The 72089-nt window shown below is 37.9% G+C and overlaps 1 protein-coding gene across 2 annotated transcripts; it reads left to right on the forward strand.

Moving 5' to 3' along the window:
- Positions 1 to 38753: 38753 nt before the first annotated feature.
- LOC145044236 (importin subunit alpha-1a-like) lies at positions 38754 to 41700 on the forward strand. 2 transcript variants are annotated; one of them, XM_078993117.1, is made up of 10 exons: positions 38754 to 38984; positions 39429 to 39619; positions 39730 to 39820; positions 39889 to 39977; positions 40048 to 40182; positions 40266 to 40454; positions 40531 to 40700; positions 40778 to 40973; positions 41057 to 41196; positions 41281 to 41700. In XM_078993117.1, exons 2-10 carry the CDS (start codon positions 39464 to 39466, stop codon positions 41540 to 41542), a joined length of 1428 nt encoding a protein of 475 aa, XP_078849243.1. In that variant the 5' UTR covers positions 38754 to 38984; positions 39429 to 39463; the 3' UTR covers positions 41543 to 41700. The 2 variants fall into 2 exon arrangements, with proteins under 2 accessions (XP_078849243.1, XP_078849234.1); XM_078993108.1 differs by having other exon boundaries at positions 39441 to 39619.
- Positions 41701 to 72089: the final 30389 nt, after the last annotated feature.

The following is a 72089-nucleotide window of genomic DNA, read 5'->3' on the forward strand; positions in this document are numbered from 1 at the left end:
ATGATGAATCTACATGGAATAGGTATGATGAACCTATACGGAATACATGGAGTAGGTATGATGAACCTACGCATAATAGGTATGATGAACCTATACGGAATACATGGGTAGGTATGATGAACCTACATAGAATAGGTATGATGAACCTATACGAAATACATGGGGTAGGTGTGATGAACCTACATGGAATAGGTATGATAACCTATATCATCCATTCTAAATTCACTGGATATGTAACATTATTCACCGTTTAGGAAAAACGATAACTGAAATTCTTATAACTTCAAGAATTTATCATACTAGATACGGTTTCGATGTCGTGTTAGCATAATAGCTAATTTTAGAATTTATCCAAGTTTGGATCGACCGTAGATCTACATTCCCCATATTTTATATGAATCATGCAATGATATTTTTATTACATTTAATTTGGAATGAAGGTAAAGTCTTTAAATACAATAATCGACAAGCATTTATTTCGTAAATAACGACTCTTAAGCTCTGAAGTCGATCATGTTATTTATTGTGATAAGAATAAATAACTTAGTATAATGAAGTTATGTTGTTATAATTAATATAAAAATATATTAATAAATTCTCACTTAATTTATACATAACCTTATATACATCTTAAAAGTTAAATCTTATAATTTTAACTAATAATCATATAATTTCATGAATTTAATCTTCCATCCATTATGGCAATATACTTTCATTTTATACACGGATAATATTTTTGGTCATTATTATATCGTTCCATGCTTCTATAAGATACTTTATCTTATACGTGTAAAGTCATTATTTTTGTGACTCATAATATCCACTTGTGTAATTATAGCAATCTACTTATAATCTTGTGATTTTTCTGAATAATTATATTCATATTTCTCATAAAGTAAAATTATATCAACTTATAACGATCTACTTTAAATTAATAGATTTGCTAGTGATTTATCATATTTTTAGATTGCTATTTCATAAACGTTTGACCAATAAAAAGTATGATGTTATTTTGTATATAAAACTTGAAAATCATCAAACTTTAATAGACACACATATATTCTCCCCAAAATATCAAAAGAGTAAAAGAGGGGCCGTAGAAACTCACATTCGAAGCGTCATCTCGATCTAGGCTCGGTTTTGGAGAAGCTTTTCGTGAATAACCGCGAGATCACCTTTCTTGGACCTTAAAAGTTTTTGGGTTTGTTTTGGTAATGTTTTAAACTAAAGGGGTCGTTTATAAAGAATTTAAATCACTTGGGGCCTGCTTTAAAATAGGTTTAAGTTAAAAGTCCAGTTTTAATTTAAATTTCTAAACACAGGGACTTGTTTTGCCAAAACCATCAAGTGTACAAAAGGGAACGGTGAGGCTCTGTCTTCTTAACTTTGGGCCAGGATCAGATGAAAATGAAGGCAGTCGATGAGGAGTCCGGTGAGGCTGAGCGATCGTGAGGGTGGGTAGGCGTCGACCTCCAGCAACCCTCGTGGGTTAAACAATTGTCTCGGGCGAGCTCCTTCCCTGGTCCATTGTTTGACATCGGTGGTCCAATCAAGGGAATAGGAATGGACGAACGTAAACAGTCCAAGAGATCGTCCGGTGGATCAAAATCGTGAATGTAACGACCAAAAATTTCAACAAATTTTAACTTTTCAAAAACAACCCATTTTAATCATGTTATTACAAAAAGGTTTTCAATACATATATTATCAGAGTATTCCCAGAACCATATCATAAATCACAAACACGAGGAGCGGTACGATTACGCCTTTGCCTTGCCACGATCTCCTGAAGAACCTGAAAAACATTAAACCACAACTGTAAGCCCGAAAGCTTAGTGAGATACCCCCAAAATACCAACCACATATACCACACACATAACATGCTATATCATATCGAATCACAGAACTGCCATGCATATCGGGTCTACTGTGTGACTGGTCCTCCGTGTCGGGCCTTCAGTCCACCTGGTCCACCCTCTGAGTCTAGTCATGTCCCTAGAGTCTGCAGTATGGTTGGTCCGCCCGCACCGGGCCTTCAACCCACCTAGTCCACTCTCTAAGTCTATAGTATGACTGATCCGCCCGCATCGGGCCTTCAGTCGGCCTGGTCCACTCTCCGAGCCTCGGCACGTCTGGTCCGCCCTCGTGGGGGCAACAACCTATCTGGACCGCTCGTTGGGCCTTCGGAATAATCGGTCTGCCCTGGGTATGTTGGCCTACAGCACAAAGCAGGTCCCACCTTAACCCAACCCCAATCAAACAACCATGTGCACATAAACATACAATCATATAACAATTCACATTCAACCAAACCGATCTAGCAGATCACGTAACACAACATACTCTAAGTAGGATACTGACGTAACCGGTCACTAGCATAGCATCACCCTATATACCAGGATACTGACCTTAACCAGGTCTCTAACGAATACCATCCTAACTACCAGGATGCAAACATAGTAAAACAACAACATAACAACAATACCCGGATTACAATCCGATAAAGGGCCGACCTTGGTGCCTTAGACCCTATTGATATAGTGAGGATAACTCACCTCGCAACTGCTGACTGGAAAGATAAGATCGAGATGCTCCGACCACTGACACGATCTCCACCACTGGTTAGCACCAACACTAAACTCAAAACAAAAGCCAACAATTACCAAAATGCCCTTAGAAGTCAAATGGTCAACTCTTGGTCAAAGTCAAAGTCAAAGTCAACCTTCTGGCTGACTCTACTCGCTGAGTCAGCCCGCTGACTCGCCGAGTCCCGCAACACTGAAAAGGACCCATCTTAACTCACTGAGTCATCCCTTGACTCACCGATTCTTAGCTTAACCAGGAAAGAATAAGACCTCAGGACCACACTCGCCGAGTCCAAGGCTATCTTCAACCAACTCGCCGAGTTCTTCTTCCAACTCATCGAGTTCCTATCCACCTTCAAGCAACTCTCCGAGTACACCCTTGTGACTCGCCGAGTACCACTAGTTCTTAACCCATACAGAAGCCTTCCAGGCCATGCAATCGATCCAAAACTTAGATCTACCCTTCTACAATCCTTCCATCACGTAAAGTGGCAAACTTTACGTGAATCCAAAGAGATCTAGGCATTTTACACTCTAGGGCTAGGGTTTGGGACAAGATGGCTTCACCAAACACTCAATAACAGGGACTTTAATGCACTCTAGACCTTGTCCATTCCAGATATGAGGTAGCAACCTTAGATCTAATCTTCAAACTCTAAATACCACAAGCTAAACTTCCCACACATCCCAAAAATGGTGAATCTAGATGAATAGCAGCCCAAGAACGAGATAATACCTCAAAAGGAAGCCCCAACAGCAAGGAAATCCGAATCTAAGCAAAGCCCCTTGCTCCAAGCCTCCTAACTCTCCAAGATCTTCCTCCAAATCTCTTCTCCAAGGCTCAAATGCACTCAAATCCTTCATAATCACGCTTCTAGGGTTTTCTGGACTTCAAGGAAAGGTAAGGAGGCTAGGGAGAGGGTATAATGTCCTTTATATAGGGCTCATCCCCCGAAATTAGGGTTTTCTTCACTCAACGCCTACTCGCCGAGTCCAGCCTTGGACTCGCCGAGTTGGCCACTTAACACGCGACCAGAGTCGCGACCCTACTCGCCGAGTCTACCCATGGACTCGCCGAGTTGCCCTTCAAATTTACACTTTAAACCACGAACTTGCACTCCTAGACTCGGGATGTTACAATTCTCCCCCACTTAAATTAGGCTTCATCCTCGAAGCCTGCGGCAACACAACTCCAGAACTACTTCTGCAATGCACCTCCTGGCATTAACCAGACTAGAACCCAACTTTCTCTTTTCTTGCGGTGTTCTGACCCCCGCTTCAAACCGGCCACCGGCCTCACCCTTTGATAACCACACCTAACCACTGAGTACCACTCCCTGACACTTCGCTCGCTCCAATTCACAACAATCATCTGACTTATGTGAGCTAGAAATAATCCCTGAACCACCAGAATCCCAGTCTGAATTCAACTTTACCCACTCCATGATGACAGGATGATGCATCCCTCAATCTCAAAGCAACTCTCATGAGTTCCCCTCCGCAATCTCATACCCATGCTGAACTGGCTCTAGCATCCTCGGGTTGGAAAACCCGATACACTAACGGTACCTCCAAACATCCCCCAGGATGATTATCACCACATACACAATTCCTTCACCGAAATCAAGCTGGGAATCCAAAACTCCATCCCTGCATCCCTTACGAGCCTCTTGACTTTACACCCTCGGAATTTCTTCCGTGACCTCGACAGAAATCCAAACCGGAGGTGATTCCATACCACCGCCGCACACATGCTGCGCTATAACCATAATTGGAACCCCAATTGTAACTTCGCACTACTGATTTCACTTCCGTGAACTTACACTACCTCTCGGAGCTACATTCCCTTCCTTTTTCCTTACCAAGGAAATTCACTTGGTTGCCTTGACACTACCACCAGTGCCACGGTGCTCACCCAATACTACACCATTTCCTTTTGGCATAACCGCTATCCCATGCACCACACATACTCTGAATCCACTCGCGAAGACTCTCAAGTCCATGCACTACCTCCACTAAACGTGATCAATATCCGGGGCTAGACCTTCTAACCCTAACATATTGCGACATACTCAATCCATTTCCTCGCACCGACCAAACGACACATGCAGAGTCTTCAGCATGACTGGACCGCCTTACCAGGCCTTCAGCCAAACTGGACCACTCTCATAACCTTCAATAGACCTGGTCCGCCCTCCAGGGCCTTCAGTCTGGCTGGACCATTCCCCGAGCCTTCGGCCTAACTGGTACGCTTACCGGCCTTCAGTCTATCCGGACCGCTTGACTAGCAATCAACATTCCGAGTTACTCCTTCGGGAAACTCCTCCTATGCATACTGTTCTACCCCCTCTAGGGGTTCTGAACTCTACCTCCATCCCATATACTCAGTCCCGGCCCGATCCTAGGCCTTCCACAATCAATCGCTCTTGGTCTGCATCCCGCCCCGCACGCCTGCCACTTACTCATACCAGCCTACGCCTTTGGGATGACCGAAACACTGTTGAGTCCCACGCAACTAAACAAACTCTCATGCTCACCGATCTTCCGGAGAATTCTCCAATTCTCTCCTACTTAGAGCACTGACTATCAACCACCGGTCTCCATCACCGACCTCCCTCAACAACCCTTCATGACACATACTCTTACACGTGAACCGATTCCCACTAACACGAGTAACCTTCACCAATCGCATAACAATACTGATCATCCCGGCACGAAAGAAACTCAGTCTTCAGCTAACCACTCCTCAGACTGCAAATGCTACCCAATATCCAGACTAACACTCGATTCCCACGAACAACCCTCATGAATGATAACCGACAAAATTTCCAACACTAAACCCATAACCATGCCATAACCCTCAAGGAACAACGAATACAATACCGAAAACCGCACAATGATACTAGCAAATGAACAATATTCCACATTAATCATAAAATAATAAGACATCAAAAGAAACATACCCGCAGCTGCATCCGGCACTGCCCTGACCTCCTCCGTTGTAAGCTGAAAAGCACGACCCTGAGCCCTTGGGGGCTCTGCTCTACCCTAACCTCCACTCGTGATCCTCAATGTGGCTAGTGCTGGATCCTGCACCGGTCCTGCAGTAAGCTGTGGACAGTTGACCCTCAAGTGCCCAACCTGATGACAATGATAACAGATCATCAAATCCCGACTCGGGACTGCCTGCTGACAATCCCTCGCATAGTTCCCCTCCTTTCCGCACTTGCGGCATGCACCACCAGACCGACAAACTCCGGTGTGACCCTTCCCACACTTCCCACAAGTGTGGTTGCTCTGATCTCCCAATCTAGAATCAACGGTCTTAGACCGTTTCGGCGCCGGCTACGACTGCACTGGAGCCTGCCTATGCTCTCGCAACTGCAACTCAATCTCCAACTCATGCCGCCTGGCAGCCTCCTGCAACTCTAACAAGGTCTCGCACCTCTGCGTACACACGAACTGCCTGATATCCCTCTTGAGCATACTCAGATATCGGGACATCTGAGCCTGCTCTGAAGCAAACTCGGGGCAAAACATCGCCCTCTCAGTGAACATCCTGGTGATCTCCGTCACTGACTCCGAATCCTGCTTCAGTTCAAGGAACTCCTAAGCCAATCTTTCCCCCTCAACCCGCGGAACATAACGAGTGCTAAACATCTCTCGGAACTGATCCCATGAAACCGCAGCCCTCTGAGCATCCGAATATGACCCCGTGGTCAATCTCCACTAATCCTTCGCCCCAAGCCTCAACAGGTTCAGAGCACACCTCACCCTCTGATCAGCAGGGCATGAACACATGAAGAAACACCATTCCACGTCTGACAACCATCTCATAGCAACAATCGGGTCCTGAACTCCATCAAAAGTAGGGGGCTTCGTATTATCGAATTCCCGATACTGGAAACCTCTACCAGCTCCTCCCCCTTCCGCTGCTACAGCCGTTGTAGCTGCCATGCCAATCGTCTCTGCGACAATCGCATAACGCTCATCGAAATACTCCACTGATAGCTTCATTTTATTTACTTATTTTTATAGTTTATTTTAGTACATTTCATTCGCATTTTAGTTAACTTTCATGCATATTTTCCCTTTTGTTATTTTTTATGACCATTTCGGGGTACTTTCTAGTTTCTTGAGCATTATTGCAGATTTTCTTGGAAACTAGCGGGGCGGCACTCTTGCGAGGCGATTGGGCTTGAAGGGAATTGGAGATTTCATGCTTGATGGCTATGAAGGTGATTCATGGGGTGGAGTTGTCAATTGCTTGAAGGCTTGGAAGAATTGAGCTTTAAATTTGAAAGATGCGGAGGAACATTCAAGCGTATGAAAATTATTAATGGGGCGAGTTCACGAGCTTTGGAGGATTTAGAGAGGTCAAATTGGGCTTTAAATGAAGAAAAACTTGAAGAAAATGGGCTAGGAGGTGATTGGATTCGATCTGGGCTAGTGGGATATGCTTTAGAGGCCCAAAATCTCAAAGGAGCCCATGTCAGGTACCACCCGCGCAACCCACCCGCGCAGCAGCACGCGGGTCGCGCAAGGCCCTGCAGGGGCAATTTCGGAAATCCTTCTTTTGAGCTATTTGAGGAAGGTTGGTGCCCATCTTTTGCATACTCTTGAACCCCCGATTTTTGAAGATTCTCTCTGGAGTTTTGGAGACTTTTGAAGGCCAAGAACCCTTGAAGAACATCATATTTTTACCTCTTGATTCTTGCTTAATGTTTGGTACAATTTTCTCTAACTTTGTTTCTTTGTGTTTAGCCATGCTTGGCTAAACTAATCTTGGTTGACTTTTGTTTAATCCTTTGAACTTTTGTTGAATGTTGAAGAATCCATGAACATGTTCTTGAATCTTTATGGAAATGTTTTGTGTTTTAACATCTTATCATTACTTGTATGTTTTAGTTCATGAGTTTAAATGTGTTTGTGGTGATTAGTTGGCTAATTTCTTGATTAAGTAAAGGATCCTCAAATTAGCAAGCAACAAATGATTTTTGTGTTGTTTTTACTTCACACAATCATAAAAACATTTCCTCCAACATGGTGGTGAAAGCATTTGACCCCTCTTGGATTTGGTGACTTTTTGGTTCTTAATGCTAGTTGACTTTCACTAATTACATGCTATTTGGAATTAGTGACTTTGACTAAGGAAATTGTTATGAGCTTCTCTAGCCATTTCAACAATTAAGAAAAGTCTAGGTAATCTCAAGCTCCTTGGATTACTATAGCCAAATTGAGGATTTAAAACAAGTATTGCACCATTGAATTCTAATGATATGTTCATCAAAAGTCAAAGTGAGAAAACTTTAAGTCAACCATCTTTCCCTTATTGATTTTACATCAAATTCTTATTTTTGTTGCAATTGTCTATTTAAATCATAGTTAATTCTAGTTAGCATCAAGTATTCAAAACACCAAAACCCCCCATTTTATTTTTATTGTTATTTTACAAGTATTTTTACAAAGAGATTTTTCATAGAGTTAGAAATTGAACCAATCTCCGTGGATTCGATCCCTTTACCACTATACACTATTTTAGTGTGTAACATTTAGGGTTATTATTTGTGTTGGCCTCGATAACCACCAAATTTTTGGCGCCGTTGCTGGGGATTGGTTTATTTTTAATCAATTTGTTTCTCTATGCCTAGATCTCATTGTGGAGGTACTCAAATTTAAATTCCTGAAATTAAAAAAAAAAAAAAAAAGAAGTATGGTTCGGAGATGAACACTCCTTGCACCGAAGAGCGACTTTCTGAGCTAGCTCAGTTAGTTATGATGATTGAAAGTGACCAAAGTGTGCAGCCCACACCTCTTCTTTGCGATTTTTGTGCCCAAAATGGACATCATTCCGACATGTGTTCATATTTACAAGGAGAATGGGGAGACGTGCAAGAGAAGGGAAGCTACTATTTGTCAAACCAATCGAGTTATGATCAACCTCAACATGATCAATGGTGGGACAACAACCAAGTTTGGGGAAATAACCAATACCAAAACCCATACCAAACTTGGGGAAATAACCAATACCCACCAACTCCACTGTTCCAAGAACCCTATCCTTACCCTCCTCAACAAACTGAAACGCCAAGCATGTCCTTAGAGGACATTGTTAAAAGCATTGCCACTTCTACCCAAATTTTTCAGGAAACAACTCAAGCTAGCCTCAAAAGCTTAGAGCAACAAATAACACAAATTGCTCAATCATTGAGTATAGTGGAAGCTCAACACAAATTACCATCTGAAGAGAGCCCATGTCATAACGCAAGTTGCATTCCTTTGAAAGATGAGAAAACTTTTGATGGCTTAAGAGTGTTATATGAAGAAGAGGAAGAAGAAGTAGAAGTGGAAGAAGTTGTCAAAGAAGAAGAAGAAATTGAAAAAGCTGACAATGAAACTATAGAGGAAGTGATAGGGGTTAATGAAAGAGAGGTTGAGCCGCCCACTACCATTAAGAAACTAACTCCATTGGTAGACCAACCACAAGAGATGGAAGCGATAAATCTGTCGGACTCTTCAAAGGATACGTATCACAAGAAAGAAGACGCCCAACCGGTCACCTACTCAAAAACCATGTCAAAGAAGGAAGAGTTGGTCACCTTAATGAACAAGTACAAGAAAGAATATGGTTGGATGATTGCTATTATCAAAGGTTTGAGTCTGGTATGGTTCTCCCGTAAAAAGAAAGTCAAATACAAGAAAAGAGTCTCAATGGAGGTGTGGAAATTAAAAAATGTCGACACGGGGAGAATTTACAAGGTTAATGGACATCGATTGAAGCCATTCAATGAAGTTTTTGATTCAAATGTCCAAGATGTCGTCCATTTGGACGCCCCAAAGTGTTAAAGTGAAGTTTGGAGGCGTCTCGCCAAAGACGTTAAAGAATGGCATTTTTGGAAAGCATTGTGTTTTTGTGTTTTTAATTTGAATAAATGACTTTTGAAGATGCTTTTGGGATTCAAAAGAGTTGTTTTTGAAGAAATCAAGAGTTTCTAGGTGTTTGGGGCCTTTCAAAGCAAGAACGGGTGAAAAACGAAGAAAAATGAAGCAAAAATGAAGATCAGGATCAGGGGGTTGCGCGACCCGCGTGCTGTTGCGCGGGTGGGTTGCGCGGCCAGGTGTGATGAAGCGACATTAGCCCAAGACTTAACTGCAAGGTCTGCGCGACCCGCGTGCTACACTGCGCGACCCGCGCACTGTGCTGGGCAATTTGGGCAATTTTTGGCTATTATTTGACCAGGTGTTGACCAAAGGTTTTAATGAGTTGACCTTTTGACTTTTCTTGACCAACATTGACCGAAATTGACCCTTTTTGACCCATAGATTAAAATGTTCAGCTTCTCTTCTTCTTCATTTAATCATCTTGACCTCCCACTCCATTCCTCTCATATAACCTTCCAACACCCACCTCGCTTGAAAATTCAAGATTGGCGGAGTTCTACCGGTCGTAATTTCACGAAACCACCGCCACAGACATTTCCCGCCGCCCGACCCTCCGATTTAGGTCCTTTCCGCCCTTTCCTTAAGCATTGAGGACAATGCTTGTTCTTAAGCTTGGGGTGGGGCATTTCCCTTTTTTTCTTACTCTTTTTCATGCATTTTTAGTTAGGTTGCATAACATATTAGTTTAAGTTAATTTGCATTCATTTTTTTTTATTTTATTAAATTTTTAAAAAGATTTTATTTTCTTCTTTTCTACTTTTTATTTTTTGCATAACATTTAGCTTAAGACATTAGCATTCATGCAATTTTGTTGTCTGTTTATTCTCACCTCTCTTGGATGCCATGGAACAGGTTCATAGTTATTGTATCATTATTGGTCCAGGATCTTGTTGCTATCTCACCCATCGAACCGGGACCACTAGCTGCAGTTTGGGATTTTATACTTGGGATCAGATGCTGGTAGCTTAAAGGGGTAAGTGATCATGGACAGGTAGTTTTCATGAAGAATTATGCATACAATACTAACAACTGTAGGATATACTATAGCAGTGGGTGTTCTTAGCCTTGCGGTCACTACCGCGGAGAGGATCACACTTGATCATGTTTGAACTGTTAGGATGAAGCATTGGTGCTTGTCCCCGAGTAGAATCCATATCCGGTCTCTTTACATCACTATATCTTTTTGCGATTTTCTTAGAATTTAGAGAGTCTTTTAGTCCACATTTGGACATTTTCATTATCTTTGAAAAACCACAAGTTTGAAAAGGAGCCTACATTACATCTTTATGCTCCACACATGGTCATTTCCACACTTAGGCCATTCGGATTATATCATTACCCTTTCGGTTCCACCTACACACCTTTGGGAACCAAATTTTGAGTCAAAGGGTTTTATCATTACAAAATACAAAAAAAAAAAAAAAAAACAAAAAAAAAACAAAAAAAAAAAACAAAAAAAAACAAAAAAAAAACAACAAAAAAAAAAAAAACAAAATGAAGCATGCAAATTTTCAGTCGCAACTATCTTAGATAGGTGGCCGGTTCAATTATTGAACAAATTTCCCAACATCTTGGTCACCCGACGTTTGATATTCATTTGTATAGATCTGTTTTATGGTATATAGATCGAGTTATATTTTTTTTTCTTTCTCACAAATTGGTGATGTTGGAGAGACTGTCGAGTCGGATACTACGGGAGGTTTGGGCCAACACTAAGTGAACTGATTCCTACAACGGTGCCCGAGCGATTAAACCTAGTTACACATGAGAGAAACCGGAAAACGTGAGATCAGAGTGTACACTTAAAGAAGAGCTCCACCCGAGCCCATCCAGTTGCTTTCTCCCTACTACAGATGTTCTTCATTGTATACATGTTCCATTGAGGCTGCGACTGCTCATCCCTCCTTACTCACCTAAAGGAGTTGTCCTGGCTGTGGTTTATGGTTCCATTGTCATCGGATGAAAAAGTTGTGAGATAGCAACGAAATCAATTCTGACCATGTTGACTAACGTCGAACAGGTTCCATGGTTCTATCCATTCTTTTTATTTCTAGGGTAGTTCATCCCAAGTTCATTTAGTCTTGTCTTACTTGAGGACAAGTAAGGTTTAAGCTTGGGGTGATTTGATAGCTTCATTTTATTTACTTATTTTTATAGTTTATTTTAGTACATTTCATTCGCATTTTAGTTAACTTTCATGCATATTTTCCCTTTTGTTATTTTTTATGACCATTTCGGGGTACTTTCTAGTTTCTTGAGCATTATTGCAGATTTTCTTGGAAACTAGCGGGGCGGCACTCTTGCGAGGCGATTGGGCTTGAAGGGAATTGGAGATTTCATGCTTGATGGCTATGAAGGTGATTCATGGGGTGGAGTTGTCAATTGCTTGAAGGCTTGGAAGAATTGAGCTTTAAATTTGAAAGATGCGGAGGAACATTCAAGCGTATGAAAATTATTAATGGGGCGAGTTCACGAGCTTTGGAGGATTTAGAGAGGTCAAATTGGGCTTTAAATGAAGAAAAACTTGAAGAAAATGGGCTAGGAGGTGATTGGATTCGATCTGGGCTAGTGGGATATGCTTTAGAGGCCCAAAATCTCAAAGGAGCCCATGTCAGGTACCACCCGCGCAACCCACCCGCGCAGCAGCACGCGGGTCGCGCAAGGCCCTGCAGGGGCAATTTCGGAAATCCTTCTTTTGAGCTATTTGAGGAAGGTTGGTGCCCATCTTTTGCATACTCTTGAACCCCCGATTTTTGAAGATTCTCTCTGGAGTTTTGGAGACTTTTGAAGGCCAAGAACCCTTGAAGAACATCATATTTTTACCTCTTGATTCTTGCTTAATGTTTGGTACAATTTTCTTTAACTTTGTTTCTTTGTGTTTAGCCATGCTTGGCTAAACTAATCTTGGTTGACTTTTGTTTAATCCTTTGAACTTTTGTTGAATGTTGAAGAATCCATGAACATGTTCTTGAATCTTTATGGAAATGTTTTGTGTTTTAACATCTTATCATTACTTGTATGTTTTAGTTCATGAGTTTAAATGTGTTTGTGGTGATTAGTTGGCTAATTTCTTGATTAAGTAAAGGATCCTCAAATTAGCAAGCAACAAATGATTTTTGTGTTGTTTTTACTTCACACAATCATAAAAACATTTCCTCCAACATGGTGGTGAAAGCATTTGACCCCTCTTGGATTTGGTGACTTTTTGGTTCTTAATGCTAGTTGACTTTCACTAATTACATGCTATTTGGAATTAGTGACTTTGACTAAGGAAATTGTTATGAGCTTCTCTAGCCATTTCAACAATTAAGAAAAGTCTAGGTAATCTCAAGCTCCTTGGATTACTATAGCCAAATTGAGGATTTAAAACAAGTATTGCACCATTGAATTCTAATGATATGTTCATCAAAAGTCAAAGTGAGAAAACTTTAAGTCAACCATCTTTCCCTTATTGATTTTACATCAAATTCTTATTTTTGTTGCAATTGTCTATTTAAATCATAGTTAATTCTAGTTAGCATCAAGTATTCAAAACACCAAAACCCCCCATTTTATTTTTATTGTTATTTTACAAGTATTTTTACAAAGAGATTTTTCATAGAGTTAGAAATTGAACCAATCTCCGTGGATTCGATCCCTTTACCACTATACACTATTTTAGTGTGTAACATTTAGGGTTATTATTTGTGTTGGCCTCGATAACCACCATCCACCATGGCGATCTTGATCGACCCAAACAGTTCCGGCAGCTCGTCCCGGGACAACACATCAACCTCATCATGTAGGATCTCACGTATCCTAGCATCCAACTCGCCTGTGCTCATTTGACAAACAACCTCGGGCGGTACAGACCCACCCTGACCTCCCTCTCCTACTCCTGATCCCGACCCGGATCCGCTCCCAGCATGCCTCGTGACCACCATACTGAAAAACATCACAAAATCTCAGATACTTCCCATTAACCCGGTGTGACAACCCGAAATTTTCATTCTGTACAAACAATATCACTTCTATAGAAGTTATAGCAGTCACAGTTAATTTTTAGACTTTCGTGAAAGTTTGAGTAATTCAGGGTTTACACTTCAGGAAATATCAAGAGAGTGGGTGCACTAGGGTTTTGTGCAACACTGTTATTCCAACACTCTATTATATTGGAGATCATTTCAGGAATAAAAATATTTTCTGCCAAAAATATCTCAGAACTATAAATAGAATTCTGAACCAAATTCATTAATTATTCGCATTTCCAACTAGAGAAAAGCCATTTTCTCTCCCGGATCTTCGGGTTTTTATCCCAAAACGTGAGTACCTCTTGTTGGTAGTGTTAGATAGCTAAATATGTGTTTATAACATGATTTAGATGGCTAAATCACTCGATTTAGGAGTTTACTCCCCAAGGTGTTCTTGTGCGGTAAACTCCCGAAACAATGCCTAGACCTTCCCTTATGTTATGATACGACTTTGGACTCATGTATAAGTGTATTAGGGACAAGAAAACATCAAAGAATCACCCAAGTTTAGGAGTTCACGACCCAAGAGGATCTTGGACCGTGAACTCCAAAATCATGCACAAAAGGGTGCTTTTAAGGCACCTAAAGCCTTAGACATTTACATAGACTTGTTCCCATTTAATCAAGGGCCTTAAACACATCAAAAACACCTTCCAAAATGAGTTTACGGCCATGACATGGTTCTTGGGCCGTAAACATGATTAAAGGGCACCAAAGTGTGTCAAAGGCCTTCATATGCTTGGGATAAAAGTCTAAGACCTATATCACATGTGCAAGAGACTTGAAAGCAACAAAAACACCATTCCAAGGGAGTTTACAGCAATAAACTCCAAAGGAAATGGCATTGGGGCCATAAACTCCTCTAAGGAGTTTTTCTAGGACTTAAACCCTTCCAAGAATTTAACCACCAAGTTGGAATAATTCTAGGAATCATTTGGAACTTCAAAACACACAATACCACCATGTTTGGGAGTTTACGGCCGTAAACTCCATGTGTGAGGTAATATGGAGAGTAAACTCAAGTATAGGGTCCTTTGGAACCCCAAACCCAAGTACCCTGTCCCAGAATAGCTCAGATGCAATCCATAGGGCTTGAAACACTTATATAAAGTGTTTATTATGTTCTAGGATGTCTTTACATTATCAATTAGTAATTTATGTCTAATTTAGTGCATATATGTGTGATTATATGTTCATTAGGATCGTAGTGTGTGTACAAGTCCTCACTTGACACCTAACAATCCTACACCGTCCAGTTCATCTAAACTACCATCTACAGGTGAGTTCATACCCCTAATCAATGTTTTAAATGATTTTAAATTCTTTAATGGGGGTGGGGGGGAATACAAGTAGAAAACAACATGTTATTAAATCATTTATATGTATTTTATAACTGTGTTTTCATTCAATGGATTTCACATAATACAAAATGTGATGCATGAAATGGGTTTCTATCTTTAAAATACTTTGTTATCAAATGTATTACTTTTGAAATGTTTATCAAAATGACATCAAGCCACTTGTTATATTTGTTCAAAATCCTTAGATGTCTTACAAAAACCACTTTACATTCTTGAACTAAACTATGCATATACACTAATATTCTTATATATGTATTGATGTTATAGTTGTCATCTTTCATTTAGTTTCCCACACCTCTGAGTAATAAGAGTGTATAAACCTACTTGAACAAACAATTACCTTTCAGTAAATTATCATAGGGATAATTTGAAGATATCAAACATTATTCCTATTACAAGGAATCACACAAGAGTCAGTTCATTCATGAGTCTTTACGAGTACATTACCTGATACATGAGTACCTTTACATATGCTTACATGATACATGAATACGCTCACATGAACACATTACATGAATACCTTTACGTAGATACATCTACCTGTGTATACTTACATGAATACTTGAAACTCGATTTGTAAAGATGATATATTAGTACCTTCAGTAAATCATCCAGCCCATCCCAATTCAACGGGAGTCAGTTACGGGATTAACCATTCCTGGAACCACTGTTCGCTACAGAGGTTAATTGGACAATCTTTGTATGTTCATTTGGTTGTTATTACTTATATTAGGAGTCAGTTACGGGATTAACCATTCCTGGAACCTACTGTTAGCTACAAAGGTTAATTGGACAATCTTCGGATGTTCATTAGGTTATCTATATCGCTTACAGCGATGTAGAGTCAATTACGGGCAATGTTTTAAAACCCAGGTTTTTAGTTGACCAGGTGTGATGACCGGTTCACGGGTCAACCGGTTCAACCGCCAGGTCAACCCGGTTTATGGCATTTTTTATTTTCATATATTTTTGCTTTCCTCCATACTACATAGACATATAATACCAATAATTTGATGTCAACAAAGTTTAATCTAAACACAAAAAACAATCTTAACACAACAAACAACCACATAGAGTATTAATAACATGTTATAGATCAATCTTAACACAACAAACAGCAACATAAAGTATAAATAACAAAAGAAAACATAGTTGTAGACAAATCCAAACACGTTACGACCAAACCAAATCATGGATCTTGAGAAATTGGAGTATTATAAGCATCGATCTCGCGGTCACTTAGTAATTGAAATTCACTATCAAATTCATGATCAACATGGTCACCTTGTGATTCAGAAGCCGATTCATGCTCTTGCTCATCAAGCATATTTTCCAAATCATCATAATTAAGTTCTCCTTCCCGCTCTTCTTCAACCACCTAAAATCCCGTCTTATCAACATTTTCATAGTCAACAGGATCGTAAGACCTCATATCAACCTTCAATCTACAAAAACATTCAAAAAAATCTCAAATATAACTTGGTCATTTTATAGCATAGTATATCTTAGCAAGTTACCATACCTATTTTGTAAACGCAATTTGTAATGAACAAATACAAGATCATTTAGCCTTTGATGTTCCAATCTATTCCACCGTTTCGTGTGAATCCTTTCAAATACACTCCAGTTATGTTTGCAACCGGAAGAAGATGTCGTTTGACTTAATATTCTAATATCAAACTTTTGCAAAACCGGAATATCTCCGCCAAATAACTTCCACCACTCATCTACAAATGATATAGTTAGCAAAAAAAATATATTAGAAAATACAATATTTTATATATAATAATGACACATTAAATTTAAATCATACCTGGACGAGTAAGATTTCGAGAAGCAACGGCACAAGATCTACCAAAGGTACCTTCAGCATCACGAAACCTCCCTAAATTCAAGGTAATATTTAACACGTCATCACCTTTAAAAGTCTTCTCAACCATTTCAAGAACGCCTTGAAACACCTCATTCTTCTTACAAAGATTTGCATGATCATATTGGAAAACAGGATTCAACCAATAAGCCGCACAATAAATACTTTTTCTTAACATCCTATCCCAACGGCTATCAATTATGTTAGTGTAAGGCCTATATAATTCCTTCTTCTTCTTAAACAATTCCTTAATCCCTCTTCTTGCCCGACGCATTCCCTCGTAAACATAACCAATTGCAGGTTATTCATCAGAATCACACAACTGCAAAAGCTTTAACAAAGGAGTCATTACTTTCACTGTAATCAAACAATTCTTCCAAAAGATTTCATTCAAGACAATCTGTTTACATTCAAGCGCATTTCCCACTTTCAACATCTTCTTAAACTCATTAGATATGACCATTGCTTGTAAATCTTCTTTATGGTCATACAAACTTTGCAATGCTATGAATACAGTACCAAACTGAGTAGCACCTGGACGGATAATTTCTTTCCAACTGGGTCTTTTTCTTAACCAATTCAACGGCCACTTATGATTATAAACAAAAATAGTAACCATCGATGCAAGATTGACCAAACTTTTCACATTATCCAATTCTGAAAGATCCTTTAATACAAGATTAAGACAATGCACTGCACATGGACCGCGGTTCATGGTAAACCCGGCCGGTTCGATCCGGTCGGTATGTTTACAAAAACCCGGTCTCAATTAACCTATATTCTATCCCGGGTCACGGTTCAACCGGCCGGGTCGACCCGGGTTTTAAAACATTGGTTAAACCATTCTTGGAACCACTGTTCGCTACAGGGGTTAATTTGACAATCTTCGGATGTTCATTAGGTTATACCTTTCGTTTCGGCGATGTCGTGTTAATCTTGGTAATCCAGGGATAATACTTACATGATTATACTTTTTCCTGTTTACTTTATTTTGTGATACTTTCACATAAACGATGAGTTAGACTAAGTACTTTAGTGCTAGTCTATAGAAGGAAAAACTATCATTTTACTTACAAAACATTCGGGTATTAGTAGAAGACTACATTTCATACTAGTAGGAAATAAGGGATTTCTTAGGGTTTTTCATACTTATATCAACTGTCTTACTTAAAAGTTTTACAGGACATTCATAACAGTTTATCAAAACAAGACAATGACACTTAAATACTTATGAATTCACTAGATTTAAAGCTAATACTCTCTTTCAAAATAACTTGTATTCTCAGGTCATCAGTAGACAAGTACAGTGGCCAGGTTTTGAGAAGACGGAGCAGACAAGTCTCGTCTTTTATTTTGATTATATTTTTGGTGTCTTATTACAATGAAAGAACACACACATGTATTAAAACTTTACTTATAATGCAATGGATGATGTTGTTGCTTGTTTACTATTTTACACTGTTGTGATACTGTACATGATGTCCTCTACCCCTGAACGTTTCCGCCGTTCGTGGTTTTGGGGTGTGACACCCGGGAACCAACTCCCAACCCAGCCCTAGAAGTCATGGTTTCCCTGATACGCGTATGGGTCCTGTGCTTTCAGTAGTATGGGCCCATACTACCTTCCACACCTACCCATATTTGTATGAAGTACTACCACAACACCCTAGTGACAAATATACATAACAAGCGCTCAATCCTCACTCCTAGAGGAACACTGGATATCTCATACGGAGGGAAACCCTAGGCTAGCAGGCATCATAAAACAGGCAACATTATCATGAAATCCTGAAGATCCCTACCCTAGTACTAGCATGTTGTTCTATCAAAGCTCGAAATCAAATATCATGCATGGTATTTTGGGTTTACTTACTGGCTCCAAATGATCGTACCTCAGCGTCCTCCTGTTACTTAATTTGAAAACCACTTTAAATTCTCTTTTAAAAACTTTCCCTGATTTGAGACTGGATTCACACGAATGTTCCTCTAATTCACTCAAACCAAGGCTCTGATACCAACTTGTAACGACCAAAAATTTCAACAAATTTTAACTTTTCAAAAACAACCCATTTTAATCATGTTATTACAAAAAGGTTTTCAATACACTTACTATCAGAGTATTCCCAGAACCATGTCATCAATCACAAACACGAGGAGCAGTACGATCATGCCTTTGCCTTGCCATGGTTTCCTGAAGAACCCGAAAAACATTAAACCACAACTGTAAGCCCGAAAGCTTAGTGAGATACCCCCAAAATACCAACCACATATACCACACACATAACATGCTATATCATATCGAATCACAGAACATCCATGCATACTGTGTGACTGGTCCGCCGTGTCGGGCCTTCAGTCCACCTAGCCCACCCTCCGAGTCTAGTCATGTCCCTCGAGTCTGTAGTATGGTTGGTCCGCCCGCACCGGGCCTTCAACCCACCTGGTCCACTCTCTGAGTCTATAGTATGACTGGTCCGCCCGCATCGGGCCTTCAGTCGACCTGGTCCACTCTCTGAGCCTCGGCACGTCTGGTCCGCCCCCGTGGGGCCTACAGCCTATCCGGACCGCTCGTTGGGGCTTCAGAATAATCGGTCCGCCCTGGGTATGTTGGCCTACAGCACAAAGCAGGTCCCACCTCAACCCAACCCCAATCAAACAACCATGTGCACATAAACATACAATCATATAACAATTCACATTCAATCAAACCGATCTAGCAGATCACGTAACACAACATACTCTAAGCAGGATACCAACCTAACCGGTCACTAGCATAACATCACCCTATATACCAGGATACCGACCTTAACGAGGTCTCTAACGAATACCATCCTAACTACCAAGATGCAAACATAGTACAACAGCAACATAACAACAATACCCGGATTACAATCCGATAAAGGGCCGACCTTGGTGCCTTAGACCCTGTTGATATAGTGAGGATAACTCACCTCGCAATTGCTGACTGGAAAGATAAGATCGAGATGCTCCGACCACTGACATGATCTCCACCACTGGCTAGCACCAACATTGAACTCAAAACAAAAGCCAACAATTACCAAAATGCCCTTAGAAGTCAAATGGTCAACTCTTGGTCAAAGTCAACCTTCTGACTGACTCTACTCGCCGAGTCAGCCCGCTGACTCGCCGAGTCCCCCAACACTAAAAAGGACCCATCTCAACTCACTGAGTCATCCTTGACTCACCGATTCTTAGCTTAACCAGGAAAGAATAAAGACCTCAAGACCAGACTCGCCGAGTCCAAGAACAGACTCGTCGTGTCCAAGGCTATCTTCAACCAACTCGCCGAGTTGTTCTTCCAACTTGTCGAGTTACTGCCCACCTTCAAGCAACTCGCTGAGTACACCCTTGTGACTCGCCGAGTACCACTAGTTCTTAACCCATACAGAAGCCTTCCAGGCCATGCAATCGATCCAAAACGTAGATCTACCCTTCTACAATCCTTCCATCACGTAAAGTGGCAAACTTTACGTGAATCCAAAGAGATCTAGGCATTTTACACTCTAGGGCTAGGGTTTGGGACAAGATGGCTTCACCAAACACTTAATTAAAGGGACTTTAATGCACTCTAGACCTTCTCCATTCCAGATCTGAGGTAGCAACCTCAGATCTAACCTTCAAACTCTAAATACCACAAGCTAAACTTCCCACACATCCAAAAAATGGTGAATCTAGATGAATAGCAGCCCAAGAACGAGATAATACCTCAAAAGGAAGCCCCAACAGCAAGGAAATCTGAATCTAAGCAAAGCCCCTTGTTCCAAGCCTCCTAACTCTCCAAGATCTTTCTCCAAATCTCGTCTCCAAGGCTCAAATGCACTCAAATCCTTCATAATCACGCTTCTAGGGTTTTCTAGACTTCAAGGGAAGGTAAGGAGGCTGGGGAGAGGGTATAATGTCCTTTATATAGGGCTCATCCCCCGAAATTAGGCTTTTCTTCACTCAGCGCCTACTCGCCGAGTCCATCCTTGGACTCGCCAAGTTGGCCACTTAACACGCGACCAGAGTCACGACCCTACTCGCCGAGTCCACCCATTAACTCACCGAGTTGCCCTTCAAATTTACACTTTGAACCCCGAACTTGCACTCCTGGACTCGGGATGTTACAGTGAAGAGAGGGAAGGAAGGGTCCGTCAGGATTGGCGACCCTTCGTGGGTTTATATCTTCATCATCGGCGGCAGTTGTGGTGGTCGTTGTCGTCTGCGGTGGCGAGGGAGGCTGCTCCGGCGGCTTCTGTTAGTTGCTCTCCTCCAGTCGCCGACCGCTGAACACAAAGGGGAAAGGTTCGAATGGTCCAATCGTTCGAACAAAGGCAGATGTTCGGGGTTGCTGTTGGCTAGATAATCACAGGTATTCCTTTTCTCTCCTTTTTGTTATAACCGAAAATCAACGGAGTCTTGGTGGGTTTTGGGTTTGATTCTTGACAGAGAATGGAAGCAAGGAGAAGACAGGTGAAGTAGAAGAGGCAGCTGCCTCTTGTTCATTCACTCGAAAACAACCTCTCCTTGGGGTTGTTCTTCTTTTTTAGGGTTAATATTATAAAAGCCCTAAATTTTTATCGCGTAATTGGAAAAAACCATGATATTTTTTTTATTATTGTTGTGGCCACAACTTTCTCGCAGAATTATCACTCTAGCCCACTTAACGAGTTTCATGGTTAAGTTGGTTAACTTTTTTGCAAAATTAGTCCTAAAAAGTTCAAATTTTGTCCCCGAGGTTTGAAAAAAATTACACCACATGGTTTTTTAACTTTATTTTTCGTTTTTTGTATACTTTATTTATTTTCGGTTTTTTTATAAATATATGTACATTGTTTATTTTCTTTTTATATATATACTTTATTTATTTTCATTTTTTAACTTTATTTTTCAACAATTTTTTTTAACCTTTTCACCTTTTGTTTTCTATTTTTTAGTGTATATATAGAGTATATTAGAGTTTTTTTTTAGGTTTTGTCATATTTCTTTTCGTATTATATTTTAATTTTTTCATCTTTTTATTTTTTTTTATTTTTTTTTTCTATTTTTTGTTATTTATGGTTTTTCTAATATTTTTCTAAGGTTTTTTCGTATTACAATTTTTGTTTTCTATTTTTTTTTCCTGTTTTAGTTATTTATGGTTTTTCTAATGTTTTTATTTACTTTGATTCAAGTAAACGAACTTGAATTCAACATAAATTACTATAACATATTTTTTTTTATAAAGATCGACTATTATTATTATTTTTTTTGGTTTTTTTACTCAATTATCAAATTGAAAAATATTATCTTGAATTTAATCTATTGATATCACATATAGAAATATGATTTACTTTGCAAGTTATATAACACATTGAAACACTAATTCTTAGTAAACAAACTATTTTTTGTAATTTTCATTTTTTCGGAACATAAATATAATAGCACTAAAGAAAAAAAGAAAAAAAAGAAAAAAAAGAAAATAAGTTGGACCGAAATTACAAATATAAACATAACTACTTTATTTACTTGAATAAAAATAAAAAATAATTACAAAAACTATAAATTATCAAAATTGTAATATACTCTAATATATTAATTCATTTTATAATTTTTGAAAAATATCAATAAAAAGATAAAAATACAAAAAAAAAATAAACAAATAATTGAAAAACAAATAAGAAAATAAATTAGAAAATAAAAAGATCAAAAAAATAAAATATAATACGAAAAGAAATATGAAAAAAGCTAAAAAAAACTCTAATATACTCTATATATACACTAAAAAATAGAAAACAAAAGGTAAAAAGGCTCAAAAAAATTGTTGAAAAATAAAGTTAAAAAATGACAATAAGTAAACTATATATATCTAAAAAAAGAAAATAAAAAATGTACATATATTTATAAAAAAATGAAAATAAATAAAATATAAAAAAAACGAAAAATAAAGTTAAAAAACTATGTGGTGTATTTGTTTTCAAACCTGTTGGGCTTTATAGATTGCGTCTTTTGGGCTCGTCTACTTATATTGTTTTGTATTACGGTTTGGGCCTGTCCAACCGTGAGTCTTTTATGCTTTGTATATAAGCTTATGTTTGCATGCATATTAGGTTAAGGTTTTAGAGATCTGAGAATACGATTTTTTCAGACGTCTAAAGGTTTCTTTGATCATTCTTGTAACCTTCCAATCCTCTACAGTTGATGTTCTTAATCGAGCTCTTCTGAGGATTTTGTTTTAATCATTCGACACGTTTGATTCAATCTTGTTCTGTTATTTTACTGTGTTTGTATCGTCGTTATTTACTTACTTGTTCAAGATCTAATCGATCTTCACAGATTAAAAGAAACTTTAATCTCATCAATTGGTATCAGAGCAGGAGGCTGTGTAATTGATACACATCTTTTCTGTGAAAAAGATTTTCATTAGGGTTTTTCCGCAATCATTAATATTTATTGAGCCGTCATCTCTTTATTGACGTATCTTGATAATTATTATTTTGCCCTAATCTGCTTTATTACAAGTCTGATCTTTGAACAGGTTTTTCGATCATAATGGACGCAACACAATCAAACGTCATTAATATTTCCAACAGCATTGGTTCGACGACAAAGATTCCGATCTTATATACCCACGATTATGAAGTATGGGCACATCATTTCGAAGACTATGTTATTGGATCAGAGGAAAATGGGTATTTGATTTGGGAAGCCATCACAAACGGACCGTTTTCTCATTCTGCAACGTCCAGAATCATTAAAACTCAAAAAGAATACAATGATCTGCTCAAGGACGTGAAAGACATTGCACAAGATGAAAAGGATAAGTTCCAATGCAATATCAAAGCACTAAGATTGATCCGATTCGCCCTTCAGTCCGATACATTCAGATTGGTTAGCTCGTGCACGACGGCGAAGGATGTTTGGGACAGACTTCGCGAACTGTACTCTACAGACGAAGATCTTGAACACTCTATTCAAACTCTGCTTCTATCTGAGTTTGGAGAATTCAGACAAGGGGCTGAAGAATCTGTGACCCAGGCGTTCGATCGCTTCAATCATCTTCTAAGCAAGATGATCAAACATGATATCGAAAGGAAGCTCATCGAACAGAAGGTTACATTCCTGAATGGTCTAAGGTCTGAATGGAGAGCAGTAGTTTCCACGGTTAAAGCCCATGAGCAATTTAAATCATACTCTTTGGCGAAACTGGTGGGAATTCTCAAGTCTCAAGAGAAAAACGTGGTGCAAGAGAAGAATGTCATTTCCGGTCTCGGTTCGTTGGCTCTCTTGTCAAAAAGTAAAGCCGTTATGGAGGATGAAGACCTCAGCCTGGAAGAACATGATCTCACATCAGAAGATTATGCCTTGATGGTATCCAATCCCAAAAGGTTCATAAAGAAGAAATTTCCCAGCAACAAAAAACCGAAACTGGCAGGGGAGTTATAGCTCTGAAAAGGTGGTTAATGAACCGAAAGCTGAGGAGCACAAGAAGGAACCGAAGGTTGACGGAGACTCTGGGGTGAGCTGTTTCTACTGTGGTGGGAAAAATCATTATGCTAAGGACTGTGTCCTCAAGAAAATGGCTGAAAAAGATGATGGGAACGATGAGGAAGTTGTGTTGCAGAAAAGATTGGATGAGTTGAGAAAGAAGAAGTCTGCTGCTAACCCTCCTAGTAATGCTCTTATTGTGCAGGGTTCTGTTCCAGATGATGAGTTCGGTAGCACGGAAGTTTGGTCTACCGACTCAGAAGATGAGGAAGTGAGGCAGCCTACTCATGGAAAGGCGTTCATGTCTAAGGAAGAAGGCAGTGGTGGTAAATGCCTTATGGTTTCTGACGTATCTCAATTGAGGGGATACAACACCGATGGAGGCAATGATGGACAGAATGCAAAGGAGGACATGTGCTTCACAGCCAAACCACTCAGCCAGCAGTTCAATGAGCTTGATGAACTGATAAAGAAGGTACAATCTATTTTCATTTCATGTAAAGTACCATCATCCTCTTATGAGAAAGAACTAAAAAATGTCAATACAAGAATATCTCATCTAGATAGTAGCTTAACTCAAACTCGGGTCACAAATTCTAACCTAACTGATCAATTGAGCAGGGCAGCGTCGAAGAGTGAGGAGCGGAGAATGTGGATAGAGTTAAAGGAATCGGAATTAGTCAAAGTTAAAGATGAAAACATTTATTTGCAAAGAGACAATTTGAAATTGTTAAAACAACGAAATGTTTTTTGTTTAATTGCTAAACGTCTGTATTCTAATATTACTCAGCTTCACTTGGATTGTGAAATAGGCCAAAGGATTCACCGCATGATCTTGCCCTTCCTAGAATTTAAGGAAGATGAAATCGATGCCGAAGCCTATAATTGTGAAAGTGTGATATCGTCTGATGACATTCATCCCACCTACATGTATAGACTGGACAAAATTGAGTCCTTCATTAAATCCAAAGACCACAAGCTCATGTTTAAAAATCTTTTGGATGAAAATGACAGACTTAAACTGAGGACCGAAACCATGCAAAAATTTGACTCTTTAAACGCCAACGTAAGCTCAGAAAACAAAATTGATGTTGAAAATGCATCTGAGCTTAACGAGGACGACAATATGAGTGAAATTTCTGTAGAGGACACGGTAGACTGCTCAGAATTTATTAAAACCGAGCCAGAAAATCACAAGAATCTAATTTCTGAAAATTTTGTAGAATTCGCTCGGTTGTCCCATCATAAGTCCCCGAAATTAGTTGAGAAAGCTGTTGTGTATCAAAAGGTCAGGACTACTCCAAATCAAGTATACAAGGTAACAGGAGTTACCGAACATCAAACAGTTGAACTTACAGCCATTGTAAACAAAGACAATGCTGATGGCTGTGATGAGTACTTTTGGGAAGCTCCTATTGATAATGCAAACGAAACCATTGGTTTATCTGAAAGAACTTCATGGAAGAGCAAAGGAAGATACATACCCGAACCGTTGAACAAGCCTAATAACTTCAATGATTCAAGCACCAGTGGTACACAAGATACTCCTCAGAAGAATGTTCACTCACCAAAAGAAGATATTCCTCCAGCTTCTTCAGCTTAAAGTAAAACCGCTGCAGTTCAAAAGGAACCAACCAAGGAGTCAACAAAAACGAAAGCAAATGTTCATCATCAACCTTCTCAGATGAGGAATAGGAAGATAGAAAGGAACAATAGATACAGGAAAAACCTTTCTGAAAGGAAACAATTCTGGCGTTCCCAGAATGCATACTTCACTTATCAAGACAAGAATCTAAAGTATGAAAACATTCCTGCAGGAAAGCCTGAAAGTCACAAAAACCGAAAGCCAAGGTTCGGTTCACAAGAAGATATCAACCGAAGGCAGAAGTTCGGTTCTGAAAAAGATATCAACCAGAACCAAAGGTCCGGTTCCAAAGGCAGCTCCAACCGAACGCAAAGGTTCGGTTCTGAAGACAAAAGAAAACAAAACTCTAAGGTTGTTTCCTCCAATAATCAAAAACCAAAGGGTCACATAGAGTCTCCTTTCAAGTCTAATTCTTCTCATTCTTCTAATTCTTCCTCACCCTCTGTTTCATCTCGATCTCGTTCTAAATCTGATTCTTTTTGTTCTCAAAAATCTCTTTCATCAACTGAGCAAAAGTGGAAGCAGAAGGTCAATAAATCCACATCAGAGACCGAATCTGACTCTACTAATCTTAACAAAATAAAAGTTTACACCATTAAAAGGAAAGATAAAACAACTCTCGTAAAAAGAACTTATCTTGTTGATATCTCTCTCATTGCTCCTGTTTCAATGCAAAGCTCACGTGGACCCAAGAAACTTTGGGTTCCTAAATCTGTCTAAATTTTGCAGGTTATAAGTGACGAGCAGTTCGACGAAGAATGGTACATTGATAGTGGCTGCTCGCGTCACATGACAGGGAGGAAAGAGGAGCTTAGGGAATACATATCTCTTGCAGATGGTGGCAACGTCAAGTTTGGAAATAATTCATTCGGCACCATAAAGGGATACGGGATGATAACCAATGGAGACTTCTCTATAAGGAAGGTGGCTTATGTGGAAGGTCTCCAACACAACCTCATTAGTGTATCTCAGCTTGTTGGAGGTACAGGTCTCAAAGTTTCATTCGATGATGAAGGTTCCGAAATCATAGAGAAAAAGTCAAATAAAGTGATTCTCAAGTCAGAAAGAAAGGGTGAAATGTTTCCCTTAAACATAAAACCCATCAAAGGAAACCCAGCTATATGCCTGTTGTCAAAAGCGCAATCCGATGAAAGCTGGTTGTGGCACCGAAGATTATCTCATCTTAACTTTAAAGATATCAACCGTCTTGTTACAGGAGGTCATGTAAGGGGCCTTCCACTACTCAAGTTCGACAGGGATCATCTGTGCGCTGCATGCGAAATGGGAAAGCAGAGTCGTCAAAGTCATCCATCTATAATCAACACAAAAGTTGTTGAACCACTAGAATTAATTCATATTGATTTGTGTGGTCCTTCATCTATCGAAAGCATCGGTGGTAGCAAGTATATTCTTGTTATCATTGATGACTTTTCACGATTTACATGGGTGTTCTTTCTAAAGCTCAAATCTGAAGCGACTCAAAAGCTGAAAGTGTTTATTAAGCAAATTGAAGTACAGCTCAAGAAGGTTGTTCGCAACATCAGAAGCGACAATGGTCTCGAATTCAAGAACAGGGAGTTTGAAGAGTTTCTTGCAGAAAAGGGAATCAGTCATAATTTCTCAGCTCCTTACACACCACAACAGAACGGAATAGTCGAAAGATGAAACCGATCCTTGTGTGAAGCTGCCCGAACTATGCTAAGTTTCGCTTCTTTACCTCTTTATTTTTGGGCTGATGCTATTTCTGCTGCTTGTTTTACACAGAACAGGTCATATCTCAACAAAAGGTTCGCTCTCACCCCATATGAGATATTGAACAACAGGAAGCCAACCGTGAAATTTTTCCATGTGTTCGGCTCAAGATGTTTCATCTTCAACTCTAAAGAAAACCGCAACAAGTTTGATGTCAAAGCTGACGAAGGAATATTTCTGGGTTACTCGCTCACATCCAAGGCATACAGGGTCCTAAATAAACGTTCAAGAAAAATTGAAGAGACGTATTATGTGACCTTTGACGACAACTATGTCAAGAAGCTGCAGGCTAAAGAAAATATCACTGGGGAAATCTTTCCTCTAAATGGCATGGTTACAGTCTCGGTTGCTAATTTATTCGAGACATTTCTGGAGCTCTTTGACGAACCAGAGAATGCTTCACTTTCTGAAGCAGGTGCAGCAGATAACAAGGTTGATCACATGGAGCAGATTGTCGAAGATGCTGCAAGGAGAATGTATGAAGAAGTATCAATCTCTAACGACTCTCCTTCCAACGAAGCTCAAATCGAGGGGGAGCCAAGTGCTCAAGTCGAGGGGGAGCCAAACGCTCAAGTCCATGGGGAGCCAAATTCCACAACTTCAACCGAAGAGGTCTCAACACCAGGAAGCTCAGGCCCACTAGAATCACACGAACCTCATATCTTCCAAAGTACACCAACTGAGGTGGAACATGATGATGTGACACTCGGTTATGACAGCCAATCTGAGCTAGACGAAATAATCAATGTTGAATTAGACCCAACCTTTAATCCAAATTACCCTCCTCTTATCAAATGGACCAGAGATCATCCTGTCTCACAAGTAGTTGGGGATGTATCTGAAAAGGTTCTGACCTGATCACAACTGAAGGCAAAACAAACTTCCTTATTTTCAAAGGTAGAGTTTTGCATGTTCAATTCATTCGTATCAAAAGTTGAACCAAAGACAGTTAACACTGCTCTTGATCACTCTGATTGGGTTCAAGCAATGCAAGACGAGTTGAACGAATTTGAAAGGAACAAAGTCTGGCGCCTAATTCCAACTCCTCCAGAAGCTTCGGTTGTTGGTCTCAAATGGGTTTTTAGGAACAAAATGGACAAGGAAGGTAATGTTATACGGAACAAGGCCCGTCTGGTGGTAAAGGGATATTGTCAGGAGGAAGGGATAGACTATGAAGAGACTTTTGCTCCAGTAGCTCGGCTAGAATCTGTTAGAATATTTCTGGCTTATGCTGCCCACAAGAACTTTGAAGTTTTCCAAATGGACGTCAAGTGTGCATTTCTCAATGGAGAACTTGAGGAAATGGTGTACGTGGAGCAACCTCCTGGGTTTGTGAACGAAAAGCATCCAAATCATTGCTATATTCTGGATAAAGCTGTGTACGGCCTTAAACAAGCTCCAAGAGCCTGGTATGAAACGCTTACAAAATTTTTAAAGATGTCTAAATTCAAACAAGGTTCGGTTGACCCAACCTTCTTTCGCAAAAAGGAAGGTAACCACCTTATGATAGTTCAAATTTATGTCGATGACATCATCTTTGGCTCCACGAATCCAAGCTTAACGGCTGAATTCAGAAAGCTGATGGAGACTAAGTTAGAAATGAGCTCAATGGGTCCAATTAACTTTTTCCTTGGTTTAAACATAAGACAGGGACCCGAAGGCATCTTTATTAATCAGGAAGCTTACACGAAGACTCTCCTAGCAAAGTTCGGTATGATGGGAGACTCGAAAGTTAAAGTCCCAATGGCATTCGGCACTAAGCTTACCCCATCTCTAGACAAACCAGCTGTTGATATCACGCTCTATCGTCAAATGATTGGATCGTTAATGTATCTAACTGCTAGCAGACCTGATATCATGTTTTCTGTGTGTTATTGTGCTCGATTTCAGGCAAATCCTCGTGAACCTCACATGCTTGTAGTGAAGAACATCTTACGATATCTCAAGCGAACCACCTCCTTAGGTCTATGGTATCCATCCAACTCAGGCTTCTTTGTTCAAGCCTATTCTGATGCTAACCTTGGAGGATGTGGACTCGACCGAAAAAGCACAACTGGTGGATGTCAATTTCTTGACGGGAAGTTAGTCAGCTGGCAATCCAAGAAACAGACATGCGTGTCACTGTCTACTGCCGAAGTGGAATATATTGCAGCTGCATCCTGCACATCACAAGTGATTTGGATCCAAAGCCAACTTCGAGACTACGGACTCAATATGAAGAAGATCCCACTATATTGTGACTCTGAAAGTGCAATTAGGATCTGTCATAACCCAGTGCAGCACTCCAAAACCAAGCACATAGCACTAAGGTATCACTTCATCAAAGATCACGTGGAAGATGGAAACGTCGAAGTTCACTTCATAAGAACCACTGATCAACTGGCTAACGTCTTTACAAAAGCTCTTCCTGAAACATCATTCAATAAAATATTGCAAGGACTTGGTATGATGGAATCTGAATCAGTACCTCACGCTACCTCTCAAACATAAACATAACAACCGAACGTTAGGGTTTGTGTCAACTATCTAACCCACTCATTTCTTCAAAGATAGTTTCTCAATGTTGTGTATTGTATGTACAATTCTGTTTTTACTAGTTTGATTAAAAAAAAAAAAAAAAAAAAAAAAAAAAAAAAACTCTCTTAACTGAAACCACCGAAGGTTCGGGTTCGGTTTTTCAAAATTTTCCAGAACCGAAACCAACCGAAGGTTCGGGTTCGGTTTTCCAAAATTTTGTAGAACCGAAACCAACCGAAGGTTCGGGTTCGGTTTTTCAAAACTTTTCTCAACCGAAACCAACCAAAGGTTCGGGTTCGGTTTACCTCAAAAATTCCAAAATTTTTTTATTATTCGTTTATGTGGATACATTTTATGAACTTCCTTCATGTCCCTAGAAGCATGCTGCTGTATGTGTCTCAAGCCTCATAAGATTTTGAATAAAGGCCTTCATGACCTGGTATACACAAACCTTGTCTTCCCAATAAGGCCACTTCATTTATTCTAATCGTGAGCTACCTCACTCTTTTCTCATATGAGTTAAGAACTTCCTGCTTGGTCCTTCTTCTCGCAGTCGAGGTACTTTTGTTATCTTACACCATCTCTTATTTCTTCTCCACTTCACTCATTCCATCATGGTAACCCTTGAGACTCTCAGCACTTACCACTGAGGTTTATGGTTGCACAACATCTGTGTTTATGATCTTAGTTTTGTGACACTACGAACTAAGTGAAACCCAAAATTCAACACCTAACGGATTGACGGTGAACAATTATATTGTTCAAGCTTTTACTAAAGAATTGATGAAAGTACCATATTAAAATCTCCAGTTTTATGTGATTCCTGTGAAAATGTTATTAACCCATAACTTTTCTTCCCCTGGGATCTTGTCCTTATCTTTCTTTCTGAGATTTTTTTTTTAAACCAGTCGTTTTTAGCCTAATTAAAAGAAGCCTTTCAACATTTCTCTATAAATGGTTGATCGTAATATTAACGGACATTCCTTTTAAAATCCTAAGTTTTTCTTTGTCCTGTGGCATTTAATGCGCGTGGTTAAACAGTAACGGCTTGTCCCTATGAAACGGCGCTTATTGGGCGACGTGGTCCTAGGAATCTGACACTCTCTCTCCTACGTGATCATCGCCCGTCCCAACTGTCATCCATACGAGATTTGAAACGATCTTTCTCTCTCTTCCCACCCACTATAAATAGCCCGTTATACCTCCTTTTACCTCTTTACCACTCTCAAAATTTCCAAAACACAAACTCTCCCATACAGTTTCCTGTTCATCATCTTCTTCACACTTGCATTCATGGTTAAATCCTCTTCAGTTCATGCTACATCCCAAATCCTTCCCATTCGCCCACAGCAATGCTTGGTAATTGATCTTAACCCAAAGGCATATGATCCTTACATGTCGCCGGTCATAGAGTGCTTAAAATATTCACAACTCGAACCAGCACTATCCAGAATCGCATCGGTGCCAATGACGGCCCTATCCCAGGTCTACGCGACTGCATATTACGACAGGGCTGTCGACCGAGTATTTTTCGAGATTGGAGACCACAAAACCTCCATTTCTCGCCCTCGTTTCTGCTCTCTGCTCGGATTTGCTTCTGACTCATCCAGGGTCCATCCGGAGTCCATACAAATTGGTCATATGTATAACATGTTTTACAACATGGGATACACGGAGGTTCTTACATCCGTTGCCAGATTCAAAAAGTCTTGCTTACCGCCTCAATGGAACGGTTTATTTACAGTCCTGTTCAAGGGACTGTCGGAGAGAAGTTCAGGTTCCGACGGTGCCAGTCGTCTGTTCCTTACCATTCTGTATGGAGTTTATAATGGGATCAACCTGGATTACGGGTTTGTTCTATGGCAACAACTTATTCAGAGCCTCTCATCTTCATCCAGACACTCTGAAGGTTCATTGGCCCGATTCTGGATTCTGATCACTAAATGGGCCATGGACAGATTCGACGTTCCCACTGCTGAAGGTGCATCGATGACTTCCATTGGTACTTTCCACACCAAGAAGATCATCATCTCAGATGCCTCCAAATTCTCCTTTATTGGCTCTATTCCAGAGTCCATGTATGGTAATGTACCTTCGGATAGCAGGTTGATTCGAAAGCTCAAGGAGCTAACACCTTCTGGTCCAAGGGATCTGACCCCGGACATGCTCAGATCTATCCATGATGCAGATAAACCACTGAGCAAAGGTAAAAAGGCGGACAAAGGAAAGCAAGCAACAAAACCTTCAAAGGGGCCTTCTCCTAAGAAGAGGAAACAGACAAAAGCTGCACCTTCCCCCCCTCCAAAGAAGAGAAAGACTCAACCAAAGCGAAAGCTTATTATACCCTCATCTTCGAGTGACTTTGAGGGTGAGAGTTCGGATTCTGACGACTCTCAAGGGGATGCATCTCCTCCACGAGGCAATACACCACCTCGATCCCCTACCCCAGAGATCGAAATACCCAATTCCCCAATTCCTTCTCCTCCACAAATCTTCACCACTACCACTGAATCACCCCATGTAGCCGAACCTCCTCAACCCAAAACCCACACAACCGAAACTACCCATACACAACCACCAACCGAAACTACCCATACAGAACCACCAACCGAAACTACACCTTCACCCACTCAACCTTCTCCTACTAAACCCTCCACACCCCCAACCTCTCCACCCTCTTCATCTCATGACAATGCCTCTGAGGGTGAAAACCCTTATCTCGGGGGAGACAACATGATCTTTGATTCGGTCTACTATAGTCCGTTTCAAGTTCAGAGTGACGAAGAGGATGATGCACCAGTCACTAAGAAACATCTCAAACAGCTCAACGAGAAGATTGATCTCCTTCTCGCCTCCTCGTCCAACCAACAATCAATCCTGTCTGAAGCTGCACTTCAGAAGATTGTTGATGCCTTCACCAGGGCTCAACATGATTCAGCAGCCTCAGCAACTGCTGCTATTCAGGCATCTACCCGAGCTTGTGAGGTAGCGACCGAAAGAGTTGATAAACTATTTTCTGATGCCTCCGTTCTACTGCAGTCCATGCAAGAAAGTGCAGCTGCTACAAAGGCATCTTTGGAACCGATTGTCCAACAATTGGTCTCCTTTGTCTCATCGGAGTTGCCTTCGTTCGCCAATCTATGTAAAAACATAAGCGACGAAAACTCGGCTTTTACAGCCTCCAGTGATGCTCGTCTCGTCAAGCTACAAGAAGATCTGACATCCGAGCGTTCTTTAATGGACGATCTGGCTTTAAAAACAACTGCACTTGACGTCAAGACTACTCAACTCTCTCAATCTCAACAAGAGCTGGAAGATCTTCGCTCTGAACGGGAGGTGGTTAAGACGTGTGTTTCGGATGTCCACGCTGTCATCTCAAACATCCTGGAAGCACACGATCCAATTTTAAACTTTTCGGTGAGGCGATCCCTTGCTGAAAAGCTCTCTCCAGCCATCGATCTACTTAACAAAGTCGAAGGCCTCCCAAGTTTTGTGTCCATTCCGAAACAAGGGGGAGATGAGAAGGCAAGTTCAAAACCACCTCCTTCCTCCAAAGCTACTCACACAACTGAACCATCTTCAACTCATCAAATTTTAAGTTCGGGTGTGAAGAACAAAGGTAAAAATATAGCTGAGGACGTAGATGAAGAAGGTGACAAGGAGACTATTGCCGACATTTTGAAACGAAAGAACAGTCGCAAGGTTGGTGATGATGCCAGTCGTGAGGCGCGTGAGGCTGCCGAAGCCGAACGCAAGCAAAAAGAAGCCCATGATCTCCTTGAGAGCCGAAAGACTCTCTTCCCTGCCTGGACCAGGGAACGCTTAATTAAAGAGGCCATCGAAACACCCAGCATCTTATGGCTCGAGCCGGTCATATCGTTCGACTGCAGCAACACTATCGATTCGCAGTTCGATATGCCGCTGACTCGAAAGGCGTTTATCTTTCACGTCTTCTCTAATATCTTTGAGGTCCCTCACCCGAACGCTGAGCTTGACAGGGAGCTCATTAACTTTTATCTGACGGCTGCTCGTCCTCAATTCCTTACATGGAGCGCTCAGAAGATTGTCAACGTTCGGGTGCTAAAACCTTACACTGAGGGACGTTTTATAAACGTTCGGTTCAAACTGATTCGGGGATCTGCAAAATCTGTTCATCTCATCTCTCTGGCAGATCTACCGAATCTAAATCCTCATGATTGGATCGTCCTGTATAATATCCTTTTGACCAATGAAGCTGAATATGGTCCCATTCTAGACCATGTCAAAAGGATGTTAATCTGCTACATCATGGAGGTTGCCCTTATGGATCAGGAGGTCGCCACAGTCTTCAAAAAGAAACCCAAAATTGCTCCTGTGGGATTGGCCAGTGATCTCAATCAAATGCAGCTGGGCAAGATTGACCCAAGACGTAACACAGTTATGTTCACTAGAGCGGAAGGACAGAAATGTCTCTTCGCTTTAGCTGATAAGCATCTTTACACCACAACCTGCTTGGAGCATGTGCTATTTATTGTTAAACGGTGTAAAGAGAACTCAGCCGATGATGTTAAGTATTTTGAAGATATGATTAACTGGTACATCCGGTTTAGACAGACCATTCTTTCCATCACCAAGTGTCTGTTTAGTACTGTGAAGAAGGTACCAGTTTCGGCTGCTGGCCCAAGTAATAAATAAAGATCTCGCTCTAAATTGACGCAAAGGGGGAGATTGTTGGGCTTTATAGATTGCGTCTTTTGGGCTCGTCTACTTATATTGTTTTGTATTACGGTTTGGGCCTGTCCAACCGTGAGTCTTTTATGCTTTGTATATAAGCTTATGCTTGCATGCATATTAGGTTAAGGTTTTAGAGATCTGAGAATACGATTTTTCCAGACGTCTAAAGGTTTCTTTGATCATTCTTGTAACCTTCCAATCCTCTACAGTTGATGTTCTTAATCGAGCTCTTCTGAGGATTTTGTTTTAATCATTCGACACGTTTGATTCAATCTTGTTCTGTTATTTTACTGTGTTTGTATCGTCGTTATTTACTTACTTGTTCAAGATCTAATCGATCTTCACAGATTAAAAGAAACTTTAATCTCATCAAAACCTCAATGACTAAATTTGAACTTTTTAGGACTAATTTTGCAAAAAAGTTAACCAACTTAACCATGAAACTCGTTAAGTAGGCTAGAGTGATAATTCTGCGAGAAAGTTGAGACTACAACAATAATAAAAAAAACATTAGGGTTTTTTCCAATTACGCGTTAAAAATTTAAGGCTTTTATAATATTAACCCTCTTTTTGATGGTGACAACAAAATTGAAATTAAAGGAGGGTGTTTGGAGTTGGTTTATCTCATCAAGTATAGGTGGTATGAACCTAGAATGGATGGGGCAGCAACCTCTCTTTTGGGGTCTCGGTTTATGCTTCCCATAAAAGAAATGAATAGAGGGGTTCAAGGTAGAGTGAGGAGGGAAACGTGATATTATTAAGATATGAACTGATTTTTGGCAGATTTTTCTGTACTTTGAAATCCAAAATTTGATCTTGTGAGTGTATTGCATTATTGGTTTATATTTGTGCATATGGGTGCAAATCTGCTCAATTTCTTGTACTAGGTATTGCTATGAGATTGAATGTATTTTTGGTTGTATTTCTTTTTATACACATGTATATCTATACTCAAGACTTGTAGATACATATATATTTGATAAATCTAGTGCATGTGTAATTGAAGTGTGCTTGTGCGATTGAGGAGATAATCCAAAGGGAGATAGGGAGTTAAAGAGAGAAGGGTAATTTAAATTTGAAGTTTGGCTGACTTTTAAAAGTGAGAGTCTTCTTTTGACTTTTAAAAGGTAAACTGGGTGTTAAATATGTACAATTTATATTTGTGATGTAAGTTCCATTTCTCCGTGTCATCATATTGCCTCACGAAATTTTTCTGAAAGTGTTTGCTTAATGTGTCGGTCGTTGTTGTTCCAAAAACATAGATGGGATTCAATTTCAATATACCAAACTCTATGAATTAATGTTTAAAGTTTCGAGATTAATAGAATCATATTCGACAGATGGTTTAAGAAGTTTAGGATATTTTTAAAGGAAAATTTAAATATAATATATTTAATATACATTATAAACATCAAGTCACATACAATTTGGTCATTAATATATAGCGGTTCGCGGTGGTCTGACCACCGAACTCTGACCTTTTTTTTTTTACCAATTGTTACAGTTGTAATACGTAAATTTTTGTTTTGATCATCTTTTCTCGTCGAAGCAGTGGTTGGTAATGGCATAGCAAATAATCAAGGTTTATTAAGGTTTGGTACGTCATAAGGTTCGATTTTAGGTGAGTTCGCGATCGGTATGTTTTGAGGATCAATTATGCGTGTTTCTAGGTTTGGGCCTAGGATTTTATTGGGCTTTGAAGTCTAGTTTGGCCCATCCCACCTTGGATATTATGCAAGTGTTGTAAGTCTTAATCTGGATTATGACCCAACTATTTATTACGACTTTATTGTTTAGTTAGCACGAGGATTAATCTAGTCTAACAGTCCGAGTGCATTTATCTGGGATTTTCAGCAGTTAAAGTGAGTTTTATTACCATATCCATGGGTTAAAGGCACCAATGCAGACCCATTTCTTGTTATGTGGAATGCTTGTTGCCTATGTGATAATTGTATGAAACACCATGGGGGAAGCCCATAGCACTTGTGTATGAGACTGGGATTTGGCCCTCGGCATCACAAGGAAAGACCATAGGGGTAGCCCATAACACTCGTATGTAAGACCAGGATTTGGCCATCGGCGTTGCGAGAGAAGACCATGGGGGTAGCTCATGACACTTATATGTTTTGTGTATGTGGTACATTGGGGAAACTCACTAAGACTTTGCTTATAGTTTCCATTTGTGGTTTCAAGTACTTCCGGTACTAAAGGGAAGGGTCTGACTTGATGCCGCACTTTTGTTTTCTTTTAAAAAATAAAAATGAACATTTTTATTCTTTTTTCGAGCTGTTACATGACGTTCTTTGTATCTCAAGAATCCTCTCGATGAGCCCTACAATTTTCATTTAGGCCTCAATAGCTAGTTCTCACTTTATTTTAAATTCATATTTTAATAGAGATTAGAGTGTTAAAGTCCATGCGAAATAATAACTCTTTTATACGAACTTCATTCTCGACTATCTTTATATCGACATGTTCATACTTATGAGATTTCCGACTCCCATTTAGATTGTTTTGGCTAATAATCAACCAATTTTAATTTCGATTTCTGTGTTGCAACATGTTATATTAAAACTTTGAAATATTATAACTTCATCATACGAAATTAGATTTAGGCGTTCTTTATATGCACACTCTCGCTTTACAATTACTACGACTTTCGTTCAGATTACTTACGCTAATAAGCAACGTATCTCCGATTCACTTTTTGTTACATGCATAGTTGTGTCGGGTTAATCGTGAAATTTTAAAGAAGCATAACTTCTTCGTACGAAGTCGGGTTTAAGCGCTCCTTCTATCCACGAGATAGTCATTACGTATACCACATGTTTAGCTAATATTATTGACTATATCTTAAATGTCTAGCCTAAATTTACAAATGTTACACCATGAATAGGCTCAAGGTTCACTTTAATATACTTTTGCCCTCTCATATCTTTTTGGCACCGTGCATAGTCCAATTTAAATAAAGGAAATATAACATAGTTCTAACCATGCTAACGTTAGAAAATTTAGGTTGTTACAGTATTAATATCATAATTAAGCAAACCCTGAGATGAAGATAATTTATAGGGTGTGGGCACTACTATATAAGGCATGTAAATCATTGAAAGACAAGTATGAGACAATGCTAATTTTGTTCTTCACTCTCTCCCTCATATTTACTTCTGTTTGTTATGCTAATACCCTTGAAGATTTTGCATGATTGCAATTTTGTGGTGCGACTACAATACAACGACTTTATTTTGGATCTTTGGGTATGTTTTTTCAAGTGTATATCCTTATTCCCTAAAAAATAAACCTCATTTATTGCATTGATCTTTATTTAGATCGTTCGACATTTTACGTAAATCGTAATGTTGCAAAATCATGGGTTTCTCTTTGTAATACTAATTGCAAAAACTACTATGTTGTTTGACGAGCACCAACACTACTAAAAGATTGAGACTGACAACAATTAGATGCCATAATTTCAAAAGATTATAGAAAGTTTTCTAATTTTAAGAGATTTAAGTGTTTTCGACTGTTGTGGTTAAAATAATGCAATTCTTGCTAACAAGTGACAAATGATTTTAAACCAAAAAAAATGGCTATATGAGAGACATATGGTTGTATGTGATTAAACATTAAAAATTAATATTAATGAAAAATTAGGTAGTTTTTAAATTGATTTTTGTGACCGGATGAAACTCATAAGAGCAACCGGTTCAAATACCATACCAGTTTTTAAACCGGATCAAACCGGATCCGAAACCGGATCCGAAACCGATTTAGGATGCCGAGTAGGTTAGTTTTTATTTTTTAATTTTTTTAATTTTCTTTAGATAAAATCAGGTCTAGGCACGGTCTAAACATAAAGTGTATATTGGGCCCGCCCGACCCAAGGTGGCAAGGTCTGCTCGCTGAATAAAAACAGACGACAGAAGCTGCGACATTCGCCGGGAAACGGAATCGCCGTTAGAGAGTCCCAAATCATCGCGCTCGCTTTCTCGCTCGCGTTCTCTTTTAGTTTTCATTCCAATAAGCATTTCGAATTTGGGAAACGAAGGGTGACTGCTGTTACAAGGCCTCTCCACTCCACAACCAGCTTCTTCTCCACCGCTGACTGCTGTAAGCCGTAATGTGAGTTCTCTTTTCTCTTGGTTTTATAGTTTTGAAATTCGCTTTGATTTGTGTTGGTTTGACGAATAGGATGGTGGTGCTGGTTGCAATGATATGATTATTTGTTTTGGATATATTTTTTTGTGCGTTGAGTGGAATGATATCAAGTTATTGATTTTTATTTGCAATTAATAAAGGTTAAGGGTTTTTGATTTTAGTTTTCAATTGAGTGTTGGTATTCATTGTGAAATTGGCAACAAATTGAGCGACTTGGTGTGACCTGGTGACCTCTGGTGTAGTGTGTCCGTAACATGTCGGTGAAGTGGATATTCGTAACATGTGGGTGAAGTGGATATTCGTTAAGTAAACATTGCAAATTAAAAGAAGTGAATTGAGTTTGAGTTGATTGACATACGAATTTGTTTGGAGATTTTGTGGAATGAAGGAGTTCAATTGTTATAACAGCTGTATTTGCAGATCTAAGGTTTTGGATATTGATAATGACGGCCCTTGATGCGGATATAGTTTTACGTCGCCGGAGTTACTACCAAATGACTGATTTTCACAAGAACTCAAGACTAGTGAGCATGGCTAAGAGGCGGAAAGAACTGTCGGTCCGTGATCATGGGATTGAAAGGTCCAACATCGTGAAGCAGGTTTGTTATGTATTTTTTGGACTTAAGTCGAATTGCTGATTATTCATGTACCGTAGGTTGCTATTGTTGTTTCATTCACTTAAACACATCTGTTTGACTTGTGTAAAAAGGATCTTGTCTCAATGGCTGCTAAAGTAAATTCGACTGATAGAGATCTGCAGCTGGGTGGAACTGTCCTAATTCGTAAACGCCTTATGTTAGGTATATATGTTTTACTACATGTATGTATGTATACGCACACACTGAATTGGTTTCATTTCATTTCACAGGACGACAAGAAACTGCAAAAGTTATACAACTTGGTTTGGTACCTCGCATTGTCGAGTTGTTAAGTAGGGAGGATTCTGCCGAGCTTCAGGTAATAATGCTATTTCTATCTCTGTTTGAGTATTTGCTTTTTAGCCTTATTATTATTCATTTTGTAACAGGTTGAAGCTGTTGGGTGTCTTTCTATCATTGCCTCAGGAGTAGTATATAAGTGGACAAAGGATGTCCTAGACAGCAGAGCGGTCCCAGCACTTGTAAAACTTCTACTTTCTCCAAAAGATAAAGTTCAGGAGCAGGTAACAACATAAATGCTTATGCTTGGTACATAATTTCAGAGGTGGAGGAAATCTCTCATTTATGACCTTGCTTCTTCTTACAGGCTGTTCATGCATTGGGAAATATAGCTGGAGATTGTGCTGAAAGCCGCGATCATGTTTCTGCCAACGGTGCGTTGACTCCTTTGCTTCGTTTGTTGCTTGAGAAGGATGCTAAGGATCCCATTCTAAGAACTGCAAGTTGGACATTGTCCAACTTATGCGGAGGATATCCATTTCCTCCGTTTGAACAGGTATTGTCAATTGTCATATACGATATATCATATTTTTTGTTTTTTTGCTTTTTTGTAGCTGATTTTTGATTTGCAGACAAAAGCAGCTCTTCCGGTAATTGTGGATCTCATCAAGACCAAGGGGAAAGACAAAGATGTCTTGACAGACTTATGCTGGTCTCTCTTTTATATTTCCGAGGCTACTGCTGAGGGACATAAAGCGGTGCTTGCTGCCAAGGTCTCTCAACGCCTTCTGGAGCTTCTGAGGTCTGTCAACACTTTCTCCTGTTTGATTCCGTTTCCACCTTCCCTTTTGACATTTATATATTTTCTGTGATCTTCAGTCCTCAGCTCCCCGCTGAAGTTGCCAATGCTGCACTTTGTTGTGTTTGTAAAATCTACCTCACAAACGATCAAACTGAGGGTTTTATAAATCTTGATTTCCTTTCAAAACTGGCCAACTTGTTGCCAGTCAAGAATATGAAAGAGCAAGTGTGCCGTACAATAACTACTAGCATCATCACTTCAAGAAACAAACATGTAATGCTCACTGTAATACTGTATCCTTTGGGCTTTGATTCCTTCCTTGTATTTTAATCCATCTTGCTTTCAACATAATATAGGCTATTATTGAGGATGTGATCAAGGCTCAGTTACTTAAAAGGCTAATCAAAGAAGTCGAGAATGCACCGTTTCGGGTTAAAAGAGTCGCAGGACAAGCTGTTGCAAATGTCATTTTGTGTTCTTCACCGGAACAAATCAGGTTTCTACTCTCACCATTCCCTTATAAATGATATGTGACCCTCTCCTCCTCTCATACAGACTTACATGTTACCATGTTTCATAGGCGTTTCGTGGACAAGGACTGTGTAAACGCAATGGATATTATCCTTGAACTCAATGATTTGGGAAGCGTTCACCTTGCTTTACAAGGGATTAACAAGATTTTGAAAGCAGGCCTAGAGGAGCAGTTAGACGTTGAAGTTAGTTCCTCCTATGCAGCATCCTTTGCTGAAGCACCTGCCTTAGAAAAGATTAGGTATTTGAGTAGTCTACACGTGGGTGAAGTTAGTGATACTGCTCAACAGATTGTTGACATGTATATGTGAGCTGTGTATGACCTGTATATGTGAGCTGTGTATGCGAAATATGCATGCACCATAGGACGTCTTATACTTCATTTATAAGATTATTTCTTAGTTGTAAAAAAGATTATCTCTTCAAACTTTTTGCTAATAATAATCAATTTTTATAATTTTTTGAAAAATGACAACTTAGTTCGGAACATCGCATTAAGGAGTTACCTCCGGGATACCGGAGTTGTATTCCGTAGATTGTTGTTTTGTGTTTTATATTTTGTGTTATTTGTTTTAAATAGACTTTTGTAAATAAAGTAATATTTTGTGTTAAATTTGTTTTTTTTTTTTCTTAAATAGAGAATTTGTTTGTGTGTGTGCGCCCTTTGTGTGTTTTTATATGGTTTTTGAAAAGTAACTATATTTATTGCAAAAATTAACAATAAAAAAGTAACAATTTTATAAATTTAAATATGTTTTTACTAATACTACAATGTTGATATAATTAGGAATGACAATTTGGCTCGAAAACCCAAATAGAAACCCGAATTGAATTTGGCCCAAATAAGCAATTCGATTCGGTATCTATATTATCTTTATTTGGTTCGGGTTAGCCAAATTAAAACTTATTCGGTTCTAAATACTCGACCCAAATAAGCATTTATCGTCCCATTTCTCTTATCGATAGAAATCAAAATCATGATTCACATTTTTATCCTTGTCCTTCATAATAGAAAAAAGAAATCCTAAACTCGTTCTCATCGTTTCAAAATCGACCAATCTTCTCATCTATTTCCAAACTCGAAATCACTTTTGTCGATCCTTCCTCTTGTTTCAAACTTTCAAAAATCGACCCAACCTATTATCTCTAAGGATTCACAAATTCCTACTTGGTCTAGTCATGGAAAATTAGGCTCCAACTCAATAAAGAAATTAATTCTCATTATGTTAATCTACTATGTAAATGTTATTCTTTCAATGTGTTATTGTGTTATGTTACTCTTTGAATGTTTTATGTTGATATATAAAAGTACATTATTGTTCTATTATTCGGGTTATAGAATCATAATACGGTTTATTCGAGTTTTTTTTTTTCGGTTATATTAGGTCCGTAATCATCTTGTACATGTTATTCATGTTATTCGGGTAATAACCGAACCGAACCGATTAATACACTAACTGAACCAACTCGTATTGGTTAATTAGTTCGGTTTCGGTTCATGCAATTACCCTTATTCGGTTTTCGGGTTATTTAGGTTCAGGTCGGTTCGGTTCGGTTCCGACCCGAATAACATCCCTACACATAATGTCCCAAAAATAGTAAGTAAAATTTTCATTTTTAAATAACCCAAAACATTCATTCATTACTTCCCAAAAGATAATCAGAATATCAAAAGTAGAATATCAAAAGTGTTTCAAATAACATCAGAGTAATATCAAGTTCATAAATGCAGAAACTCCAGTGGATGCAATGTAATCATGTCAGGTCTTTGGAACCATATGTACCTGAAACATTTAAAAATAAACATCAAACACAAAGTTTAGTGAGTTCCTCAAAATACCACTTACCATACATAACATAATGAGTCTATTTCAACCCCAGGTGAATGCAATGGGCAAAATCATAGTGTTACAATCACTTCTATCGGGTCCTTCCATTTGGAACCAGATGTACCTGAAACATTTAAACGTAAATCGTAAACACAAAACTTTCTAAGTTCCCCAAAATACTACATACCATACATAACATAATGAGTCTATTTCAACCCCAGGTGAATGCAATAGGACAAATCATAATCTTACAATCACTTCCTGCCATGGGATAAATCTTGGTATTCACTTGTACAAGTGCCGAAGGGGTAGATCCCGGTCTTCTATATAATTGAAAGGGGACAAACCCTAGCCTTTCATGCAAATGCCACAGATCAAACCTTGATCTTTCATACAAATGTCAGGGGCCAAACCCTGGTCTTCCATGTAAGTCACAAAGACAACTAGCATCCTACATAGTATAGTGAGAAGATTCACCTGAGCTACTCAACAGCTACCTTAACAATAAAACAACTAACACAAGCTACCCAAATCCAAACTGAGACTATTCCTTAGCTAAAAATTCATCAACGTTTAACTCTAAAAAGTCAACTCAGTTGGCCATCATGTCGTGGCCATGCATATGCCATGTCGTGGTACCCACACAGAAAAAATGTCGCGAGACTACAGACCAGCATATCATTGTGACCGCTCGTACATGTTCTGGTTAACTTAATGGATTAAGCTCTTAATCCCTAAAGCTACTCATACAAACTTTCCAAAATGCTTCTAAAGGACAATGAATATTATCCTTGAACTCAGTGATTTGGGAAGCATTTACATTGCTTTACATGGGATTAAGAAGTGTTAAATGTGACTCGAGCATCTGGAGCATTCTCATAAAGCATTTGGAGCACTTAGATCTCAATGGAGCACTTGAGGTTAATGGAGCAAGTGACAAAGGAACCAATTATATGAGATGGCTTTGGATCATATGACAAAGGAACGAATCAAGTGACAACGGAATGAATCTTCTAAAAGGAGATATGGAGCAACTTGGAGTGGCTTGGAGCACTTGGAGCAACATGGAGCACTTAGAGCACTTGGAGCAACATTGACCACGTGGAGCACTTGGAGAAACATGGAACAACATGGAACATCATGTTACGCCATGTAGAAGGAATTTGCACTATACTTGGATTAGTGTCTAAGTCCATAACTATTTTGGTATGTACTTGACCCGATTGTGAGCATGGTCCTTTTGGGTTGCCTTCACCAAAGCAACTTGATAAGATGATTTGTGGAGAAATAGATTAATTATGATTTATTAATATATATTATGTGAATAATATATTATAAGAGAAATCATATTGTTTAATTAATATTAGTCAATAGTTAATAAGAATTAATTTTGTGGCTAAAAGATATTAATTAAATAAAGGGGACTAAAACTGTCAATTGTATGATAGTTGGATATTGGACTAATGGACTCCATAAAGGATGGAGTGGGCAAAATCTATGGGGAAACCCATGGTAATTCGTCCAAGGCCTTTAAGGAGGAATTCTATGGGCTACTTAGGGCCTAAGTAGCCAGATTAGGGTTTCCTAGTTTAAAACCCTAATGGCCTCACTATATAATGACCCCTAGGGCACCCAAAAACATGGCTAAGTGTTTCTTAGGGTTTCTTGGACGTTTTGGTTCCTCCTTCTCTTCTCCTAAGTCATCCTCTTGCTCTTGGTGTTTGTGAGCCTCTAGAGGTGTGACATTTTTGACACTAAGGTTTCAGAAGCCAATTACAAGGAGGATTTGAGATTGCTATTGCTACATAACAATCAAGCTAAGGTATAAACCATATTCTTATGTTAATATTGATTATCACATATTAGATGTAGGGTTTAAAGTCTTGGATGAATGCATGTACAATAGAGAAACCTAGATCCAAGCATTAGGGTTTGCATGAGCACATAGGATGTTCTTATGGCCAAAACCCATAAGTGGTATCAGAGCCTTGATTGGTTTCTATTGTATTGATGCTTTGTGTTCATTCGTGCTTAGAAAATCGTTTTTTTTTGCTCCTCTGACTGACAAACTCATCGAGTCCCAAAGTGAACTCGTCGAGTAGGATGAACTCAGCAAGTCCATATGGGAACTCGGCGAGTCATGCTGTTAGAAAGAGGGATTTTCAGGATTTCATGCCTATTTTGCTGTGGGATAATTGCCAAATCATTTTTTATTGATAAATTATGAATTTTATTGATATTGGATGATTATCTTTACCAAAATAAAAGATAATTTTAAATTAATCAAATATTTACTTCCTTATATGATAAATGTTAATTTTTTGGATTATTTGATCATTATCTTACATGAAATTGAATTAGGTCATAATTAGATAATCACCAATTAATTGTTTAATTGCCTTATTTGTATTTTGATCTAATAGTTTTGAAAGGTTTCAAAACTTGCCCTCAAGTTTTGGAATTTAAATTTTGATTAAAAAAAGTTTAATTTTGAAGTATTTAAATTCTAAACCCTTATGTTTTGAAAAGTTTCAAAATTTGTCCTCAAGTTTTGGAGTTTAACTTTTTTGATTAAAAGTTTAATTTTGAAAAAAAAAATTCTAAAACCCTAGTTGTTTGAAAAGTTCAAATTACATTCTTATGGTTTTATTTAGATAAATATGTTGGATTAGTGTCTAAGTCCATAACTATTTTGGTATGTACTTGACTCGATGGTGCATGGTCCTTTTGGGTTGCCTTCACCAAAGCAACTTGATAGGATGAATTATGGAGAGAAAGGATTAAATATGATTTATTAATATATTATGGGAATCATATATTAAAGGAGAAATCATATTGTTTAATTAATATTAGTCAAGAATTAATTGGTAATTGGTTTTGTGACTAAAAGAGATTAATTAAACTTAAGGGACTGGAATTGTAATTATAAGATAATTGAAATTTGGGTCATGGATTGCCTTGAATCAAGGGGTGGACGAATTCTATGGGGAAACCCATTAGAAATTCGTCCAAGGCCTTATTTAGAGGAGTCTATGGGTTGCTTAGGGCTTAAGCATCCAAATTAGGGTTTCCTTGTTAGATAACCCTAATAGCCCCACTATATATAGACCCTTAAAGGACCAAAAACGTGGCTAAGCTTCTTGTTAGGGTTTCTACACGTTTTTGGTAGCCTCTAACCTCTCTCCTCTTCATCCTCTTGCTTATGGTGTTTGTAAACCATTAGAGGAGTGACACTTGTGACTCTCAGCCTTCCAAAGTCAATACAAGGAGATTTGGGATTGTTATTGCTACATAACAATCAAGGTAACATTATAAACTTATTCTCATGTTAATATGATTAACTTGAATGCTAGAATTAGGGTTTATAGTCTTGGATCTTGCATGTACAATAGAGAAACCTAGATCCAAGCATTAGGGTTTGTATGAGCACATAGGATGTCTTATGACCAAAACCCATTAGTGGTATCAGAGCCTAGATTGGTTTCTATTGTATTGATGCTTTGTATGCTTGTCCATGCTTGAAAAAAATCGTTTTTTGCCTCCTACCTGATGTACTCGGCGAGTTTAGCTGTCAGACAAGCGGGTTTTCGGGATTTTTACCTATTTTGACTTAGGATAATTGCCATAATTGTTTAAACTTAATAAAATTCGAATTTTGTTAATCCTTTTTGATTATCCTTGTCAAAATAAAAGATTTTGGTCATCTAATTAGATAATTGTTACCTTATATGATATATGTGAAGTTATGGAAATTATTTGATCATTATCTTGCAAGAATTTGAACTAGATCTAATTAGATAACCACCAATTATAGTTAATTGCCTTATTTGAATTATATGATCTAGAATATTCTTGACAAAGTTTGGAATAGTTTCAAATTAATCCCTTTAGGTTTTATAGTTTAAATTTGAACCCAAAAATTTTGTTGTTTTGAAATTTAAATAGTTAAAACCCTAATGTTTTGAAAAAGGTTTCAAAACTTGCCCTCAAGTTTTGGAATTTAAATTTTGAATTAATAGTATAATTTTGATATATATTTAAATTCTAAACCCTAATGTTTTGAAATGTTTCAAAACTTGCCCTCAAGTTTTGGAATTTAAAAGTTGATTAAAATTTAATTAGGAATGTTAAATTCTAAAACCCTAGTATTGTTTTGAAAAGTTCAAATCACACCCTTATGGTTTTATTAATTAATAAGGTGTATAATTAAAGGAAGTTTAATAAATCCATATAAGTTTTGGTTTACAATTTAATTTAATTAAAAGTATAATTGTTAAATTTAACCACCTAGTATTTTAAAAGTGTAAAATACACCCTATACTATATATATTATTAAAAGTCTAACATTATATATATGTATGAGTAAAAGTCAGCCTTACCGTTAGTAGACCTCATTCACGAAGCTGGTCTATAAGGGGTGTTTAAGGAAATTGCCTATAATATGGCGATTGAATGGGTATCCACTCTTACCCACCGCACTCTTGACTAGTGGAGGGTCGTTAGCCGAACGGGTAGGATAGGACGAAACCTTCCATTATAAGTATAATGAAGTATATAAAAGTAACTAAATGTTTTTCAAATTCCCAATCTTAGTTACTTAGGCAAAGTGAATTGATGCAATTCCATGAAATTACACTTTGTGCCCTTGCGAAGACGTTAGTGGAGCGTGTGTGGTTTACCGGCACACTAAATGGTTCTAAGCAAAGGTAGAAAAGGGTGACTCAATGTTTGTCATAGTTCGGTGGAGCGTGTGTGGTTTACCAGCACATCGAATAGGTGACTGTAGCATGTGAGGGCACCATGTAAGTTTGCATGGTTATTCACACCCGCTTTGTGATCCTCGGCATCCCAGTTACAAACTAGAGGGGCATATCGAGATTTAAACATGCTATTGAAATGTTCAATGAATCTCAAAGGATCTAGGAGTTTTCATAGATTTAAAACTTAAATTTATTTTTGTTGGATTAGTGTCTAAGTCCATAACTATTTTGGTATGTACTTGACCCGATGGTGCATGGTCCTTTTGGGTTGCCTTCACCAAAGCAACTTGATTGGAGAAATAAATAAAGAGAGAGAGGTTATTATGATTTATTAATAATATATTAAAGGAGAAATCATATTTGTTTAATTAATATTGGTCAATAATTAATTAGGAATTAATTTTGTGATCAAGTGTAATTAATTAAACTAGAGGGGTTGATTTGTAATTATGTGATAGTTACAAAATAAGGTAAGGATTATCTTATATATATGGTGAACGAATTTGAGGTGTAAATCCCTTAGAATTCGAGTATGATAAGGATTCAAGGATTATCTTATTGGTTGCTTAATGGATAATCAACTAGATAAGGATAATGACTGAAACCCTATCTCTACACCTATATAAACACCCCTAGGGTCATGAATTCGTGTATCCCTTCCCAAGAGGTCCTAGATACGAATTCTAACCTCTCACCTCTCTCCATATACCTTCTCCACTTGCTTATGGTGTTTGTGAACCATTAGAGGAGTGACACTTGTGACTCTAAGCCTTCCAAAGTCAATTCAAGGAGGAATTGGAATTGTTATTGCTACATAACAATCAAGGTATGTTCTTAAACCTAATTACATATTAATATGATTACTTGTATGCTAGAATTAGGGTTTATAGTCTTGGATTCAAAGCATGTACAATAGAGAAACCTAGATCCAAGCATTAGGGTTTGTATGAGCACATAGGATGTCTTATGACCAAAACCCATCAGTGGTATCAGAGCCTTGATTGGTTTCTATTGTATTGATGCATATTTGATCGTAATAAGCACTGAAAATCGATTTTTTTGAGTTTTGAAGGTTTGACTCGCCGAGTCACTTGGTGAACTCGCCGAGTCAGCTGAACTCGACGAGTCCAAGCCCAGACTCGACGAGTCAAAGTGTCTGACAGCTCGTTTTCGCGATTTTCTTCCTGTTTTGGTTTTGGATAATTACCATAAACTCGTTTTTGTGATAAAATCCGAATTTTTTAATTATTATGTGATTATCCTTACCTAAATAGAAGATAATTGTCAAAATTTAGATAATCACTTGTTTTATTAGATAAAGTTTGATTATTTGTAATTTAGATTTGAATTATCTTATGAAATAGTTTCAATTTTCCCCTTTAGGTTTTATAGTTTAAATTTGAACCCAAAAGTTTTGAAGTTTTGAAATTTAAATAGTTAAAACCCTAATGTTTTGAAAAAGGTTTCAAAACTTGCCCCTAAGTTTTGGAATTTAAAGGTTGATTAAAAGGTTAATTAGAAATGTTAAATTCTAAAACTCTTGTATTGTTTTGAAAAGGTTCAAATCACACCCTTATGGTTTTATTAATTAATTAAGCTGTATAATTAAAAGAGATTTAATAAATCCATAAAAGTTTAGGTTAACCTTTTAATTGAATTAAAAGTGTAATTGTTAAAGTTAACCATATAGTATTTTAAAAGTGTAAAATACACCCTATACTATATATAACATTAAAAGTCTAACATTATATATAAGTATGAGTAAAAGTCAGTCTTACCGTTAGTAGGCCTCATTCACGAAGCTGGTCTATAAGGGGTGTTTAAGGAAATTGCCTATAAAATGGTGATTGAATGGGTATCCACTCTTACCCACCGCACTCTTGACTAGTGGAGGGTCGTTAGCCGAACGGGTAGGATAGGACGAAACCTTCCATTATAAGTATAATGAAATACAAAGTAACTAAATGTTTTTCAAATTCCCAATCTTAGTTACTTAGGCAAAAGTGAATTGATGCAATTCCATGAAATTACACTTTGTGCCCTTGCGAAGACGTTAGTGGAGCGTGTGTGGTTTACCGGCACACTAAATGGTTCTAAGAAAAGGTAGCAAAGGGTGACTCAATGTTTGTCATAGTTCGGTGGAGCGTGTGTGGTTTACCGGCACATCGAATAGGTGATTGTAACATGTGAGGGAACCATGTAGTTTGCATGGTTATTCACACCCGCTTTGTGATCCTCGGCATCCCAGTCACAAACAAGAGGGGCATATCGAGATTTAAACATGCCATTGAAATGTTCAATGAATCTCAAAGGATCTAGGAGTTTTCATAGGTTTAAAACTTAAATTTCTTTTTCGTTTCTCATGGTGAAAACTAGTGAATCGTCATTCACTTACCTTCAAATGTTCTGCGATTTGGGTTACGGCATCCCTCTCCCGAGTTGTAGGATATTGTGTTGGGTCCTAGCCTTGGAATTTCATTTGGGTGATTTACCAAGGACTCAATCAATCAACTAACTTGAATTCGTTTTTCTCCCGATGTCAAAGTTCGACAACTATGGTCTTCTCAAATCCCGTGGAACAAGCATTCCACATGAAGATGATATTCCACGATTCGATCGAGGAACAAGAAATCATGCTTCACTTCCTCCTCCTCCTCCAATTATTCTCCCTAACCCACAAGATTGTAAAATTGAAAAGTTCAATATCACTCAAGCCCTTTTGGCAAGTAAACATAAAGAAGGAAAGTCGGTGTGTGCACACGTCCTAGGGATGAAGTCGCACATTGATAGACTAAGAATGATAGGATCCATTGTCGGTGAAGAGATGGCTGTTGATTGGGTTCTTCAATCACTTCCTAACTCATATAGTGAGTTCGTAAGAGAGTACTATATGATGAACCGCGACGTGACCCTTATAGATCTCACCTATATGCTTATTGCTGCTGAATCAGCAATGGTTTGGCGCAATAGAAAAGCAAAGTTGATTGGTGAATCTGCCTTCGAGACCTCTGTGGATATAGACAATGGCAATGAAAGACATGCAATGATCGAAAAGTTTGATCATAAGAGAAAGGCGATGTCTGAAGTAGTTCCATGTGTTGTTCCAAAAAGAGTCAATTTGCTTTTATTGCCAAGAGAAGGGGCATTGGAGACGAAGCTGCCCTATTTACCTAAGAGATCTAAGAGATGGGAGAGTCGAAACGTATGGCTCTAATTTAGGTAAAATCCATTGACTAACTCTTTTAAGCTTCATTCTAGGTTCTGAATACATAATGTGATAAGATTACAATTGATGTTTAGAAGGATCAAAGAAAAGAAAAGAAGCTTAAGGGAAGAAGTGAGCAGAATCTAACCGTGAAGGAATGGATTTCGATTGCGTTTCTCGAAGATTAGATTCTTGAGCTACTACTTAGAGTTAGAATTAGATTGCTAAGAAAGATGTATTTGCATAAGTTTTTCAATGAGTTACATTGTGAAGGACAAATTTTTCCGCAATAAAATAAATTTTGATTTTAAATTTTATTTATTTATCCTTACAATGGCGTGTATGAAAAATTGATGTTAAAATTATTAGCAATAATGGATTTGTTTCTTATTGTGTTATGGAAAGTCAAGAATTTACCAAATAGGGAGAGTTTCTCATCGCCCAAGTTTCAATTAGACAGAAACTTGGAATCATGCAACTTGGTTGCATGATGAATGAGAAATTTCATATTTGATAATTAGACTAATTCGTTGACAAAGTGTCAAGTGAAGGAATAGGAGATCGAGTACACAAAGTTGTGTGTTGATCAAGTTCACCATAAGAGTAACAAAGATATTCGTCATCATTTACTAAAGGTTTAGTAAATATGATTATACTTACAAGATTAAGTGTAATTTTGAATTGATTAAAGGGTTTAGATCAATAGCAAAACGAAGAATCAAATAGGCAGAAAGATAAGAGTTTCTCCATTCTAAGAAGAAGGGAGAGTGGCTTTTATGCTTTATGATAGGTCTTAATGATTAAGAACAATATCTCAATTGATCCTCTAAGTGAGTCTTGGTACAATTGTATGTCCAAGAAGAGGAATCAAAGATTGATGAAATGGTCAAATCAAGAAGACAATCATACTTTGTTCCAATAACAAGTCTTAAAGTTAAGATTGTGACAATGAGTAAAAAGTATTAAAGGTTTATAACATTCATCAAATGTGGAAAGTTATGATGTCTTGGATAAGACAAAGACCAACTATGACCAATTTATGAAGTGTTTTGATACAAGCTACACTAACTCTTGAAAATTTGTTTGTCAAGAAATGTTTATTGACAAAAGAATCTTATATGTCAAGGAGTCAGTGGGAGTCTTAATGGTCTCGAAAAGTTTCAAGAACAAATCAAATAAACCTTATCGATCATCACTAGCACACGAGTTGAGGTTTACAACCTATCGTAAAGACATTATTTTGTTTCTGTGCCAATCCAATCGAGTTAATTATGCATGTGAGTCCTATGAGTTCTCATTTGAATGCGTAAAAGGCAAGGACCTTGATCAATGAAAGGTACATTGATAGGAAAAAGGTAAGATGCTTAACTACTTGGAAGACGTGGTGGGCAGCTGTGCTACCATAAGGCAAGAAATCAAGATTAAGAAAGTTCGATCCATATGAGTTTGAATTTGTCGTAAACTTTGGTTTTAACAAATTCGCATGGATAGGAACACATACACCGTTTAAATCTAAGTGTCATAAGATTTCCTCCTTCATGAAAATGATTATGAGAAAATGCTTTCACTAAGAAAGATTTTAAAAGATAGTGATTGTAAAATTGCATTCTCAAATTCGATCATGGTTACGGCATCCCTTTCCATAATTTGAATTGTGAGGTTTGGCAATTAGTCTTAATTGTTAAGACACACATATGAACTATCTAAGGCAAAAGTGTATAAGTTCAAGAAGCCTTGATAAAAGATTATCAAAGCACTAAGTATTAGAAACATGAACTTAAGAAATTCAATAAGTATTGTTTTTCTGAAAGTTAAGATGTTTATGAATACATGTCGAAGCTAGTGGGAGCATAAGTGTTATGTTTTATAATAATCATCATGATAGTGGGAGCATAAATGTTATGATTGTATGATTATTAAGGCACGTATTGCATAGTTGGCAATATTAATTATAGAAAACAAGAGTCATACTTTGCAAAGTTGTAAGAGTTGAAAGGTTGTTTTGCTATAATTAAGGGAGAGAATATTATGCTTCATTTCAAATCTAAAGGATTAGGTTGTGGAATGTTAATAAATTTAGTCAAAGGTACATAGTGTGTTCTTAAAATTTCGATTGTGATTACGGCATTCCTCTTCGCAATTCGAGTTTTGAGAACATAGCAAATAAAACATTATGCGTCGTGTCCCATACGCTTCGGGTATAGGATCGATTGCGAATGCTTTAATGTTTGACCATTCTAAAATTTTCCAAATGTCTAGTTCATTTAGAGGGAAAAGGGACTAGAATTGGTTTTGACAAAAATAATTAAACAACTATCAAAGGACAATCCAAAGTTCGACGAGGATTGGTCGCTTGCGAGTAGTTGGAAGTATAGTATTGGAAATTATGGAAGTGTTTCCATATTGGATGGACAATATCGACATCATTACGAATAGATAAGATTCTATTAAGAATGAGTTGTTATATGGAAAATATGGAAGTGTGTCCATGTTGGGAAGTAAATATTGAAAATCTATGTCTAGATTAGAAACTTTTATGCAAAAGGATGTTCAAAGGAATGTACTTTGAGAGAGAGACATCATATCTAAGGAATTGTCTTATAACAATCTCCGATAGAGGACTTTGTAATATCATTGGCAATAGTCTTTGTGACTTTGGTGCAGTGACATTACGAAATGATCGTTGCATAAAGTGTTAGAATCTAATATATTCTATAAGTAACAAGAATTTGATATTCTTACACTTAAGAAAATGGATTTGGTGTTGTAAAATGAGAATGATTGGAAATGTGTTCAAATTTGTCTATTTCGCAAAAGTAAGAACCATAGGTAAACATTGTGTGCATGCTAGGAGCATGGGACAAGTGTTGGAATTCAAATGCGAAGTTGATTACCCGAAACGACAAATAATGAGTAATCGATATGGTGATAAATAAAACGTGTTTTGTTTATACTCAAAGGTTTGAGTCCATATGGGATTAGTATTATTCTTGTGTTTCACCTTGCATGTTTTGACTTCCAGAATAATTGAGTTTATTAAGAATAATCGAATTATTCAAACGGGCCACAGTCGTTCATATGTTGGAAGTAGATATGAATGAAGACTGTCGTGAATTGGTGTGTGGATTGTCTAGAAGAGTATTAGACATAAGCAAATGTTTGCTGCAACGTTCATGAGTGCTTAAGAATATGATTTGAGCATTGGATTAAACCCACGCTCACTTGGATCACTCCATGAATTGTATTACGAGTGATTGGTGAGACGATAACATCTTATATTCTTGAAACCGAGATGTGTGAGTTGTATCTTGCGAATCGGTTACACATTGATAATATGTAAACGCACCAGTAACTTGGTGTTATAAAAGATATTGTTGTGTGTAATTCGGTGAGTGAGTGCAAGCGAGCATTGTATCAAAGTTTATCCGTTTCTCTTATCCAAAGTAGGATAAAAGCGATATCTTTGGGCCCCTCGATGGTTTAGTGATGACATACGTAAATGCTCGGCCGGGCTAGGGCTAATTTGATTTGTTCAATTAGTCTGTCGTCATAAATCGGAAATCGAGAAGTAGTACAAAGAGAATGATTAAAAATCATATCTCATACGATATCTAGAATGGAGGAATATATGATCCCTTATCTAAGGACACGCGTATCTGATATGATCAGAGTTGAAAGCGGATTTGGAAAGCTACGATTGCAGATCAGGATCTGAAGTCATACGCAGAATAGTTGTTAGACTTATCCAAGTGGGAGACTGTTGGATTAGTGTCTAAGTCCATAACTATTTTGGTATGTACTTGACCCGATGGTGCATGGTCCTTTTGGGTTGCCTTCACCAAAGCAACTTGATTGGAGAAATAAATAAAGAGAGAGAGGTTATTATGATTTATTAATAATATATTAAAGGAGAAATCATATTTGTTTAATTAATATTGGTCAATAATTAATTAGGAATTAATTTTATGATCAAGTGTAATTAATTAAACTAGAGGGGCTGATTTGTAATTACGTGATAGTTACAAAATAAGGTAAGGATTATCTTATATATATGGTGAACGAATTTGAGGTGTAAATCCCTTAGAATTCGAGTATGATAAGGATTCAAGGATTATCTTATTGGTTGCTTAATGGATAATCAACTAGATAAGGATAATGACTGAAACCCTATCTCTACACCTATATAAACACCCCTAGGGTCATGAATTCGTGTATCCCTTCCCAAGAGGTCCTAGATACGAATTCTAACCTCTCACCTCTCTCCATATACCTTCTCCACTTGCTTATGGTGTTTGTGAACCATTAGAGGAGTGACACTTGTGACTCTAAGCCTTCCAAAGTCAATTCAAGGAGGAATTGGAATTGTTATTGCTACATAACAATCAAGGTATGTTCTTAAACCTAATTACATATTAATATGATTACTTGTATGCTAGAATTAGGGTTTATAGTCTTGGATTCAAAGCATGTACAATAGAGAAACCTAGATCCAAGCATTAGGGTTTGTATGAGCACATAGGATGTCTTATGACCAAAACCCATCAATTTTTTTGTTTTTCATGGTGGAAATTAGTGAATCGTCATTCACTTACCTTCAAATATTCTGCAACTAGATTACGGCATCCCTTTCCCTTTTCTAGGTTGTCGCGTATTGTGTTGGGTCCTAGCCTTGGAATTTCATTTTGGTGATTTACCAAGGACTCAATCAATCAACTAACTTGAGTTCGTTTTCTCCCGTTTTGTAGATGTCAAAGTTCGACAACTATGGTCTTCCCAAATCCCGTGGAACAAGCATTCCACATGAAGATGATATTCCACGATTCGATCGAGGAACAAGAAATCATGCTTCACTTCCTCCTCCTCCTCCAATTATTCTCCCTAACCCACAAGATTGTAAAATTGAAAGGTTCAATATCACTCAAGCCTTTTTGGCAAGTAAACATATGGAAGGAAAGTCGGTGTGTGCACACATCCTAGGGATGAAGTTGTTGGATTAATGTCTAAGTCCATAACTATAATTGGTAAGACTTGACCCGACCCGGCATGGTCCATTTGGGTTGCATGGCATCATGCACTTGGATAGACTATAATGAGAGAAATAAGACACTTATGGTTATTAATATATTATAAGTTCTAGTATATTAATAATAAGAATAATAAGATTATTTAATTAGTATTGATCAAGAATTAATCTAGGATTAATTAAGTGATCAAAAGAAGACTAATTAAATATATGGGTTGATTGTGTAAATCATCCATACTTATATAGTGGGCTAATGCTATATGGATTATCTAGTTGGGCCAAAACCCATATGATGCTCCATGGATTCTCCATGGTGTATTTGAACCCATGGATCCAAGGAAATGGAAAGTCATGACAATTAGAGTTTACCCTAATTGTATAACTATATAAGCATCTTATTCTTGAGGAAAATCGGCCACTAGATTATTCTAGAGAGGGCTAGCCGATTTCATGAAGTGTAGAATTCTCTCTAAGTTATTCCAAGTGTTTATGGTGTTGTGTGAACCATTTGAGGTGTCACACTTGGGGTACTAGGCACTCAAGCTTCATGAAGACATTCTACATCAAAGAGGTATGTATTCTATCTTGTTATATTGATAGTTTTGTATGCTAGATTAGAATAATACCTTGGATGTTCATATTTGCATGTATAATAGAGAAAACATAGATCCAAGGTATTTAGGGTTGCATGTACACTTAGGAGTGTTAGAATGCTCATAACCCAACAGTGGTATCAGAGCATAGGCTTGTTTTCTTGTTATACTTGCAATAGAAGCTGAAAAATCGAGTTTTGTTGCTGTCTGCCTAGCAGACTCGCCGAGTCCATGAAGGGACTCGACGAGTCCAAGGCAAAAAGCATCCAACTTGCCGAGTTGGTTAGTGCACTCGACGAGTTGGAACCCCAGACAGCATAAATTCGATCCTTTTGGCTGGAATTGGACTAGGAACATTACCCTAAGAGGTTTTTGAATTTATAAACTTGTTTTTGATGTGGTAATGTTCATGCTAATCCAATTTCAAAGATAATTTTCAATAGATTCATGTTTTGTATTAGTTTAAGGGTTAGACTAATTACATGAAAAAGTTTGATTTGAATTATCTTGTTCTTATGAGTTGCTTAGATTAATAGAAAAGTTGAGTGAAAAAGTTGTTTTCAATCCAAATTAATCTAAGAGTTGATTCTAAAATGTGTTTGTGTAACTTGTCCTCAAGTTACATGAAGAGTCACATTAAAGTTTCATAAAACTCATAAAAGTTGGCAAAGGTTACAAAAATGAAGAGTCTAGTTCTAATTAATTGGAGTTATGACTCCATAATTTGTCCTCAAGTTATGGAGGACCAAGAGTCTCTTCATTAAATAAAAAAAAATAATGTAACCTTAATTAATTCCATAAGTTCTAAAATAAAGAAAAGTTAATTCTTTATTAGTTTAAAGTCTTACATAATTTGTCCTCAAGTTATGGAACTTGAAGAGTTTTTGGATTAAAACTACTTTAAATACATAAGTTATGGAATTAATTAGTTTTGAATAGTTTCAAAACTTGCCCTCAAGTTTTGGAATTTGTAAAGTTTTCTCTTATGAATACTTTAATTCCAAGTTAGCCCTTAGAATTTTAAAAGTTAAAATTCAACCCTTATACTTTATAATATTATAAGTTAATAATATATATATATATATATATATATATATATATATATATATATATATATATATATATATATGTATAAGAGTAAAATCGGTCTTACCGCTAGTACGCCTCATTCATGAAGCCGGTCTATAAGGTGGGTATAAGGTTGTTGCCTATAAAATGGCAACTTAATGGGTGTCCACTCTCACCCACCGCTTGCTTGACTGGTGGAGGGTCGTTAGCCGAACGGGTTTGACAGGACTATAATTCTCCCTTCATTAAAAGTATTAATTATAAATACTAAGTAACTAAACTCTTAATAATTCCCAATCTTAGTTACTTAGGAAAATGTGAATAAGGTGCTAATCCATGAAATTACACTTTACACTTTGTCTAAGTCGTTAGTGGAGCGTGTGTGGTTAACCGGCACACTAACTTGGACTTAACAAGGTAGGTAAAGCGTGACTTAATATCTATCATAGTATCGATGGAGCGTGTGTGGTTAACCGGCACATCGATTGAGGGGTAATTTATTAAGGGTACCAAGTAATTTGCATGGTTACTTCACACCTTGTTTTGTGATCCTCGGCATCCCAGTCACAAAACCTAAAGGGCACTCTCGAGATTGAAAAATGCCATTGAACAATTCAATGAATATCAAAAGATCTAGGAGTTTCAAAACCAATTAAAACCTAATAATACATTTCGTTTATCTTGGTGGAAATTGGTGAATCGTCATTCACCTACCTTCAAATTGTTTTATAGCTTGGATTACGGCATACCTCTTCTAAGTTATAAAATGGTTTGTTGGGTCCTAGCCTTAATATTTCATATTGGGTGTCATATTAAGGACTTTAAGATCAACTATCTTGAATATCTCCCAAAACATGCCTGGTTTAGACATTTATGATCTTCCCAAATCTCTTGAAACAAGCTTTCCTAATGAAGATGATGTCCCATGGATATCATACTTCTTTCTCCTCCTCTGATTATTCTCCCTAACCCACAAGTTCTTGAAAAGTTTAAGGTCACTCAAGCCCTAATGGCAAGGCAAGGTCTAGGTGTGATCACATCTTGGAGATGTAGTCACATATTGAAAAGCCGGGAGAGTTGGGTGTCAAAGTCTTGAGAAAGTTAGTGGCTCAACTACTTTCTAAGTCACATAGTGAGTTCCTTTGGGACATCTATGAAACAGACTATGACAAGACCCTTAATGATCTTATCTATTTGCTAAGATCAACTTCCTAAAACTTTATGGACATTGACAATAGTGACACAGGAAATCCAGAAAAGCATTCTCTTCCCAATGGAAAGGGATCGGCCATAGTCAACTCGGTTGAACAAATGGTAAAGAGAAAAGCTAAGTCTGTGATAGTCCCGTGTACCATTATCAAAGGGTCCATATGTTTATATTGCCAAAGGAAGGGTCATTAGTTGCGAAGCTGCCAAATTTACCTAAGGATGTTAAAGTCAATAAGTTTGACTCTACTTCAGGTAAAGTCCACTAATCTAACTCTGTTAAGTTTCTATTCTGAGATTCCTGATACATGATGTGACTGGGTCACATGGTAATGTTTTAAGAATCAAAGAAAAGTGAAGAAACTTAAAGAAAGAATATGCTGAATCTGATCGCATAGATGGATTTCTATCGCGTAGTTTGAAAATCGGATTCTTGAGCTACTTCTTAGGAGTTATGAGATATTGCTTAGGAATAGAAAACAACAAGTTTTCATATGGATTGTAAGGATAAGTTTTTCCGCATAGTTTTAAAATAAAAGAAAATTTTTCATTTTAGTTATTTTAAAATATCCTTACAATGGCATTTGAGAAAAAATTGTTGCTTATATGATTCCATTAATAGCAAGAGTGGAAGTATGAAATTGATTCTTTCATTTGTGGTAATGTCTAAATTTACCAAGTAAGGAAAGATTCTCATCATCCAAGTTTCAGTTGGACCGGAACTTGGAATCATGCAAGTTGTATAGCATGATGAATGAGAACTTTCAAGTATTGGAAAAATTAAGACTAATTACTTGTTCACATGGATGTGTGAGTCAAGTAATGGACTAAGGGATCGAGTACATAGTCATGTGCACTGATTAAGTCCACCACAAAAGATATAAGGCTATTCGTCATAGTTTACTAAAGCTCAGTAAATATGATTATACTTACAAGCTTAAGTGTAACTCTGAGACATTGGAAAAGGTTCCAATGTAAGGCAGAGCGAATAAGAAGAATCAAATTAGGCAGAAGGATAAAAGTTTCTCAAATCTGAAAAGATGGGAGAGTACTTTAGTATCAGTTTTGTGATCATCTTAATGATTAAGAAACCATATCAAAATTAGTTCTCTAAGGAAGTCTTAGTGCATTCTTATGACTAAGAAGAAGGGATCTTGAATTGTTGAAATGGTTAAATCAAGAAGATGAGTCATACTTCGTTCCAATACAAGTCTTAGAGTCATACTCCAAGATTGTAATTTGAGTGACATGTCTTTAAGAAGGTTTAAAACACGTGTCAAATGTAAGAGTAAAAGTGTCCTACTCTTGTTCATTTGAAGTTGGTAAGTTGTGATGTTTTGGATAAAACAAAGACCAACTTAGGCCAACTATGTGAAGTGTTTGTCTTGGTTAGAATCCACACTATCTCTTGGATGTTTGACAAGGGAGTCTTATAGGTCAAGAGGACAGTGGGAGTCTTAAAGGTCTTGAAAGTCTCAAGAACTAATCAAGAATAAAACCTAAAGTTCTTCACTCGCACACGACTTGAGGTTTATAACCTATCGTGTTGACATAGTCTGTGCCCATTCCAGTTAAAGTTAAGTTCTTAGAGTTCTCAATTGGTTGCACAACAACTTGGAAGCAATGGCAGACCCTTGAGCTGCTAGGTGGCAAGAAGTTAAGATTAAGTTCAGTCCATATGATTTTGGATTTGTCATTATCCTTATCTTGTGACTATGGTTTTGACAATTCACATGGATAAGAACACATACACCATTAAATCTAAGTGTCATAATGTAACGCCCGTAGATCCGAGCTAGTCAATTTAGAGACGATAGGCGTCAAAAATGACTTTTTGATGGAAGATTATCTAGAAGGATTAATCTTAACCAAGTTGTAGTATATGTCACAAGGTTTCCGTGCATATAAAGAACGCTAAAATCCGAGTTATAACGAAGAAGTTATGACCCGTCGAAGTTTCGCGATAGAACCGGCACGACGCAATGCAACGTAAAAAGTGAATTTACGTTAGAGCGGTATTTAGCCGAAGCAATCCAAATGAGAATCGAAGATCTCATTGTTGGTATCGAATCGATAAAAAGTTAGGCGAGAACGGACGTCAAACGAAGAAGTTATGAATTTTTAACGAAAGTTTCTGTCCCGGCTTATTAAAAATAAATAATAAAAATAAAAGTCAAAATTAGCCGACGGAGTCTAAACGAAAGTTGTAGATCGCAGTCTCACCTTCGCGTGGATATAAAGAACGTCGAAAACAGAGTTCGTATGAAGAAGATATGAATTTCCGAAGATTATTAAATAATTTGTATTTGTTTTTAATCTTTAATTTGGAAGCATTATCCGAAGGAGTCACCGGTCTAATCTGAGGTACGCCCCGCGTACTCCGAAGGTGTCGACATCGCAGCAAGTGGCTTCGGATATGTAAGCAGTGACGCATTCGGACCAGTACGCCCCGCGTACTGGCGTACGCCTCGCGTACTCCGAGGCTCCAGCCTCCTATAAATAGGATGCGAGGGCAGCCGAGTTCTTTTGCTATTTTCTCTCTTCTCTCTCCCATTTTGCATTGATTTGCGTGCCAGAAATACCCCGAAGCCCCGGTATCATACTCGAGCCCCGAGGCAAGTCCCGAGATCCTGAAGATCCCGAGAAGTGCGATTCCCGAGCCGAAGCTCTGCCCGCGAGAAGTTCGATTTTTGAAGAGATCTTCCAGATCTGCTGAGGATTACTACTTCTGCAAGTCGTAGTGCTGCCCGATCATCTTCTGATCAAGTGAGTGTGTAGTTATTTTCTTCTAACGCATAATCATTAAGTATTTTCTATGAAATACGTGCTACGTGTATAAAATAAAGTTGTTTATATGTGTGGGTGTATAGTCCCTTTCATAAACACGAGTATAATACAAATATTGTTTGAATGTATTAAGTATATGTTTGGGAGAGTGTATGGTTACTTTCTTCAAACGCATAAATATGAAGTATTTGGTATAAAATACGTGCTATGTGTTTATATATTGTCGTTTATTTGAGATGAGTATGGAATGAATGTTTTATATAGTTTTTAAATGAGTTAAACTGTATGTGTATTCTATATCTACAAATATGTTGGGTAGAACATGGGTAGATGAGATAGTTGGTATGTGATAAAGTGATGAGGTATGAAAGAGGATTAAGAATGATATTGGTAGATGCACCTATTAAAGAATGTCATAAAATTAACAGATGTGGTGGAGAATAATGTCGGCAGATGCGCCAAATAGAGATTGTCATAATAATAGCAGATGCGCTTATAGAGTAGTCCTGGCAGATGCGCTTATAGGATAATGTCGGCAGATGCGCCAAATAGAGATTGTCATAATAATAGCAGATGTGCTTATAGGGTAATCTTGGCAGATGCGCTTATAAGATAATGTCGGCAGATGCACCTAAAAGAAAATGTCATAAACCTGGCAGTCGCGCCTCATAATGTATGACGTAATCTTGGCAGAGGTGCTTAAAGGATGATATTGGTAGATGCACCTATTAAAGAATGTCATAAAATTAGCAGATGTGCTGGAGAATAATGTCGGCAGATGCGCCAAATAGAGATTGTCATAATAATAGCAGATGCGCTTATAGAGTAATACTGGCAGATGAGCTTATAGGATAATGTCGGCAGATGCACCAAATAGAGATTGTCATAACAATAGCAGATGTGCTTATAGGGTAATCTTGGCAGATGCGCTTATAAGATAATGTCGGCAGATGCACCTAAAAGAAAATGTCATAAACCTGGCAGTCACGCCTCATAATGTATGACGTAATCCTGGCAGAGGCGCTTAAAGGATGATGTTGGTAGATGCGCCTTATGTTGCAATATATTTTTGTGCTAATTCCTTTGGTCAATCCTAGGAATGAATGAATGACGGGTAGTTGAATTCTTAGGGTAAAATCCTAAGAAATAAAGGAGATAATGGGGATGGGTAAGTAGGTTGATTGTTTGATGGTTGATTATAGTAATTATATTATTGTGGGTTGAGAACCCTATATGCTCACCAGGCTCCCAAGCCTGACCCACTCAGATTTCTTTGCATTACAGGTAATGACACAAGAGTATAAGTTGGTGGACTTGACGAGAGGATTTTGGATTATAGATCAGTAGTTGAATAACTATTGTAAGGTCTATTTATATTGTTTATGCTTTTGGTCTGTATCGGAACATGACATCCCGAGGTTTTATTATTTAATGGAAACACATTCTCTTTTAGAAATGTTTTGATAAATGGTTATCATATTTTATTTTGGGAACAAATTCCGCAACTGTTTTCTTTAAACGATCACTCTGATTTATAAAACAAAGCATAAACAAATCGGTCTTTTCTGGCCATAAAATTGGGGATGTCACAGTTGGTATCAGAGCATTAGTTTAAGCGAACTAGGAATTTGTAGGATTTCTAGACTTAAACTTAGAGTGCTAAGTAATGGTTGTGAGAAGTGTGTCTAAAATATGTTAGGTAGTACACCTTAAATTGATACAAGCACTAGTTTATTTTAGGAATGATGCCTAAAATGCTCTTATGTGCAAAATGTTTTGTGTGATAGCTATATTGATGCTACTATTTGTTTGGATCTATGGTCTGTTGCCGACCGGATCTGGAAACCTTATGTGTGTAGGATTCTAAGCGTATGTCTACGATATTAGAACTAGCATGTAAACGTTTCGGAGTGATAAGGATGATTTGAATATCTATCGTGAATGAGGATCTAATTTCACCTTATTTGGTGTATAGATCAAAAATGGTGAGAACAAGAAGTGGAGTTGGAAATGCTGATGAAAACAGGAATCAACCACCAGTGATTGAACAAGTACCTGTCGTAGCAGCAGCACCTGAGCCAATAACCATGGCTGGTGTGCAAATGATGATTCAGACGATGTTGGATCGTCAGATGGATGAAACTAGACGGTTGCTTCAACAGAATCGTGAAGAACTGTCAATTCGTGTGGAGGAGCCTGAATTAAATGAAGGGCACTCGGAAGGCGAAAACTTCAGTGGGTCTGTTGGTCAAGCCAACCCACCGATAGTTAGGCAAGACAACCATGGTGGAAGGAATGATGGAATGGGATGCAAGTACAAGGACTTTCTAACTTGCAAACCATCGACCTTCAATGGAAAGGAGGATCCGATTGGAGTTATGGATTGGATTTCCGAAATGGAGTTAGCCTTCATGACTTGTGGCTGCAGAGGCAAGTTGCAAACTATCTATGCAGTACGTCAGTTCAGGGGTGGGGCTGTTCGTTGGTGGAACACTTTGGGGAAGATCCTAAGTCCTAATGAGCCACTGCAACTGACCTGGGCAGAATTCTTGGTGCAATTCAAGCGCAAGTTCTTCTCTGCTCAAAATCTATTGGAGTTAGAGAATAAGTTTCTGATATTGAAGAAAGGCAGCATGTCAGTGGATGAATACACTAATTCCTTCACAGACAAGATGGAGTTTGCCTTGCGCATCGTCCCAGACGAAACTGACAAAAGTCGACCGGTACGCAAAGGGACTCCCTTGGGAGTATGCGGTGCCAGTGCGTCAGGCACCTACTCTAGAGGCAGCTATTTGGGCTGCCAAGTCTGTTGAGAATATGATCAAGGGGAGGACTGACAGTAAGGTTGAAGTTGGCGAGAAGAGAATGTTAGAAGGAACTTCAGGTTCTAATGAGAAAAGAAAATTCTCGAAGTCTGTAGGAGGAGGAAGGGATGAGGCAAGGTGGTGCGATAAGTGCAAGAAGAAGCACTCAGGAAAATGTGGCGTGGAGGTGACATGTTTCAAGTGTGGAAAGCATGGGCACTACACCGATGAATGTATTTTCAACAAAAAGGTGTGTTACGAATGTAATGAAGAGGGGCACTTCAAGCAAGATTGCCCAAGGAAAAATCAAGCAGCAAAGCTAGAGGCACCGCCAAAGCTAAAGGCAAGAGCGTTTCAAATGATCCTTGATGAAGCAGATGGCAATGCAAGGAATCAGGAATAAGGATCTTATATCTAAAGATCAAGTTATAAAGTAGCGATATGAAAAGTATCATGTATGTAGCCTATTAGAGGCATTGTATAGGGTGAACTGGAACTTTTGTGTAATCGTTTCAAGGAATTTATATAAACCCTAGTTTTGTTAACTGATGTGTTGAATGATTGTCTGATTTTCTTGTATGGTGACTTGGTCGACTACGAGACGATACTTGGGACGAGTATGAGTAGGTGTGAAAGGTAGTAGATGCATATACTACCGGAAGCACATGACTCACACTTGGATCAGGGAAAGTCACAGGGTTACCAAGAAGCTAGTGATTGATTCCATTTTATTCTGGTATGTCATTACCATTGTTTCGGTAATGACTAGTAATATGGTTCTTGTTCCGACCATAGTGGTCATATTTAAATTTGAGTTCGACGGCAAGGAGTATGTACGTGGTCTAGAGGACCGAGTTAGATGTAACATCTGACTTAAGTCAGAAGGTTGAAGTTAATGCGATTGATAGTGTCGCTCTCGTTGTTAAAAGAAGTTTGTAGGTAGAAATGCTAGATGCTGAAATGTGATTATATCACATTAGAATATGAAGGAAGGTATATTCCATTCTGGAATTTAACTTTATTAAAGACCGAGTCTAAGCGTCGCATCGTGTGATGAGAGGTCGATAGAGCACGACCCATCGGTTTCTTACAATAGATAAATGAAAGTAATTATCCTGAGAAGAAGAAGGAGTCCATAATAACGACTTATTGGGTAACTCGAGGGTTACGATTGAAAGTACAATATAGTACGATAAGCAGATGCAAGATTTGGGCATCTTCTGCGATCAAGAAATCCGTAGAGTTAAATACTCTTTAGAGAAAACACAGAAGTTACGGTTATTACCTAGGATGAATAAATAATGTGTGGAATCATTATGCAAGTCCTATTTCGTTGATGATTCCGGGACGTAATCATCCTAAGGGGGAGATAATTGTAACGCCCGTAGATCCGGGCTAGTCAATTTAGAGACGATAGGCATCAAAAATGACTTTTTAATGGAAGATTATCTAGAAGGATTAATCTTAACCAAGTTGTAGTATATGTCACAAGGTTTCCGTGCATATAAAGAATGCCAAAATCCGAGTTATAACGAAGAAGTTATGACCCGTCGAAGTTTCACGACAGAACCGGCACGACGCAATGCAACGTAAAAAGTGAATTTACGTTAGAGCGGTATTTAGCCGAAGCAATCTAAATGAGAATCGAAGATCTCATTGTTTGTATCGAATCGATAAAAAGTTAGGTGAGAACGGACGTCAAACGAAGAAGTTATGAATTTTTAACGAAAGTTTCTGTCCCGGCCTATTAAAAATAAATAATAAAAATAAAATTCAAAATTAGCCGATGGAGTCTAAACGAAAGTTGTAGATCGCAATCTCACCTTTGCGTGGATATAAAGAACGTCGAAAACGGAGTTCGTATGAAGAAGATATCAATTTCCGAAGATTATTAAATAATTTGTATTTGTTTTTAATCTTTAATTCGGAAGCATTATCCGAAGGAGTCACCTGTCTGATCCGAGGTACGCCCCGCGTACTCCGAAGGTGTCGACATTGTAGCAAGTGGCTTCAGATACGTAAGCAGTGACGCATTCGGACCAGTACGCCCCGCGTACTCTGAGGCTCCAGCCTCCTATAAATAGGATGCGAGGGCAGCCGAGTTCTTTTGCTATTTTCTCTCTTCTCTCTCCCATTTTGCATTGATTTGCGTGCCAGAAATACCCCGAAGCCCCGGTATCATACTCGAGCCCCGAGGCAAGTCCCAAGATCCTGAAGATCCCGAGAAGTGTGGTTCCCGAGCCGAAGCTCTGCCCGTGAGAAGTTCGATTTTTGAAGAGATCTTCCAGATCTGCTGAGGATTACTACTTCTGCAAGTCGTAGTGCTGTCCGATCATCTTCTGATCAAGTGAGTGTGTAGTTATTTTCTTCTAACGCATAATTATTAAGTATTTTCTATGAAATACGTGCTACGTGTATAAAATAAAGTTGTTTATATGTGTGGGTGTATAGTCCCTTTCATAAACACGGGTATAATACAAGTATTGTTTGAATGTATTAAGTATATGCTTGGGAGAGTGTATGGTTACTTTCTTCAAACGCATAAATATGAAGTATTTGGTATAAAATACGTGCTATGTGTTTATATATTGTCGTTTATTTGAGATGAGTATGGAATGAATGTTTTATATAGTTTTTAAATGAGTCAAACTGTATGTGTATTCTATATCTACAAATATGTTGGGTAGAACATGGGTAGATGAGATGGTATGTGATAAAGTGATGAGGTATGAAAGAGGATTAAGAATGATATTGGTAGATGCACCTATTAAAGAATGTCATAAAATTAGCAGATGTGCTGGAGAATAATGTCGGCAGATGCGCCAAATAGAGATTGTCATAATAATAGCAGATGCGCTTATAGAGTAATCCTGGTAGATGCGCTTATAGGATAATGTCGGCAGATGCGCCAAATAGAGATTGTCATAATAATAGCAGATGTGCTTATAGGGTAATCTTGGCAGATGCGCTTATAAGATAATGTCGGCATATGCACCTAAAAGAAAATGTCATAAACCTGGCAGTCGCGCCTCATAATGTATGACGTAATCCTGGCAGAGGCGCTTAAAGGATGATGTTGGTAGATGCGCCTTATGTAGCAATATATTTTTGTGCTAATTCCTTTGGTCAATCCTAGGAATGAATGAATGACGGGTAGTTGAATTCTTAGGGTAAAATCCTAAGAAATAAAGGAGATAATGGGGATGGGTAATTGGGTTGATTGTTTGATGGTTGATTATAATAATTATATTATTGTGGGTTGAGAACCCTATATGCTCACCAGGCTCCCAAGCCTGACCCACTCAGTTTTCTTTGCATTACAGGTAATGACACAAGAGTATAAGTTGGTGGACTTGACGAGAGGATTTTGGATTATAGATCAGTAGTTGAATAACTATTGTAAGGTCTGTTTATATTGTTTATGCTTTTGGTCTGTATCGGAACATGACATCCCGAGGTTTTATTATTTAATGGAAACACATTCTCTTTTAGAAATGTTTTGATAAATGGTTATCATATTTTATTTTGGGAACAAATTCCGCAACCGTTTTCTTTAAACGATCACTCTGATTTATAAAACAAAGCATAAACAAATCGGTCTTTTCTGGCCGTGAAATTGGGGATGTCACACATAAGGTTTCTCTCCGATTCATGAAAATGATGGTGAGGAAACACTTTCACTAAGTAGATTTTAGTTAGATAACAATTGTGATATTTGCATTCTCAAAGTCGTTAGTGGAGCGTGTGTGGTTTATCGGCACACTAACCTGGACTTGTGAGAAGTGGCAAAAAGGTTTAAGCATTATGATTACGGCATCCCTGTTCATAATTGTTTAGACACACAAGTTTGCTATCTAAGGGAAGGTGTATGTTTTTGATGAAGTCTTATCAAAACAATCTAGTATCAGAAATCTGAACTTTGGTAAGAAAGTCAATAAAGTATTGATTTCTAGAAGTCGAGCTTTCTGAGTACATGTCAAAGCTAGTGGGAGCATAAGTGTTATGCTAATAATCATCATGTTAGTGGGAGCATGATAATTATGATAAAGATTGCAAGTTAGCAATGTTAATTATAGAAAACAAAAGTTTCAACTGGGAAAGAGTTGTTTTGCTATAATTAAGGGAGAGGAAATTATACTTCATCTCAAATCTATAAGCTTAGATCGTGAGGTTTTAATCATTTAGTCAAGCATATATATATGAATTTCATGTTGGAATGGCTTAACATAAGGAAATTCTGTATATGGATCCATTATTTGCGTTCTAAAATTCGATTATGATTACGGCATCCCTTTTCATAATCTGAATTATGAGAACTTGGCAAATAGAAATGGAAATGTTATAGCAAAAGACTGGTTTAGTCTTTATGTGAGACATCATGAATCGTGTCCCATATGCTTCGGATATAGGATCGATTACATGTGCTATATTCATCTTTTCTAAAAGTTTCCAAATGCCTGGGGCATTAAGAAGGGAAAAGGTTTAGAACTGGATATGACTAAAAGGATTAAACAATTGTCGAGGACAATCTAAGGTTTACCAAAGATTGGTTTCTCAAGGACAATTGGAAGTATAGTGATAATTCTGGAAGGACCATATTGACATAATCTGTAAGGAGGCAACTCTTGTTCAGAAGTGATAGTCAAAATGGAATCTGGAAATGTTTCAAAGTTAGAATTTTCAATCTGTGTAAGATTAAGGAAACTTAATGCAAGAAGGATGTTTCCAAGGAATTGATCTCCTTTGGAATACTCTGTAATGATTGTTGCCAAGTCTTTCTGACTTTGTGCATAATCATTACAAGAGGATCAATGCATGTAAGTTTAGAATCTAACAGATTTTAGTAAATGACATGAATTTGGAATTCTTGCATTTGCAGTAAGGATTTGGGAGTGTGAAAAGAGAATCATATTGAAGTTATGTTCAATTGATCTAGTTCACAAAGTAAAGATCATAGACAAACATAGTATGCATACTTGGTGTATGGCATGACTAGTGTTTAGAAAACATAGTGTACATGCTTGGAGCGTGGGACAACTATTGTTTTTAAATTCAAGAATAAAGTTGATAGCTAAAACAATATACAATGAATAATGTGTAATCATATGGTGATAAATAAAAGGTGTTTTATTTATGTTCATAGGTTTTGATACCATATTGGATTCAATTATTATTGTGTTTCACTTTGCATGTTTTGACTTCCCGGATAAACTAGGTTATTCTTCCGGCATAACTAAGTTATTCAAACCACCCACAGTCGGTCATATGTTGGAAGTAGATATGAATTAAGACTGTCATGGGTTGGCTTGTAGAGGTCTAAGGTGTTGGACAAATGGCTACAACACTCATGAGTGCTCATAAGTTCTGAGTATTGGATTCAACCCGCGCTCATTGGAATCACTTCATGGATTATATCACGAGTGATCATGAGACGATAATATCTTATATTCTTCAAACCTAGAGATATGAGTTGTTACTATGAGTTGGTTGTACATTGATTGCACGAAACCGAATTTGGTAACTCGGTGCTATAAAACGTGTCTTTGTGTATGATTCAACAAGTAGTAGAACAAGCCATATGAGTCGAAGTTTATCCATTCCTTTTACCTTCAGGATAAAAGCGATATCTGTGGGCCCCTCGATGATTTGATGATGACAAATGGAAGTGCTCGGCCGGGCCAGGACTGATTTGATTTGTTCAATTAGTCAGTCGTCATAAATCGAAAATCGGGAAACAACAAATGGACAGAGAGAATGATTATAATCCATGTCTCAGTCCATATGATATCTAGAATGGAGGAATATATGATCCCTTATCTAATGGACAAGTCATTGACAAAGGTCAGAGTTCATCTACAAGGTCAAAGTTCGACAGAAGCTTTTGAGAGCTACGATTGCCAGTTGGTTCCTGAAGTCATACGCAATAATAGTTTTAGACTTATCCAAGTGGGAGACTGTTGGATTAATGTCTAAGTCCATAACTATAATTGGTAAGACTTGACCCGACCCGGCATGGTCCATTTGGGTTGCATGGCATCATGCACTTGGATAGACTATAATGAGAGAAATAAGACACTTATGGTTATTAATATATTATAAGTTCTAGTATATTAATAATAAGAATAATAAGATTATTTAATTAGTATTGATCAAGAATTAATCTAGGATTAATTAAGTGATCAAAAAAAGACTAATTAAATATATGGGTTGATTGTGTAAATCATCGATACTTATATAGTGGGCTAATGCTCCATGGATTATCTAGTTGGGCCAAAACCCATATGATGCTCCATGGTGTATTTGAACCCATGGATCCAAGGAAATGGAAAGTCATGACAATTAGAGTTTACCCTAATTGTATAACCATATAAGCATCTTATTCTTGAGGAAAATCGGCCACTAGATTATTCTAGAGAGGGCTAGCCGATTTCATGAAGTGTAGAATTCTCTCTAAGTTATTCCAAGTGTTTATGGTGTTGTGTGAACCATTTGAGGTGTCACACTTGGGGCACTAGGCACTCAAGCTTCATGAAGACATTCTACATCAAAGAGGTATGTATTCTATCTTGTTATATTGATAGTTTTGTATGCTAGATTAGAATAATACCTTGGATGTTCATATTTGCATGTATAATAGAGAAAACATAGATCCAAGGTATTTAGGGTTGCATGTACACTTAGGAGTGTTAGAATGCTCATAACCCAACATAAGTCACACATTGATAAGTTAAGAATGATGGGATCCGTTGTCGGTGAGGAGATGGCTGTTGATTGAGTTCTTCAGTCACTTCACAACTCGTATAGTGAGTTCGTAAGAGAGTACTATATGATGAACCACGACATGACGCTTTTAGATCTCACCTACATGCTTATTGTTGCTGAATCAGCAATGGTTTGGCGCAATAGAAAAGCAAAGTTGATTGGTGAATCTGCCTTCAAGACCTCTATGGATATAGACAATGGCAACGAAAGACATGCAATGATCAAAAAGTTTGATCATAAGAGAAAGGCGATGTCTGAAGTAGTTCCATGTGTTGTTCCAAAAGAGTCAATTTGCTTTTATTGCCAAGAGAAGGGGCATTGGAGACGAAGTTGCCCTAATTACCTAAGAGATCTAAGAAATGGGAGAGTCGGAACGTATGGCTCTACTTTAGGTATGAATCCACTATCTTACTCCATTAAGTTCCTATTCATTGATTCTTAATACATGATGTGATAAGATTGCATTTGAGTGTTTTGCAGGATCGGTGAAAAGAAAGGAAGCTTGATAAGAGAGCAAGATGAATCTAATCACAAGAGATGGATCTCGATCGCATGGACTTGAAGATTAGATTTTGAGCTTAGATAGTTATGATAGAGTTGTTAGAAATTTTCTTTTTTAAATACATAGTTTTCAATGGATTTTGCATTGTAAGGACAAATGTTTTTCCGCTGCTTTTATAAATAAAATAAATTTTGTTTTGACTTATTTATTTATTTGTTTATTTCCTTGCAATGAAATCGTTATGAAAATTGATGTTAGCATATTTCTACAACGAATGGATATGATTCTTAGTTATGTTATTTATGGAAATGTCAAGAAT

Source organism: Lactuca saligna, chromosome 1 (genome assembly GCF_052625555.1).
Source record: "Lactuca saligna cultivar CGN05327 chromosome 1, ASM5262555v1, whole genome shotgun sequence".
Classification (NCBI taxonomy): Eukaryota; Viridiplantae; Streptophyta; class Magnoliopsida; order Asterales; family Asteraceae; genus Lactuca; species Lactuca saligna.

What these genes read in the sequence shown, in the direction of transcription:
- LOC145044236 (XM_078993117.1), top strand. Translation starts at nt 39,464, where the DNA reads ATGACGGCCCTTGATGCGGATATAGTTTTACGTCGCCGGAGTTACTAC. An exon ending in AGGATTCTGCCGAGCTTCAG is followed by an intron (nt 39,978 to 40,047) that starts GTAATAATGCTA and finishes ATTTTGTAACAG; the next exon opens with GTTGAAGCTGTTGGGTGTCT. An exon ending in CGCCTTCTGGAGCTTCTGAG is followed by an intron (nt 40,701 to 40,777) that starts GTCTGTCAACAC and finishes TGTGATCTTCAG; the next exon opens with TCCTCAGCTCCCCGCTGAAG.